A 72,089-nucleotide genomic window follows, 5' to 3' on the forward strand; every position below is an offset into this window, starting at 1 on the left:
AAAATAATAAATGATTTTGAATTTAAAGTAGACCAAAACATTTGGTTGGAAAGTGAATGTTTGAATTCTCATTGAGTTCGAATAGTTCAATATATATATATATATATATATATAAATTAATACGTTTTATAATTGTTTAAGTGTTCAGATTATAGAAATACCACTGAGTATACCATACTCAACAGCACGGTTTGTTTCGTCATGCAGTTGAGTAAAGATAGTACGTTGAATCAGCATCCCAAGACGATCTCGAATTCATTAAGGTAAAGTATGTTGAGTATTGATAATGGCATGTACCTAGGACGTTTTATGAGAGTCATTTAGGTTATAGAAGTATTGATGAAATGAGTAAATTATGGTTGGCAACGGTATATAGTATGAATTTTGAAATTTACTAAGAATTCGTAGTGATTCTAAATTAGTCCCGAATTGAATTTACTGTTCATATTGAATCGCGAGGGCCCATTAAAGGGACGACATCTTAAAACTAGGATGTGTGTGAATATTTATTTTAATTAATGACTGAAATTGGACTGTACTGACTGGTAATGTCTCGTAACCCTGTTCTGGTGACGGTATAGGGTTAGAGGACGTTACAAATTTAGTGGTATCAGAGCTATTCAGGTTTAGTTGATTCTCGGACTAAATCGAGCTCGGAATTGAGTCTAGAGGTACATGCCATAATTGAGTCGAAATTGAGTCGGGATCAGATGCTGATATATTTGTTTGGTACTGTTTTATAGTGAAAATGTTAGAGGAAAATATCGATGGTATTGATTATGAAATGTGTACTGGAGACGAATAGTCTCGTGAATTAGATGAAAACTGAATCAACAACACTGGGTATAAACTCAATGGGTAATTAATTACTGAAAGATGACTGATGAAATAATAGAAAAAAAAATGTAAATGATTATTTAGAATTATAGCTGATGTTCTTCAGTGAGTAGAAGAAATTGTATCTGCTACAGTATCTATCCTTCCTGTTTCTTAATTGGTTCCCGAAGTGCTTCAAGGTATAGAGCTTGTCTGAACGGGTAAGTTATCTGCTGTTAATGATCTGTACATGTATATATATAGTGTGGATGAATTGAGAATTACAGTTGAGAATGATCTTGAAAGAACTGAAATCTGGTTAGAGAATATTATCGGGATTGTAAATGAATTGTTCTGTTCACCGATTAAATGTTAGAAGGGTATGATATTCCTGTTAAAAGATTTAGGTTATCAGTGGTAGAAAAATTGATTATGTTGTGATTAAGAAAGGGTTATTTGGAAATTTTCTAAGATGAGTTCTGAAAGAAATATATATATCAGTCAGAGATTTCTTGATCAGAAACATACTGAATTCTTGAAGTTTAAACAGGATCATATAACTGCAACTGTGTATGAAAGGAATTTGTTTGATTAAATAAATATATCAGAGGGTATATTCCGATAGAAACTGTATGATACAAATGGTTTGAAGATGGTTTAAATGAAGACAGAAGCTGAAGAATATAGAATAAGGAATGGAATATGTGTTAGACATGATTTTCCTGATTATTATCTTAGTGATTGCTTGAAGAAAATTGAAAAAGACATTATTCAGAGTTCAAGATCGAGTAATGTAGTTAACAGAGTAGGTTACCCTGTAATCTCAGAAATACGAGTGAAAGCCGAAGTGTGACAAATGACTTCACTATAAAATCTGGAGAATGAATATCAGTCAGGGTATATGTTAATTGTATATGAGAAGATTTATCTCTACCGGATGTCATTACAGGTACTATTTTCTGATCGATTTGATGTTATTATTGTTCGATGTGATTCTGAGAATGGAATGGTTAATTTTGCACGATGTTTGTGATAAATTCTAAGCAGAAGTATAATATATTGCAAGATCAAGATGATGAAATGTTTGTTTTGAACAAGAGAAGATTGAATGATTTGTTTATTGTGATATTAATTATGTTAACTCAGAAGTATGCCAGAAAAGAGGTTATGGCACTTACCTTACTTATGTATTGGATATTGAAGTATCTAAGTTAAAGTTTAAATCAGTGGCAATTCTGATGTGTTTTCAGAAGAGTTATCTGAATTACTATTGGTTAAAGAAACTGAATTTGCTATAGATTTTGTGCTTGAAATGATACCGAAAGGTATATCTGAAATCAGGGGTTTTCTGAGACTAATTGGTTATTACCGGAATTTGAAAAATAATCTATAGATGATATGGTTATTACAGAAAAATGTGGAATTGAATGGTCTGATAAATGTCAGCAATATTTTGATTAGTTGAAAGCTCAGTTAACTAAAGCACTAGTTCTGGTTTAGTCTGAAATCAAATAAAGAAACTTGTGATTTACAGGATAGCAGTGTTTTGATGCAAAAAAAAAAAAGTGAAGTAATGGTTTATGTTACGAAATTTTAGAATCACATGAGAAGAATTATTTGATACCTGATTCGGAAGTGGTAGTTATTGTTCTTGCATTAAAAGATCAAGATATGATAATTAATTATCATCCGAAAAGACAAATGAATGTATGTATATTCAAATTGAAAGCTTTGTTTTGTGTTATGAGCTATGAACATCTGACTGTTATCATTTGAAGATGGATCAATTTTGGTAGAGATAAAAAAAAAATTAAACCGACTTCATTACAGCAGATCTGCGAAGCTCAGAAATGTGGTAATGAGTTATCGGTTAAATGGATATAGTATACAGATTTCTGATTAAACATTTCGGATTGGATATGGTGGTTGTTTGCTATTTAGAAATAAAAGCTGAACAGAGGGATTCAGAACTTATACAGGAGAATTTGCATGAAATTATAGTAGTACTATGTCTATGCATTCTGGAAGAATAAGATGTACAGTGATTTGAGACAGATGTATTGAAGACTGGGAAAAGAAAAGCAATACTTTGAATTTGCATATAAATGTTTATATTAGGTACAGATATCTTCAGAACTGTTACAACCAGTGGTGATATCAAAATGGAAATGGGATATAATTTCTATGAGTTTGAATTAGAATTATCTCTATTTTTGAAAAAGAATATGCGGAACTGTTTAATTCGTGAAATTGAAGAAAAGTAGAAGTGATTCGAGATAGATTGAAAGCAGTTTTGACAGACAGGAATTATATGTGGACTTGAAACGTTAGGATATCGAGTATTTTGTTAGTGATATGATATTTCTTAAAGATTCAGTCTGAAAAAAAAATTTGAAGATCAGGTTGAAAAAGAAATTGAGTTCTTGTTCTGTTGGCTATGTGAAGTTGTAGAAAAGTCAAATCGGTAAAATATTGCTTGGTTTTGCTTCTGAAGTTACAGAAAGTTTATGATAATTTTCCCTGATTTGAAGCTCAGAAAATGATATAGATTAGATCTTTTACATGTTATATCGACAAAGGATATTGAGATTTGACACAATCTATTGTATGAGAAAGAGCCGATTGAGATACTAGCCTGAGCGGTAATGTCATAATATTGAGGAAACAATACGGAAACCGAAAGAAACAGTGAGATCACTGAACCCCTACCTCTTTTCAGGAAAATTTCGAGGATGAAATTTCTTAAGGGGGATAGAATTATAACGACCTGAATTTTACCGTTACCGAAAAACTGTATTTTCGGGTCTCCATTTCTGAAAAACGGATTCGTAAATATTTATTAAAAATATTTACGAAGTAAAATGAGTGGTTAATTAGAGTTTAATTAAGTGAATTTAATTTAATTAAGAGTAATTAAGAAAAATGACTAAATTGAATAAAGGATGAAAGTTAAATTGTAGATTAAAAGAAAATGAAGAGGACCAAAATGGCAATTATGCCATTTGTCCTAAGTGAGGCGGCATAAACATAAAAATCTGAGATTTTTATGTGTTAAAATATATATTATATTATATTATATAAACTAAGAAACAAAAGAAAGGAAATAGAAACACAGAGAAGAAACAGGGGAGAAAGAAAGAAAGAAAAGAAAAAGGGAAAATTGAAGGTTTGAAGCTTTAAGCTTTAATAGGTAAGTCAATCAAGCCCTTTTTACTTAATTTTGATGTTTTAGAAGTTTTAGAACAAAGTTTTGATGAAATTAAGTTGATATTTTGATAGTTATTAGATTTCTAGATATTTTCCATGTTAAATAAAATGATGGAATTGGGGGTTTATTTGATAGAAATTTTGATTGGAATTGAATAAAGGATTGAATCGTAAACTAAGCTATAAGTTTTGAGTTTTAGGGATTAAATGGAAATAAATTCGAAATTTTGAAAATATGCTGGAATTTTAATAGTTAAGTATGAGTTTGGACAAAATTTGAATAGAAATAAAATATGAATTAAGATAGAAAAGTAAGAGAATTAGTTAGGATTAAATTGAAATTAAAGTAAATAAACATTTTGCACTAAAACTGTTTTAGACAGTAGCAGTAGTCTAACTTTGAAAAATCATAAAAAATTATAAAAATCGAATTAGAAGATGAATAAAATATAAAATTAAAGCTTATTGAGTCTAGTTTCTTATAGAAGAAACGATATAAGCAATTGAATTGTAAATTATGAGATATAATGAATTTTGTGAGACAAGGTCAGAATGAATTCAGGTTCCCTGTTCTGACTTTGGAAAATCACCAAAATTGAAGAAAAATAATTGGAGGCTTAAAGTTATATGTTTAGAATCCCTAATGAGTCTATTTTAGGAGAAATAAACGAGAATATTATCCGAGTTCTGTACTGTGAGATAATTAATTTTTAGTGAAGGAGGGACGAAACTGTCAGACAGCAGAATAGGAGTAAATTTAAAGAATAAACTGTACTTAATGGCTAAACCAAAAATTCTGAAAATTTTATTGTAAGAAGATTTGTGAGTCTAGTTTCAGGAAAAATTAGCGGATCTTAATTTAAAATTCTGTAACTCAAGATATGAATTAGTAATGTATTAATGATTATGAATTGTATTAATTTCGTAGTCAATGTGGTACCGAAATCTCGACTAAGAAAGGACAAGACAAAGTCAACGGGAGTTAGCTCGAAAATTACGGTTTGTATTTCTATAATCCGAACTTAGTTATTATTTGTTATATTTATATACATATGGCAATTGTTAGTGTTAGAATTATGATGTTTTACAATTGGAATGGATTGATTTTGATATGCGATGAATTTATATTGATTGAAATTATTTTGATTGAATTTATTTTGATTGAATTATATAATATATATGATTTATGTAGAAATTTTAATATTGAATGAAAGTTATATTGAAAAATATATTGATTGGAAATATGAGAAAATTGATATGAATATATAAGATTGTGATATTTGAATATTTGGTATTGAAAAGTGAATTGAATTGTATTGAATTATGAATTAATGTGCATAATTGAAATATATTTGTTGAATTGAATGAAATTGTATGAATTGTGAAAATGGGTAAATATGTGTAATTATCGGAATGAGATATTGATGAAAGAATTATTAAATTGAGAAAGTGAAAGAAATACCCTATTAACTAGTCGGGCTAAGTCGGGTATAATTGGCATGCCATAGGATCTGGAAGTGTACGGGATTTGCCGGCTTTATTGGTCAGGCACTTTATGTGTCGTATTTCAGGCACCTCGTGTGTCGTATCAGGCACCTCGTGTGTCGTATCAGGCACCTCGTGTGTCGTTTTAGACACTTTATGTGTCGTATATTGATCAGGTACTATGTACCGTTTTAGGCACAATGTGCCGTACTGGTGTGTTTGGGTTGGAATCCGTGTATCCGTCTGAGTCCGAGTCATGTTAATAGGGGTAAATAAAGATAATAAATAACTGATTATTACTGAATAAATGACTGTTACTGGATATTATACTGTTACTGAATAACTGAATATTACTGAATAATTGATCATTACTGAATAACTGATTGTCACTGAATGAATGACTGTTACTAAATAACTTAATTGTTACTGAATATCTGATTTTACTGAATAATTGACTGTTACTGGATAACCGATCAATTGATCGATACTGAATAACTGGTTATTACTGAATATTTGATTGTTACCGCATAATTGACTGTTACTGAATAAATAATTGTTCTGAGAATTAATGAACATTACTGATTGATTAATTGCTATTGAAAAATAATAAATGATTTTGAATTTAAAGTAGACCAAAACATTTGGTTGGAAAGTGAATGTTTGAATTCTCATTGAGTTCGAATAGTTCAATATATATATATATATATAAATTAATACGTTTTATAATTGTTTAAGTGTTCAGATTATAGAAATACCGCTGAGTATACCATACTCAGCGTACGGTTTGTTTCCGTGCGCAGGTTGAGTAAAGATAGTACGTTAAATCAGTATCCCAAGACGATCCCGAATTCATTAAGGTAAAGTATGTTGAGTATTGATAATGGCATGTACCTAGGACGTTTGATGAGAGTCATTTAGGTTATAGAAGTATTGATGAAATGAGTAAATTATGGTTGGCAACAATATGTAGTATGAATTTTGAAATTTACTAAGAATTCGTAGTGGTTCTAAATTAGTCCCGAATTGAATTTACTGTTCGTATTGAACCGCGAGGGCCCATTAAAGGGACGACATCTTAAAACTAGGATGTGTGTGAATATTTATTTTAATTAATGACCGAAATTGGACTGTACTGACTGGTAATGTCTCGTAACCCTGTTCAGGTGACAGTATAGGGTTAGGGGACGTTACAGTTTTAGACTGTTTACCCAAATTTCATTCATTCACTAAAATTTCTTATTATAAAAAATTTCTTATTATCAACTTTCAAGATAATATTTATCCATATTCATCTTATCAAAAATTCAATCACATATCTAACTCATAATTCAAAACTCATATATTCATATTTCGGTATTATCCTATTTTTTTTAACGTTAAATTTCATTTAGCAAACTTGTTTCTCCCGGTGAACACTTCGAAAAGTAACAATATCCGGTGGTTTTAGCACATTGCTCTACACTATTGGGCTAATATGTAATTGTGGCATACGCACTTAGCACCACTTTTCTAATTAACATGTATAACTGTGGCATATCCACTTAGCACCACGTTACATGTTTAACTGTGGTATATCCACTTAGCACCACGTTACATGTATCAATATGTGTAATCGTGGTATATCCACTTAGCACAACATTTTTTCATTCCAAATGTTCAACCGAGATTTCCTCATTTAATCTCAATTCATCAATCACAAATCACCGTTTGTGTCCATTAATTGAACAATACTAAAACTTATTTCATTTGCACTCTCTTTACAAGTCCATTTCATTTCACATGTCAAACATGTACTCGTGAGTTTCGAGTACGTACCTGTGTTATCTCTTAGCACAACCACTCATGCAAACAGGACAATCATATGCAAGATCTCATATTCTCGGTAATCACCCATTTCTTTTAAATATCATATTCCATCAAATTTCTATTAACATCAAATTCAATACAATTATAACAAATTATATTTCATGCATATCAATAGTAACATGAATAATAGGCTTATTAAATCACACGAACTTACCTCGGATCCATAAATGGCAATTTACCATTCTAGTCCATAACCTTGTATTTTCCTGATTTAAGCCCAAATCTCGATTTCCTTGATCTATAATATCACATTTAGCCTAATAATTAGCCACACTATTCATATGGGTCTAAAAATCATATTTTTACAAATTTTCATTTTGACCCCTAAACTTTTGCATATTTTTACTTTTGCCCCAAAGTTCGGAAATTAAAATTCTTCCTATTTTATTATGTTTTATGACATGCTAATAATTTTTCCCTTCTATAGCAACATCAAATTCTCACTCTAACATGTACTTATGAACATTAGGTATTTTTACTGATTATGTCGTTTTACTCGTTTTCACGAAAAATCACTTAGAAAAATTTGTTTAACCAATTTTAAGCTTCATATTCTACCATTAAACATCAAAATACATGCATATCATTCATGGGTAAATTTTTAAACATAAATCCTAGCTCAAAATAATGGTAGAAATGAGCAGATCATGTTACCGGGATTTCAAAAATACATAGAACATTAAAAAAAGAGCTCAGAATCACTTACTATTAAGCTTGGAAGCTTGGCCAAACCCTAACCATGGCTTCTCTTGGTACATTCTTCTGTAGCAAGAAGAAAGGGACACATTTGGGGTTTGAAATTTGTCTTTTAATTTATTTTACCCCTAAATGACCAAAATGACCTTTTTACTATTCTTTCAAAATTTACCCAACCAAGGCCATTTTTGTCCAAATAGTTATACATTGGTTTAATTATCATTTAAGGACCTCCCATTTAAAATTTCATGACAATTAGACACCTCTAACATGTAAAACTCAACTTTTTCACTTTTTACAATTTAGTCATTTTTACTAAATTGAGTGCCCAAACGTCGAAATTTTTGAATGAAATTTTCACGAAATCATTCCGTGAAATCTTAGACTATAAAAATATAATAAAAGTGAAATTTTCCTCATCGGATTTGTGGTCCTGAAACCACTGTTTCAAATAAGCCCAAAATCGGGATGTTACATTTCTCCCCCCTTTAGGGATTTTCGTCCCCGAAAATCCCACCAGAAAAGTGGTTTTGGTTTTTCACTTGGATTTCTTAATCTTATAATCGATGTCAAAGAACTTTCACTCAGGCTAAACTTTTACTACCTATCTCTTTAAATTTTACATACAAAAATCATATGTGGTATTCACTTTACAATACTTTTACTGAAACTTAATCTCTACCAAAAAGCTCATGTACTCAAAAGTCTGATCCATACCATCATACATAGACATTCGCACCCGAATCTTTTCGAATTCGAATAGTAAAACTAGTCAGTTCATCTCAACCTCATACTATTTATAATTTCACACAGTCCAATTATTTGTCAATTCAACCCTCAGCTACTTTTTATTTCAAGCCTCTTCTGGCTTTCCAAAGAAATCATGATATGAAACTCAGATCTTAATCCAAATAGTGGAGATTAAAATTCCATGATATCCAAAATTCATAAAGACACGAAATTCTATGAATCTGGTGAACAGACATTCAGGTATACCTGCATAATTTACACATCTCATAATGTTTAACAACGCTACATATCACTTTCCTCTTTCAAGGACAGGAATGATCCAGACAAGAAAATCCATATTAACCTTTTCTATTTCCGGTGTCAGATAGTCTTATACCATATCTCAATAGAGACAATCACAAACTGTTCACTGTAATTACCATGCTTGGACATTTCATATTTCGAACATTATTCCTTTAACTATTTCTGCTGTCCCAAATTCCATAATATTCCCTTTACTAAGAAAACCAATTCATGAGGGAATTTCAATCAATACATTTCTTGACAGCATACCAAGATATATCGTTTTACCAAAATTAACCTTTTTCGCTAACTGCAATGTTGCGAAAATTAAACAATCTTTCAGTCAATCAGATATCTTTCTAGCTCATGTCTGTGCTTGTCAACCCATTCTCAATCTCTAATCATGCTTATAACCATTCCATCATTGAACTCTTTGGTTTCTCACCTGGAAACTCATTCAACATAAATCTCAGGAATTTCCATTATAAAACACCACTTTGGTAAGGGGGAGGGGGTCGTAGGGCCTCTGACTCAACTCTCATATACATGTAACACAGTTTTTACAGTAAATAAAATTAGCAACACAATTTTAGAACAATATAATCAATCAATAATAAAAGTTTAGGATTACAATTTTATCCAGTGTATTAGCTAATTTTTCTATCGCCACCCAATTTATCCTAATATAGATGATTACTAATGTGAATACTAAAATTCTCTCAATTCTCTTTTAAGCAATTAAATAACTAACTCGATCTAATTAGTAAGCTATATTCTTATGCCAATAATCTAAACCAAATTAATTAGAACTGTAACAATTCGCATTTTAGTGGTGTAAGAAAATGCAGTTTTCGAACTCCTTTTCCGTAAACTGAGTCTATAAATATAAAACAAAAATATGAAGGAGTTAATATGAAACTATAATAAATATCGGTTAAATAATTTCGCTGGAAAAGTAGCTAATTAATGCCTAGAGACTAAATTGTAAAAGTTTAATCGCTATTGAGTTTTAATTAAGAAAAGGCTTGGGGACTTATATAGAAATTCTCAAAAGAAATAAAATGATTAACAAACCAATTTTAAATAGTGGATGGTGATGATGTTAATGATAAGGTAATATAATTATAATTATATTAAATAAACAAAGTTAATTAAATCATGGAAAGATGAAAGAATCATCATCTTCCCAAAGTCACCACCGTCTATCATTGCTAAAAAAAAGAAAAAACCTTTGAATTCTCTTAAGCATTCGACCGAAGATTCAAGTAAGTCTTTAAGCAATTTTTTTTTAATTTTTATAGATTTATGATCATAGGAACTTGATTTAGCTAGCCCATGTATTAATTTGTTCAATTGTTGAATTTTTAACAAGTTGCCATTCTTGAGAAATTGATGAATTAGGCTTGAAATTGATAGAAATTAAACTTAGATCATGATAAAGACTAAATTATAAAACTAAAAAAGCTTGATAGTTAACTTTGTAACATTAGGACTAAGTTGAATAAATTAAAAATCTATCAGGACATTGTGCCATGAATAAAAAGTATAGGGTCCTTAATGAAAGAATGTAAAATCGAATTTTGATTTGATGCTAAATATAGAAAGATATGCATATCCCGAGTATATGAACTAAATTGAATAAAATGCAAAATATTCTTGGCTTTGTATTTAAATGTAAAGTAGATGAACGTTGATATTGTTTAATTGCTGTATTATTGTACGTAGTTAAAGACGATGTCAGGCCGTCGAAAAGAAAAGAAAAAATGAAAGTCGTCAATGAGTGATGCGAAGATTCAGTTTGTACTTTTATGATTCGAAATCAATTTAATTATTTGCATATTCATGTTAATTGCATGATTGAGTATCAATGTGACTATATAATGATTGTTTTAATTGGTTTGCTGTAATTAATATTGAATATCGAGATAGCGAACTGAATTGAATAAAATAGAAAGTAGCCTGATTCAATTGAAACATGATATATGAAATGAAAATGATTTGAGCTATACTATGTGGTATTGGTTTTATATGTGAATTGATAATGATGATATGCAAATTGGGCATATAATGTAATTGAAACAATGATTACCTTATTAGGTGTTCGGACTGAATCGGATATAAATGGCATGCTATAGGATCAGGTACAATGATTTGAAACCATCGTTTCCGGGAAACCCGATGTGGTAGAATGTACATATATAACCATCATTATTGGGAAACCTGGGATGACAATAATCAGATTATGAAAACCACCATTGCGTAACACACCCGGGGTGGTAGTATGTACATGTTTCTGTCACACCCCAAAATAGGCCTAAGAATTTAAGGGGTATTTTTGGAAATTTGGCCTATATCAACTCGATATTTCATAAGTTTGGTAATCGATAATGCTTTCAACTATGGTTTTCATAAAATTAAGTCAATTTCTGAAAATGAGTCTTAAATATCCTTGATTTTGAAAACAAGACTGAATTGTAAAATAGCCAAACTGGGAGTTTTTATAAAGCAATTAAACCATAATTTCAAAATAAATCTAAAAACCCTGCTCAACGGCTTTGTTTCAGGTTAAGTTTTGCTTCTCACTTGCTTGTGTTGTTTTTGCTCTCTTATTGCTCTTCTAATTTCTTTTGATCTTCAATTCCTAATTGCTTTTGAATTCTAACACCATTGAACTTTAAATCTCCATAAAAACCAAGAGAATCACCCAAACCTCACTATCTTCATCATATTCTTCAAAACGTGAGTTTTTCGGTTTTGCATCAATGCTTATTTTTCTTCCATCGAAGGTAACCATTCGACTTTCTATGAGTTTTAAATGATATCTAGTCCCTTAAAGTGAATTTTTAGCTAGTGAAACACATGTTTTAAATAAAAGTCGAAAATTGGGTCTTTAATGGTGAATTTCGGTTTGTGGATAAAAATTTGGTTTTAAAGTGTTTTTCAATTAGCTTTAAGCTAATTAGAAGCTTTCTAAAGTTAATTTGAATTTTCGTTAATAAATTCTTGAGTTTTAATGAATTTTTTTCATAAAGTTCAAAACTTGTCGAAATATTTTGATACATTTAGAAATGTAGTTTTGTGTAGTTTAAAAAGTTGATAATTAGCTGTAGATGAATATGTAGAAGAATGGAATTCATTTCATGCGAAAAGAGTAAGCGTAGACTGAGTTATTCAAATTTAAAGTTTTCTATATTGAAAGTTTCGGTTAAAAGATAAGGTAGCTTAGGCTTATGTTTGTAATTGTTTTAATGAAGTTAATGATTGATTGTTGAATGCATGTTTGTGTGGTTTGTCTTGTTGAAGCTTCGGAGTCAATAAGACCTTCAACGAGTAGAGATAAAGGCAAAGAAAAGCTTGCCTAAGTTTTCAGTTTTTCGGCAAAAGTGAATATTTCGGTAAGTGTTTTGGAATAGCTTCTCGTAAGTAATTCGTTTTGTATTTGGGAAATTAGAGGTAGCCTAAACCCCTTCTCTAAATTTCAAGTGTAAGTGTTTTTTTACCTATGCTAAATGTGTGATAAATATGTTTGTGAATTTTATAATGAGGATTATGATGTGATGAAATATGAATATGTTGGGATGGCTGTTGTGACAGTAAATATGAGGGTATGTTATTCATGCCATGTGACAATGTGTATAATGTACTAATGATATGATTATACGGTGAATACATGCGAATAATTAGTAAGTAATATTTGATGACATTAAAGATATTTTGGCCTTGTGACTTAATGAAACCAATGGGTATAGTTGGCATGCCATAGGATTGTGAGTACTTACTTATTTGAAATTGTGTTATATTGGGCACTGAGGCCTAGGGACAGTTTTGGAGAGATAAGGGAATGTGAGCCAAGCTTCATTCACTGAGATATGTACGCGTGGTGTGTTGGAAAACGTCAGCTATATACTTTGCTTATGGGATATGTTTAACTCTACAAGTTTATGTGTGGTGTGTTGGAGATCCGTGTATCCGATGTGTGGTGATAGAGTTCACATTATGTTTCATAAATTTAAGAGCCAAATTACCATACACTGTGACTAATGTGACTAAATGTAATTATATGTGTTTTTATGTGATTGATGTACGTCGAGAAATTGATATATGTATGCTTAAACGTTCGTATAAATAAGGTCTAAAAGAATGCATGGAATATGACTAAATATGTGAATCATGACACTTAGTTAAAGACGTTTTAAAAAATGTTATAAGTTGATTGGTTGATGCATGACGACTTGTTTGTGTAATGGTTACTCTGAGCATTCACTGAGCTTGTTAAGCTCACCCATTCCTTTTTAACCATTGTAGATAATTAATGTCGGTATGGGTGAAGTGGCCTTTAAGGGAGTGATCCGAGCCGATTAATTAACTTCTATTAGTAGGTATTCTATGCTTGTTTATGTTTGGAGGGAATAAAGGCAATGTGATAGGCCAATGTGGTAGATTTTATAATGATTTATTAAGACGTATTGGGAATTATTTGCGTATATTTAGGAAGCTTATGAACTTGGACATGGTGTTTGGTTTATTATTTAGACATTTTGATACATATGTGACTAGGTGAATGAAGCATGATTTTTAAGGACTAAGTTTCAATGATTTAAATGCTCACATATGCTGAATTTTTGTAACCTGAAGCAGAAGTATCAATATTAAGGCTTTTAGAATGATACCTCTGTATTTTCGAAAATGCAGGGAGTCAGAATATCAATTTGGTATCAACACCTTGGCTTGAGTATCGATACTCGTGGTGTAATTATCGATACATTGTGAAAGGTACCGATATTTTTTGATGTTTTGAAATTTGGTGACAAACAGTTTGCTAGTTTGGTATCGATTTTCCAAGTGGTATCAATACCACTTAAAGAAAATATCGATTCCATAAAGGCAGTATCGATACTTATATAACATTTTTGGAAAATTTTGCTAAGTGGTGCAATGCTTAAGATGTGTACATTTTATGTTTTTTTTTCATATGTTAGTATAATTAAACGCTAAACTACGCTTGCATGACTTGATATTCTCATAAATGCTAGAATTATTAAAGTAAAACGAAACTACATGTATTTCAACTCTGATAATTACAATGGAATCAACGTGAGACGGTGGTGTGGCATCTCAATTTTCAGCCTGGGGTCCAGGCTATAAGGTGTTATAGTTTTAGTAGTCATTGTTGTTGGGCAACACGGGGTGACATAATATTAGATCTGTGTATCTGTTTTAAGTCTGTGTCTAGTTAATAAGGTTATAAAAATATGAATTGGTAACACGATAAACGAGATAAATGTGATTGAATTAGTATGCTTGTATATACGTGATATGTGAAAAATGACAACATGTGAAAGACCATACGAATAAGTTTAAACGAGCCCTAAGGGTCGAATCAAAATTGAACAAGTCAATAGACTTGAGAAAGAGAATTGAATTTTAAAATAAATGATAGAAAAGCCTTGAATGAAAATGAGATTAATTATCATATTGATACATGAATGTATATGTATGCAATTGAATTAGATATGTTAGCATCTTTGTGAATAGAAAGGATAGCATAAAATGTTAGTTTGATTTTCAAATGAAATGGTGTATGAGAATTGTCGAAATCATCTTTTTGAAAACGGGGTCGACTTTGATTTTGAAAATAAAAACGAAAAAAAGGGAGTCGCCACCGATTTTTTTTTGAGGTGTGATCGGATCACCTAGAAATTTGGTCATTTTAATAAAATATTTTGATTATTTAAAACAATGATTTTGGTCTACGAATTTTAAGAAAACGGGTTCGAGAGTCGGTTAGGTGCGAGGAAGGATTAGCACCCTCGTCACGCCAAAAATTGGTACCTAATTGATTAATTAATGTCTTAATGTCGAGAGTTGAAGTTTTGAAAAGGTTTTAAAATACGATCCTTTTTTATTATCATTCATTTAAAAGAATGCTTGAATTAAGTTGAAACGAGTATCAAAACCCTCTCGTCCCGATATAACAAAATGCCACACCCCGTAAGTTAGGATGCGATGTTTGAATCCTCAGGAATAAGTTTGCCTTTAATTTCTATCGAAACTTTGTGTATTTTGAAATCTAAAAGGATATTTGGCTATTTAGGTTTAACAAGAAAATCAGAACCCCGTAAGTTATGGTACGATTTCTTGAATTCCCAAAATACAAAATATTGCCTTATTTTGAAGATTTTTCTTTTTGAATAATAACGAGTGCAACACTTAACAAGGTTCGTTTATTTGTAGGGGATAAAATGAAACGATTTAGTATCAAAAAAATACATCTGAACTTAATCCATGATATGATTTGAACTAAATAAAACCAAAAGGTAACATAGAGTATGGATAATAATGCAATAATATAAAACAACTATACGGGTCAAGTATATGATAAACAAATGGATGTTATGATAATACTAATGTGCTATAATAGTCATAGTAACTTTAACAAACAAATTACAATAATAATAATAATAATAATGAATATAGGTATGAATAAGTAAAGATGAAATAAATAAATAATGGTGAGAACGATAATGACAAAGTGATAAATAAATAAATATAAGGAAAAAGTTTAAAAATATTGGAAGTAAAGAACCAAATTGAAATAAATAAGATTTAAGGCACTATTTGTAATAAAACATATGTAAAGAATAATAATGTGACGATGATAATAATAATAATAATGATAACCATATAATAATAGGAATGACAATAATAATACTATAAGTGAAAACCTAAATAATTTGATTTTTAAAAGTATACAAAGAACGAGTGATAATAATAATAATAATAATAATAATAATAATAATAATAATAATAATAATAATAAAGGCACAAGTAAAATGAATAATTGATAAATAAAAATTTAATTATTAAAGATTGGAAGAACAATAAATAAAGAGGATACAAGAATTTAAATAAAAATGCAAATGAATAATATATATGTATGTCCAAGAATAAATAGACAAGCAAATGGATAAAATAAAACAATGATAAATGTATAAGTAAGCAAATAAGTGAATGAATTAAAATAAAGGAGGTAATTAAAACTTAAAATAAAATTAAAAGGTATAAATTACAAATAATAAAAAAGGTGACAAGGATCAGAATGTAATGCGTTGAAACTAATAAGGACCTAAAGGGAAAATATCCCTGATCCTTATGCACTGCGTTTCAATAAGCAGGGTCACGGATTAAATTAAAAATGAAATAAGATTAAAAGGGCAAATTTAAAAAAGAACTGGGATCAAAATAAAAGGCGCGTAAAGGTGTGAGGATTAAATGAGAAATTATCCCTGTCCTCCAAAACATACGGCTTTAGTAAGGACTAAAATGAAATAAAAGTAAGGTTATCGGGCCAAAATTAAAAAGGAAATAGGCTTAAATCAAAGACAGGCAAAAAATAGAAGGACCAAACATGTAAATATCCCTTTTAGGGAAGAAAACGCGTGGATCCTGGCAACACAGGTTGGGTCTCGGGTCAGGCTCCCTTAAACGACGACGTTTTGGCACTAAATTAGCCAAGGTGAAACCGCGCCGTTTCAGACTGCTATTTCAATCAAATTTTTTTTTAAAAAAAACTCATTTCAACATTGTTTTCTAAAAAAAAGGGTTAAATGCTTCCCTTTTTCTCCGCAACAGGGCTAACGCCGACAAATGGTCCGGTCACCGGACCACCGTGACGGCCACAGGCGAAGGTGACGGCTCTTCCGTGCACGGTGGTCAGAGAGATAAAAAAAGGCTGCCTTTTTTTATTTTTTATGTTTTGTTTTTCGAATAAAATCCTAGGCTTAGGCTCTCAAGCCTTACGAAATCTACCAGTGTTCATTTTGTAACACCCTTAACCCGTAACCGTCATCAAAATAGGCTTACGAGGTATTACCGGACTTATACACTATCGTTTATACAAAACTGAGTCATAAAATTTGCATTCCAAATCAATTCTTTTCAAATTTCACCCTAAAGTCCCTAATATTGGCCTACGGAGCCCAATACATGCTTTAGAAGTGGTTCAGGACTAAACTGGAAACTTTAGAAAATTTTCCTTGGAGATAGGGGCACACGCCCGTGTGGCCTGGGACATGGCCGTGTGGCCAGCCCGTGGGATCATATGGCCGTGTAGCCAGCTCGTATGGAATTCTGACTTGCAATTTCTTAAGTATCAGAGGGGCACACGGCCTGGGCACACGCCCATGTGGCTAGGCCGTGTGGTACATTGATTTTTCACCATTTTTAAGCCATTTTCACATTATTTTGACACACGACCGTGCTTGAAACCCGTGTCTTTCACACGACCAATACACATGATCATGTCTTTGTCTCATGTACTATCCTGACTTCACATTTAAGGATGCAAGGGATACACAGTCATATCACCTATCCGTGGGCTTACCATGTGTCATACACAACCTAGACACACACCCGTGTGTCTACCCGTGTGGAGGAAAATAGGCCGTTTTAGGACACTTTTCTCACCCTTTCATCCATTTCCTGCACTTAAACAGAATTACACACTAATAGAATCCAACCAATCAATTATTTCAAGCCAAAACATGTATATTTTAGCCTCAAACACAAAACATCACATTCAACTTACTTTGCATATGTAATCGTTCCTACAATTACATTATCAAATCGACCCCTATACATGCCATATAAATCAAAAAGTTTTTTAACAAAATCTACCGGATTAAATCTGGATAGTTTGATCCTTGATGTAGATCCGATCCTCCGTTTGTATATAAATCAATCAACAAAACAAATAACATACACAAGTAAGCTTATAAAAACTTAGTAAGCTCATAGGCATAAAATATAAATCTTACCGAACATGGTACACAAACATATATCTTTTAAGTTAACTAATTCATCCTGTAAATCACAAATTCATTAATAAGCTCATTTGAATAATTTCCATGTTGCTATTCATAATTTAACTCCTTTGGGCCCATTTCTCATTCACTTCCATTGACAAATTAGGGAACAATAATGGAATTGAGTGCCCCACAATCACATTGCCATGGTAAAACCATGGACTTGCACATAGTCACGTATCACACACCGAAGTCATAGCCTTGCTATGGTCTTACATGGATCACATGTAATACCAATGCCATATCCCAGATATGGTCTTATACGGAATCACATTATCACATCACACCGACGTCATAGCTCAGCTATGGTTTTATACGGGAACACGTATCACATTGCATCAATGCCATAGCCCAGCTATGGTCTTATACGGGTGCACATATCACATCTTTTCCGTCAATTCATCATGGTCATAAAATGAAAGCACTCAAAACCATTGTTCCAACTAATTTGTACTTTTAGTTAAACATTATTTAGTAATAAATACAATTTGATAGTATTCGTCTACAATAAGATACCTTAGCAATCATATGATTTTCATAATAAAATATTGAACTTTGCCATATGAACTTACCTTGGCTAATTTGCAAAAGTCATAGAAATTCAGAGACTATTCTTGTAATTTCTACTTTCCGCGATTCGCTTCGTTTTCTTGTTCTATAATTATAAAATCATTCCTTCATTAGCATCTATTTCAATTCTATTCTTGTTCACAATTTATGCCCTTTAATTTTTGAAATTACACTATTACCCCAAACTTTTCAATTTTTACAATTTAGTTCCTGCTCAAATTATTCATCAATTGAGCTAATTCTTCTCAAATAATACTTTATCAAGACATTATAAACTACTTCAAATCCTTCAAAACTCAAAATTTTATCACAAAACCCTAATTTCAACAACTTTCACAATTAGATCTTAAAAATTGATTTCTATAAAAATCTCTTCATAAAATCATCATATAATAAAATTAAAATCTAAATTCCATGATAAATCATTATAAAAGTTCAGCACTTATTCATGGAAACTTTCAAAATTACCCATGAAATCAAAAAGTAATGAATTAAACAAATGGACCTAGTTGTAAAAGTTTCAAAAACACAAAAATTACAAGAAATAATCAAGAATTAAGCTTACATTTAATAAAAATATGAGAGACCAGCTTAAAAGAACCCTTCAATGGTGTTTTTGCTGGAGAGGATGAAGAAAACTCTAGATGTACCTAATATATCATATTTTACAATTAAATTTTTACCCAATTTCCAGTTTTGCCCCTTGTTCACTCTTGATTTTTATTTTTCCTGCACACTCATGCTGCCAACCCATCTAATTTGGGTTTATTTAATCATATTTTATAGTTTTGTACTTTATTCAATTCAGTCATTTTTCTTCAATTAACTATCAAAATGGTAAAATTTCTTAACGAAACTTTAATACTACTTATTAACACTCCATAAATATTTTTAGAAATATTTATGGCTCGATTTATAAATTTGAGGTCTCGATACCTTGTTTTTATCTCATTTAATCTATAAATTTCCTTTAATTCATAATTTCACTAATTTAAAAAATATTTTTAAAATCACATTTAACTTTTACTTACTAATATCTAAACTTACATATCGGATTTAGTGATCTCAAATCACTATTCCGACACCACTGAAATTTGGGCCGTTACAACTCTCCCCCCTTAGGAAATTTTGACCCCGAAATTTCGTACCTGAAAAGAAATGTGGATATTGTGATCTCAGTGATTCCTCCGTTTCCCAGGTTGCCTCCTGTAGTCCATGTCGATGCCATAATACTTTCACTAACGGTACTCGTTTATTCCATAGCTCTTTAACTTTTCGAGCTAGAATTTTTACTAGTTCCTCCGAATAAGTCATATCTGATTGTAGCTCTATCTCAGTATAAGGAATCACATGTGAAGGGTCTGATCTATACCATCTCAACATAGATACATGAAATACATTATGAATTTTCTCAAGTTCTGAAGGCAAGGCTTATCTATAATCTACTGGACCAATCCTCTCAATGACCTCATACGGCCCGATGAATCCTGGACTAAGCTTTCCCTTTCTACCAAACCGTGGAACTTTCTTCTACGGGGAAACTTTCATGAACACACGATCGCCCACATTGAACTCTATATCTCTTCTTTTTAAATCTGTATATGACTTTTGACGATTGGAAGCATTTTTCAAACTTTCTCTAATAATCCGAACTTTCTCTTCAGTTTCTTGAATTAAATCCACTCCCACTAATTTCGATTCACTTAATTCTGACCAATACAATGGGGTTTTTCACTTCCTTCCATACAGAGCTTCAAACGGTGCCATTTTGATAATAGCTTGATAACTATTATTATAAGCAAATTCAGCTAAAGGTAAATACCTTTCCCAGCTACCACTGAACCCGAGTATACAGCATCTCAACATATCTCCTAAAATTTGAATCACTCGCTCTGATTGCCCGTTGGTCTGAGGATGAAAAGCTGTACTAAATTTTAACTTAGTACCTAAGCTTCCTGTAGTTTACTCCAAAATCTCGAAGTAAACATTGGATCTCGATCAGAAATAATTGACGTTGGCACTCCATGTAATCTCACAATTTCTGACACATATAATTCCACTAATTTTTCAAGCGAAAAATCTATTCTAATCGGAATAAAATGCGCTGACTTAGTCAATCTATCCACTATCACCCAAATCGAATCTTTCTTTTTCGGAGTCACAGGCAACCCAGATACAAAATCCATCGTCACATGTTCCCACTTCCATTCTGAAATCATTACAGGCTATAACAAACCCATAGGCACTTGATGTTCTGCTTTTGCCTACTGACAAATCAAGCATTCGCTACAAATTCACAAATTTCTCGCTTCATACCAGGCAACCAATACATTTTCTTCAAATCAAAATACATCTTCGTACTGCCTAGATGAATCGAGTACATGCTACTTTGAGTTTCTGATAAAATGTCATTTTTCAAATTTGGATTATTCAGAACACAAATTCTATTGTGATAGTATAACATACCATTATCATCAATAGAGTATTCTAAGTTCAAGTTGTCTTGAACCATCTGTCGTTTCAACACTAACTTTAGGTCTTCATCTTGTAACCCCTGAATTCTAGGAAAGAATACTAGTTTTGCCTTTAATTCTACTACCACAGAACCATCTACATTAACAGACAAATGGGTATTTAACTCTCGAAGAGCAAATAATAACGATTTTTGACTAAGTGCATCTGCCACTACATTTGCCTTTCCCAGATGGTAGTCAATAACAATATCGTAATCTTTCAATAGCTCTAGGCATCATCTTTGTCTCAAGTTCAGCTCTTTCTATGACATTAAATACTTTAGACTTTTATGGTCTGTATACACATAACATTTCTCCCCATATAGGTAGTGTCTCTAGATTTTTAAAGCAAAAAAATAGCAGCTAGCTTAAGATTATGTGTAGGGTAGTTCTTCTCATGTAATTTCAATTGCCGAGAAGCATATGCTATAACCTTTCCTGACTGCATCAATACACAGCCTAAACCATTCAAAGATGCATCACTATATACCACATACGGCACACCTGATTCAGGCTGAGTTAACACTAGAGCCTCAGTCAACATTTTCTTCAACTGATCAAAATTTCGTTGACACTCATCAGACCATACAAATTCAACATTCTTCTATAGTAACCGGGCATCAGTGAAGCAATCATTGAAAAATCTTTCACAAATCGGTGATAGTAACCTGCTAATCCAAGAAAACTTTGTACTTCTGTAACATTCTTCAGAGTTTTCCAATTAATCACTGTTGACACCTTGCTCGGATCTACTCATATACCATCAGCCGACACAATGTAACCCAAAATTCCCACTTTATGAAGCCATAATTCACATTTGCTGAATTTTGCATATAACTGTTGTTCCCTCAAAATCTGTAGTACAATTCTCAAGTACTGACCATGCTTAGATTCTATCTTTGAATAGATCAATATATCGTCAATAAACACAACCACAAATCTATCCAGGTAAGACTGAAAAATTCGATTCATTAAATCCATAAAAGCAGCAGGAGCATTTGTCAAACTGAATGGCATAACTAAGAACTCATAATGACCATATCGAGTTTTAAAAGATATTTTCGGCACATCACATTCTTTTACCTTTAACTGATAATACCCAGATCTGAGATATATTTTTGAAAACACCGTAACATCCTTAAACCGATCAAATAAATCATAAATACGAGGTAAATGATATTTATTTTTAATCGTTACCTTATTCAACTGCCTGTAATCTATACACAGCCTTAATGAATCGTCCTTCTTTTTCACAAATAAGACAGGTGTACCCCATGGCGACATACTCAGTCTGATAAACCCTTTGTCCAACAACTCTTGTAACTGTGTCTTCAACTCTTTTAATTCTGCTGGAGCCATTCTATATGGCGTCACTGATATGGGAGCTGTTCCCGAAAGTACATTTATCACAAACTTAACCTCTTTATCGGGTGGTAAACCTGATAGTTCTTCAGAAAATACATCCATGAATTCATTCACAACTGGTAATTGCTCTAACTTTGATTCAGAATTCTGAGCATCAAGAATATAGGCTAAATATGCCTCATTTCCTTTGCGCAATAATTTCTGAGCAGAAATAAATGAAATTATTCTAACAGTATCACCCAAATTTCCAGACTCAACCAAAATAATATCACCTGTCTGACATTTTAAACTGATTCGTTTTTCTCGACAATTCACTAACGCATCATGTTTCATTAACCAGTCTGTGCCTAAGATAATATCAAATTCCCAGAAGGGTAACAACATCAAATCAGCGGGGAATTCACGGCCCTTAACTTTCAGTAGACAGTTATGACATATTAGATTAACTACCACATTTTGGCCTAACGGATTTGTAACTTGTACATCATAATCAGTAGGCTCAACAAATAAATTCTTTTCAGATGCTAACATAGTACAAATATATGAATGCATAGACCCAGGGTCTATTAAAGCATACACAAGAACATTATAAAGATAGAAAGTATCAGTAATTACGTCTGGAGCTATCGCTTCTTCTCTTGCTCGAATGGCATAAGTATGAGCAGGGGCCCTAACTTCTAATCGACTAGTAGTATCTTTCATACCTAAACGAGTAGCCCCTGTAGCACTGCTCTGACCAGAGCGTCTTCCTTTTTGAGGAGGACTTTTCTGTTTCTCCTTTTGTTCAACTTCTTCTACTTGTTGTTGGGGACAGTCACGAATAAAGTGGTCAGTGGCCCCAAATTTATAACAAGCCCTTAACTTACATTTACATTCACCGGGGTGACTTCTTCCATAATGTTGGCATTTAGGCCTTTGGGTATTTTGAACACTACTCACGCTAATAGCAGGTCTGTCAGATACTTTGTAATCAGATTGTCTTGGTCTACTCTTTCCCAATCTTTCTGGTGCTGAAGTGGCTCGACGAAATTTCTCTTTAGATTTCTTTGCTGGTAAAGCAGAAAATGACTTAGATGTGCTTCTTTTGAAAGATTTGTTGTTCTTTCTATCTCGTTGCATCTTTCTATTATATAATTCTTCAAGTTTCTGAGCACGATCTGATAGAACAACGAATTCTCGTATTTCAGTGCCTCCTATCATTATTCTAATCTCTTCATTTAGCCCTTCTTCAAATCTGATACATATTTCTTTCTTAGTGGGTACAATATCTCGTGCATATTTGCTCAGATAAACAAATTCTCTTTCATATTCAGCCATTGATTTATTTCCCTGTCACAAGTCGAGAAATTCTCTTTTCTTCTTATCCAAATATCTTCTACCAACATATTTCTTCTTAAATTCATTCTGGAAAAATTCCTAAATGATTTTCTCAGCTGGTACTACCGCTTCTATTGTTTCCCACCAGTTATAAGCTTCTTCTATCAATAATGACACATCACATAAAGTAATCATCTGGTGAGTATGCCATTTGTTTAAAAACCCTCATTATACTTTGTAACCAATACTCAGCTTTGACAGGATCATCATCTATTCTTCCCCGAAATTCTTCAGCCCCATGTTTTTTGAGCTTTTCAAACGGAGAACATTTACTGGATTCCGTTGTTAGGGGAGGTGGAGGAGCAATCGGGGGTACTACTGCCGTTGAAATAAGGGGAGAAGGTTGCTGAGCCTGATTTCTTTCTCGCACATTCTCATTATACCACTGATTCATAAATCCATAAATCATATTTTTGAGTTCTTGTTCCTGCATCAATAAAATTGGAACTTCACTACTTATTCCTTGTTCAGAGATTTATACTCTACTGTTAACTTCTTCTTGCTTAATTTGTTCTGGTCTATCTGACATATTTTCAAATCGAAGATAATCTATAATAAAAACAAGGATTAGATCGGATCATACACATCACACTATCACAGATTTATATGGTATGTATTTCTAAGTACTTGATAAACCGTAATTTATACATATTTCTATCCCATGCTTAGCATATTTTATGAATGATTTCTCCTTAGATTTAGTGAATTTGATGCTCTTAATGCTTTAATTTCATGTTTTATACTTAGGTGAGCATAGGATAGTGAAAGGGATGAGAAACGGGCCAAAAATAGAGAAAATAGGCCAACATACGAAATCAACACGGCCTGGACTTCCTCACACGAGCGTGTCACATGACCGTGTCCCTTTGGCAAGGTCAAAGCATGATTTACACGGGTAGATCACACGCTCGTTCCCATTTAACAGCCTTAACCACAGCCTTAAGCAATTGCACACGGGCGTGTCCCTACTGAGCCCAAGTTTAGTCCAATTCGGCTAAGGCCAATTTTGAGGGCTCTTAGGCATTCCAAAGCCTATTTAAACAGTTGAGGAGGCACTTAGATGGGGATGCATAGGAGGAAGCAAGAAATTGCTCAAGGAAAGCCGATCAATCCATCTCAGAAGCTGGATTCACCATCAAGACTGAAGATCTCGCTTCAAATTCCCTCAGGAGTTTTGGGTTTTCTGATGTTTTGTTTTTTTATTCTTTTGAGATGTTTTATTTCATTAGTATGAACTAAAACCCCTAAATACCTAAGGGGAATGAAATCTAAGACGGATCTTGTTATTATTATCTGAATTGTACGATAAATATTTGACTTGTTCTTAATTATGTGTTCTTAATTCTTGTTTTGATATTATAGGGTATTAATTCAAGTTAAGCTCTTATTCAGAGGAGGAATAAACCCTGTCTAAAAGTAAATTTGTCATAATTAAGCAAATTTGGTTGCGCGCCTTGAGATAGGTGACAAGATTTTGCCGAATTAGGGTGAAACCTAATAAGGGAATCTATAGATCGAGTTAACACAACCCTAGGGCGTTAATTAGAAAAAGATTTCAATTATTCAATATAGGGTTAAACGTTGTTAGTATCGAAAGAGATAATAATATAACTTAGGGATCTCTACGGAACAAGTTGAATGAATAAATCGTCCAATTCAGAGTCAAATAACAAGTGAATTCTAGGTAGATTTTTTCCTTAGGTATTGTTTTAATCAATCGAGTTTTCCAAAAAATATTTTCCCCAAATTTCTATTCTGTGATTTCTTAGTTTTATAAATTAGTTGGCTAAACAAAACCCTTTTATTTTTTAGGCTAGATAATAAAAAGAAAGTTGATACTAGTACTTTTAGTTCATTTGGGTTCAATAATCCCGTCTTGCTAAAGCTATACTATTGTTTGATAGGTACACTTGCCTTCATCGTGATATTAGTTAGTTTCAAGAATGATTCATTATAAATATTTAAAACCTGTCACGAATATCACGTATCAACTTTTTAGCGCCGTTGCCGGGGAACTAAGATATTAAGGGCACTCGATATTTATTACTTTAGCCATTTTCTTTTACTACAATTTAAATTTTATTCTAATTTTTATTACTAATTCTTCTTTTTCCCTTTTTCTAGCAGGTTCTTATAGTTTATGACTAGAAAAAATCCGTCAGGACCATTACTTTTTGACAGTGAGATCGATTTCATAGTTCGCAGAAACCAAAGAGAAATAAGGCGAAACTTAAGATACACAGAGAACGAACAAGAGGACGATATGCAAATGACAACTAAGGAGATGGCTGAACCTCAGGAAAACTTAATACCTCCTGCGATTGCTGTTAATCCAGTAAATCAGAATCTTACTCCACGTACTATGTATGATTATGCTAAATCTTCTTTAACAGGAACTGAATCGAGCATAGTTAGACCTGCTGTAGCTGCAAATACTTTTGAACTAAAACCTAACACAATCCAAATGATATAGCAATTTATTCAGTTTGATAGTTTGCAGGACGAAGATCCCAACGCGCACTTAGCAAACTTTTTAGAACTATGTGATACATTTAAAATTAATGGCGTTTCTGATGACCCCATTCGCCTTTGGTTATTCCCTTTTTCTTTGAGAAACAAAGATAAATAGTGGCTGAATTCGTTACCACGGGGGTCAATCACTACTTGGGAACAAATGATCGAAAATTTTTTACTAAAATATTTTTCATCGGCTAAAATGGCTAAATTACGTACTGATATCTCTTTTTTGTGCAGATGGATTTAGAAACACTCTACGATGCATGGGAGAGATATAAGGACCTTTTGCGAAGATGACCTCACCATGGGCTACCATGTTGGCTATAGGTTCAAACTTTTCATAATGGCCTGAGTCCTTCGACTAGATAAATGGTTGACGCCGCTGCTGGCGGAACCATCAATAATAAAACACCTGAAGATGCCTATAAATTTATAGAGGAGATGTCACTGAATAACTATTAGTGGCAAGTCATGAGGACAAAGCCAATGAAAATAGCCGGTGTTTATAACGTCAATTCGGTCACTTTGCTCTCTAATCAGGTAGAACTCTTGAATAAGAAAATTGAGGGTTTTCTTAGTTCTTCACAGGTTCATCCAGTAATGCAGTGCAAAGCAAATGGAGGTGGATCGAGCAATTCAGAATACCCACCTTATGGCCACAACATGGAGAACAAGCAGTTAAATTACATGGGTAATAATCCTCGATCTCAAAACAATCCTTATAGCAATACTAATAATGCAGGTTGGAAGAATCACTCAAATTTTTCATGGGGAGGCCAAGGAATCAGAAATCATCACCCCCTCTAGGCTTTCAGCAACCACCATACCAGCAGGAGAAAGCCAAACCTTGAGGAGATGCTAACCAAATTCATCTCAGTGTTAGAGACTCATTTTTAGAATACTGAGACGACACTCAAAAATCAACAAGCATCAATCTAGGGGCTCGAAACTCAGATTAGACAGCTCGCCAAGTTGATTTCCGAACGACCACAAGGTAGCCTGCCAAGCAACACTGAATCTAACCCAAATGAGCAACTCAACGTAATTTCCATTCAAGATGAGGAAGGGTTAGTGGCAAAACTAAGGCCAGAACCAGTGGTAAGCGAAGGAAAGAATGAGGCAGGCCAAAACGAACAAAAATCGGTAAGTACAGAATATAAACCTCGTGTGCCATACCCCAATGCGACAAGCAAAGACCGCTTAGACGAACAATTTGGTAAATTCCTTAAACTTTTAAAGAAACTACATATTAACCTACCGTTTATTGAAGCACTTTCGCAGATATCGAATGCAGTCAAAATTTTAAAGGAGCTTCTAGCAAATAAACGAAAGTTAGATGAAAGGTCGCATGTGGAGTTGAACACGGTTTGCTCAGTCATTCTTCAGAATAAGCTACCCAACAAACTAAAAGATCTAGGGAGTTTTACGATTCCTTGTTTAATTGGTAGTTTAGATGTTAATAATGCATTGGCTAATCTAGGGGCTACTATCATTGTTCTGCCTTACAAATTATTTAAGCAACTAGGTCTAAGGAAACCCAAACAAACTAGGATGAACATTCAATTAACAGATAAAACTGTCAGATTTCCTAAGGGTATCATTGAAGACGTACTTGTTAAAATTGACAAATTTATATTCCCAGTTGATTTTGTTGTTTTAGACATAGAAGAGGATAGTATTGTTCCTTTAATTTTGGGAAGGCCCTTTTTAGCAACTGCTAGAACAATTATTGACGTTGGCATAGGTGAACTCACACTTCGTGTAAGAGGCGAAACAATCAACCTTCAAGCTCACAACCCGAACAACATATTGAAAATTGAAGGTGATTGTACAAATTGTTCTACTAAGACTAATCATACAGTGCAACCTATTTTGTAGGAAATAAGTTCGAAGGACACACATCAGCCATGTTCAATCCATAACAAATAATCTACCCATGAAGAACAAAGGTTACTAATCGAGGAGTTAGATGAATGGCTGAAAATTAAACTGGGAAAACACGAAAAACTAATACTACGCTAGAACGAGCTCAATGCCTCACCAAATCAACTTCAAGTTGGAGTCAAAGTACTACTAGATGCAGCAGATCCTCGAATCGCCACTTCTAAACCAAATGAAGAAACCCCACTTACGGTAACTAGCATTTTTCCATACGGTACGATCGAGGTAAATCACCCAAAATTTGGCACGTTCAAGGTAAATAGTACTCGTCTTAAACCTTATGTTGATAAAATTTATAGAAGGGATGAGGAGTGTAAACTCCTCAATCCACCATGATCATACACCAGAGAGGTAAGTCGAGCTTAGACTATAAATAAGCGTTTCTCGAGAGGCAACCCGAGCACTAACAATAGTAATTTCTTTAAATTTTAGTTTTAACATATAACAAACTCACCAAATCATGGAACGCAGGCTTTCTAAAGCACACACGTCCAGGCATACGGGCGTGCCTTAGGCCGTGTGAAAACAGGGTAAAATTTTCCCCAACACGGGATGCAATACGTCGTCACGGCTGTGTGTTAGGACCATGGGAGAATCTGCCAAAACAACACGGGCGTGCGACATGCCCGTGTCGTAGAATCGCGGTTGAACCCAAGAAAATAGCACGAGCATTTGCCACGCCCCTGTCTAGAACTCGTGGTCAAACCTGTAAGATTAACACAGGCGTGCGCCTATATACACGTGTATAGGAGAAGCGAACGGAGATTGACACGACCGTGCAACATGGCCGTGTACACCAATTCGCCTAACCTCGAAAAATACAAAATGCACAAGTTGAGATTAGAGCACACGGACGTGCCCCACGGCCGTGTGCCCCAATTTCTCTATAAATACCTATTGTTTATTTTATTTTATTTTTATCTCTATATTTTGAAATTTTTATTTTTATTTCCTTTTAATACTATTTTATCTTGAGTTTTTACAATTTTTATTCTTCGGCATTTCATTACGAGCAATTAGGCTTCAGTATACCTCTTAAAGAGTTCCCGATTTTATCACAGTCAGAAAGAGCTCCAAAGCTCATCCTCGCATAGGAACTAAAAACTCTACCAGGAAAGGTTCTCTACGACTGTCATGTCCTGCTCGACCACGAACATAGCTACCACCAGATATAATATTCTTTTGGCGCAGGACTTATGGACTAATGAACCTCTACCACCACCAGAGTATCCTCCACTCTCACGCCGATTATCCTCCAAAACTCCAGTTCAAGGAATTTATTCATCATTCAGGAAGTTTCACTTCTTTCCCTATCTTATGATTATAAATCTATCTTTTTCATTATATCTATCTTTGTACATTGAGGGCAATGTACATCTTAAGTGTGGGGGGTCTTTTATATCATCATTAGAAATCCTTGAATTGTGTCTTATTCTCATGTAAATCATTTATATCACTATTAGAATGAATTTTAATTAATTTATGATTTTTATTGATATGTCTTGAATTAAAACATAGGCATTTATGCATTAAGTGTTTAAACTTTAAGACATTAGGGAATCAAGCATGATAAGTTGATTTTTGAAGAATTAAAAACTTTTAGGTTGTTTTCCCCAAGTTTAGGTATTATCTTGAGTAGAAATTCACAAGTTTAAACATCAAAAAGTCATAATTTTTGTGAGATTTCGAACCTTTAGAGCATCTATCATTTCTTTCATGCTCACTTTTATCGTTGCTTTGAGTGCGTTAGTATTGAATTGTTATTCTAGAACTTGCTTGATTATGCATGTCAAGACCACACCATTTGAGTTGATATGTCAAAATGATAAAGGCACTTAGGTTTAACCCACTCACTCCACAAAAGCCTACCTTCATAATTTAACCCTTAGTGAACCTTTTTGAGCCTAACAAGCCATTAATTGATTTACCCTCAATATTAACTCATAAACCATTATTGTTGAAATCCCCTAATTTGATCCCTATTTTTTTCGAGATTTGATTTGAACTAATTGCTTAGCTATGTTTTGCTCTTCTATGTCGCTGACTTGTTCTTAAAAATAAAAAATAAAAAAATTAATACTTACATATTAGTAGTAATTCGGTATTGTTGAGCCGCAGTATCTAAATTCCATGTTCTGAGAAGAATCTCACTTGTACTCAATTGATGTTTAATTACTTTTTCTAGTTAGGAGATTTTTCAATTGAATCTCGATTCTAACATTTTCTTTCAGCTTATGACTACACTTTCTAACCAAAGCCACGTTACAACCCTTTAAAGACCTTTTGATTGATGTTCACCTCAATATATAGTGGTGGAGATTTGATTTTCATGCAAGCCTATGCTAATGACTTTTCATTATTGACTATTGAGTGCTTCATGTATTGTCCTTAAACACCTTGAGTTATTTGAGTGAATCTTTAGTGAGGATGTGAAACTCTGTGATATTTTGAGTCGAAGGTAATTACTTAGATGAGGGGAGACACCTATGCTTTAATGGTAAAATACTCAACTTGGAATGTTTTGGAACTTTGATGTTCTTTCAGTCAAATTCTCAATGTATGATTACTTATGGATTATTTTGAGATATTATTAATAGAAATTATAAGTTAAGAAGAATTTATTTTGATTATGAGTTGAGGATTTTGCTTGAGGACAAGCAAATGCTTAAGTGTGGGGGTATTTGATAAACAGTAATTTATACATATTTCTATGCTATGCTTTGGACATTTTATGAATGATTTCTCTTAGATTTGGTGAATTCGATGCTCCTAATGCCTTAATTTCATGTTTTATTGTTAGCTGAGCATAGGAGAGTGAAAGGGACGAGAAACAGGCCAAAAACGGAGAAAATGGGCCAACATACGAAATCAACACGGCCTGGACTTTCTCACACGGAAATGTCACACGGCCGTGTCCCTTTGGTAAGGTCAAAGCACGATTTACACAGATAGATCACATGCCCTTGCCCATTTAATAGCCTTGACCATGACCTTAAGCAATGGCAAACGGGCGTGGCCCTGCCGAGCCCAAGTTTAGTCCAATTCAGAAAAGACCAATTTTGAGAGCTCTTAGGTATTCTAAAGCCTATTTAAACACCTGAGGAGGCACTTAGATGGGGGACGTACAGGAGAAGTAAGGAATTGCTCAAGGAAAGCTTATCGATCCATCTTAGAAGCCGGATTCACCATCAAGACTGAAGATCTTCCTTCAAATTCCCTTAGGAGTTTTGGGTTTTTTGATGTTTTGTTATTTTTATTCTTTTGAGATGTTTTATTTCATTAGTATGAACTAAAACCCCTAAATACCTAAGGGGAATGAAACCTAAGATGGATCTTGTTATTATTATCTGAATTGTATGATAAATATTTGACTTGTTCTTAATTATGTGTTCTTAATTCTTGTTTTGATATTCCATGATATTAATTCAAGTTAAGCGCTTATTCAGAGGAGGAATAGACCCTGTCTAAGAGTAAATTTGTCATAATTAAGCGGAGTTGGTTGCGCACCTAGAGATAGGGTGACAAGATTTTGCCAGATTAGGGTGAAACCTAATAAGGGGATCCATAGATCGAGTTAATGCAACCCCAAGGGCGTTAATTAGAAAGAGATTTCAATTATTCAATCTAGGGTTAAACGTTGTTAGTCTCAAGAGAGATAATAATATAACTTAGGGATCTCTACGGAACAAGCTGAATGAATAAATCGTCCGATTCAGAGTCAAATAATAAGTGAAGTCTAGGTGGATTTTTCCTTAGGTATTGTCTTAATCAATCGAGTTTTCCAAAAAGTATTTTCCCCAAATTTCTTTTCTGTGATTTCTTAGTTTTATTAATTACTTAGCTAAACAAAACCCTTTTTATTTTTTAGGCTAGATAATAAAAAAAAAGTTGATACTAGTACTTTTAGTTCCTTTGGGTTCGATAATCTGGTCTTGCTAAAGCTATACTACTGTTCAATAGGTACACTTGCCTTCATCATGATAATAGTTAGTTTCAAGAACGATTCATTATAAATATTTAAAACCTGTCACGAATATCACGTATCAGTATTGTATACATCACACACACTCCGAGAATCGGCTAAACTGAAACTCTGATACCACTAAATGTAACACCCCTAACTTGCAATCGTCACTAGAATAGGATTACGAGGCATTACCGGACTTATACACTATCATTTATACAAAACCAAGTCATAAAATTTGCATTCCAAATCAATTCTTTTCAAGTTTCACCCTAAAGTCCCTAATATGGGCCTACGGGGCCTAATACATCTTTAGAAGTGGTTCGAGACTAAACTGGAAACTTTAGAAAGTATTCCTTGGAGATAGGGGCACACGCCCATGTGGCTTGGGACATGGCCGTTTGGCCAGCTCGTGGGGATTACATGGCCGTGTGGCCAACTCCTATGGAATTTTGACTTGCAATTTCTTAAGTATCAGATGGGCACACGGCTTGGGCACACGCCCATGCGGCTAGGCCATGTGATACACTGATTTTTCACCATTTTTAAGCCATTTTCACACAATTTTGACACACGACCGTGCTTGAAACCCGTTTCCTTCACACGACCAATACACACGGCTGTGTCTTTGTTCCGTGTACTATCCTGGCTTCATATTTAACGATGTAGGGGATACATGATCGTATCACATGCTCGTGTGTCTACCCGTGTGGACGAAAATAGGTCGTTTTTAGGACACTTTTCTCACCCTCTCATCCATTTCCTGCACTTAAACACAATTACACACTAATAAAATCCAACCAATCAATCATTTCAAGCCAAAACATGTATATTTCATTCTCAAACACAAAACATCACAACCAACAGCTCCGTGCCTCAAATGCGCTCCAACGTCCGGCAGACCATGCCACACCCTCAGACGCCACGCTCAAGACTCAGTACATTTTCAGCGAAATACCGTGCACTGAAGAATACAAAACCGCACAGCAGCAAATAGGAAAAGAGTAACTTATATTTGTATTTTATTTCGGCTATAAAGCTAAAGCCTTGACTCATTGTAATTTTTTTAGGCGCAAATACGCAACAAAAAACATACAAACAGATATTGTAAAGAGAGGGATAATATCAATCAATCGAGAAAAACGGAGAAGGTGATTCCCCTTCTCTTTTCAACTATTTTTCTTTACTGATTTCGTGCAGCTTTTCATTGTTGTATACAAAAAAGGGGGGGGAAAAATAAAGAAAAAGACTTACCAACAGTTCGAGTGGCTTCGGATTGGTGCAACGGCGGAGGCGTTGAGCGCCGATGAACGCCGGAATCGGCTATGACCGAAGTGCCATGGCCATCGTCTCTTCTCTCCCTCTTCCCCCTTTCATTTCTGTTTCGGCCTGCTGAAATGTTTAGGTTTTAGGTTTTTTTTTGTGTATTTTTCTTTTATTAATTGGCAACATGAAACGGTGTAGTTTAAGGCATGCATTGGTAGCCTGGAAACAACACCGTTTCAGCATATTCGGCCCGACCCGATTTGGTCCTAAACCCGATGACCCGCGTGTTTTTCTGCGGTGAGGGATTATTTGCAAGCTAGGTCCTCCCTATTTGCATGGCGGTTCAATCATCTATTGTTTGCCTTATTTTTTTTAATTTAGCCCTGGAATATGTGCATATTTTCAATTTAGCCCATAACTGAACACTTCGCTTTCGCATTTCGGAACAATTGCTCCCTTAGTCCTCAAACATTCGTGTGTGTTGGGTCTTAATCCTTAACTATGATTTATTGCTTTATTTATTTGTAAATTGGTCTTTTAGTTTTATTTTCGATTCAATTGAGTTTTTTTTTGTTTTTATTCGTTACTTTCAACATTTTTATTCTTTGAAACCCTTTTATCTTGAAAATTTATTTGTTGTTTACATTATCACTAACATACATGTATATATATGTATATATCTATATGTTAACATCTATATTTACTTCCTTTTCTAATTTGTTTGTTTAAAATGCTCTTATATATATATGTATATGCGTACATACTTTAAAATAAAATTAATATCATTTTGTAAACCTAATGTTTTGGTGATACCCATGCACTTTAACCCTTTTTGTTATTCTAATATGTTATATATATATATTTTATAGTAAAGTTTAAATTATTTTTATACTTGTTTATATTAGTACACATATTCTATATATATTTCTAAATCTATACATTTGCATATGCATTTTCTTTACACAAAAGCATGTTCTTTTTATCTATTGTTAATTTATTATAAAATCAATTTAGTCCTATGAATATTATCTTTTTTGTAATTTTACATGTAATTATTTTCAAAAGTTGTATATACACATACGTATATATCGATATTATTACTTTAATAGGTTTTCCTACCTACAACTCTTTTGCTATACAAATATTTTCTTTATGTATGTATATACTTTTTAGACTAAGTTAAAGTTTTTATTAATCTAATGATTATTTTGATAAAGCTATTTACATGTACATATGTTTTATAAATCAATTTTATGTGTTATGTCTTGTCATATATCTTCATTATTATTCTTTTATATTATATATTATTTAAATCATCATGTAATTTGTCAACTTTTAAATGTATTTGTGTTTAAAATATTTTACATACAATTCGATTCAAACTTTTATTCTATGATATCTATTCCAAAAATCATATAGCTATCCCTAATTTTCATACAAATTTGTCAACCTATATACATGGGTCTATTTATTCGTTATTATTTTAAAACCGTTTTATAGCACATTGGCTTCTAATTGCTATGTTGTTTTTATATCTTGCATTGGTTATCCTATATCATGCTATGTACATTATCTGGCATATTATTGTATGCATTGTTTTGCTTGTGTGATTGTTATCATTTTCGCCATTGTATTATTATATCAATCATTCTCCATGCATTATTTGTAATCGGGTTGCATTTTTTAGGTTAGCTATATTTAATTGTTAGTTTGTTAATTGATCGTATCCCGTATGTGTCTATTACCCCATATCATCATTTTCTACTTGTTTTATGAAATGTGGTTTTACAAAATCTAAATTTTACGATTAATTTCATCTCATTTCAAATCGAATTAATATGTTTTAAGTTATTGTTATCAGTATTCATTTAAAATTCTTCAAAACGAAGATGAAATTTGATGTTCGGCAATTCGCAGAATCATGCCCTAACGTGTTGGGTTGCAATTTCGCATTTGCTAAAAATAATTGAATTTCCCTTTTAAATTCCATTCACATCTTTTAAAATCCCTTAAACGAAGGTGAGATTTGATGTTTTGCAATTCGTGAAATCGTGCCCTAACGTGTTGGGTTGCAATTTCGCATTTGCTCAAAATAATCGAATATCACTTTAAAATTTCGCTCGTGTCTTTTAAAATCCACAAAAACAAAGGCGATATCCGGTATTTGGCAATTCAAAATCGTGCCTTAACGTGTTGGGTAGCAATTTCTCGATTGTTTAAAACAATCAAATATCCCTTCAAAATTTCACTCATGTTTCTAAAAAATTTTAAAACGAGGGCAATACTTGGTGTTTGACAATTTGAGAATCATGCCTCATCGTCTTTGGTTGTGATTTCTCGTTTGTTCAAAACAATCGAGTATTCCTTTAGGTCTTTATTCATAATTATTAAAAACCTTTCAAAACGAAGGTGATGTTCGATGTTTGGCAATTTGAGAATCGAGCCCTATCCTGCTGGGTTACGCTTTTTCATTTGCTCAAAACCATCAAAGATCCCTTCGGGATTTAACCCTTATTTTCTAAGGTAAGGCAATGGAATGTTTGGAAATTCGAATAATCGTGCTCTACTGTGCTGGGTTTCGATTTTTCGTTGGACCAAATAGTTTGGCATCCTTTTGTTAATTTCAAATTGTAGACTTTCGGACGTCAAAACAAGAAGATTTTGGTAACCCACTCGGGTTATTTAAACGTTATTGATAAGAACCACATTTCAAAAACTTTTTTTTAAGCTTTGACATAAGGACAGTATTTAATCGATTTCGTACCAATTTTGGGCATAGTGAGGGTGCTAATCCTTCCTCATGCGTAACCGACTCCCGAACCCATTTTCTCACATTTTTGTAAGACCAAAATCGCATTTTAATAAACCAAAAAGGTTTTATTAAATTAACCTTATCTTTTAAGTGATCCGATCACACTAAAATAGAAGATCGGTGGTGACTCCATATTTCTATTTTCCAAAAAGTCGATCCCCCTCGTATTTTCATCAAATTTAAAATATTAATTTTTTTTTGAATCGAGGGATGGTTTCGACAGCTTGGCGACTCCCCTGGGGACTGAACTTGAGAGTCGAGCCATAAAAATCGATTATTTACTGTCTTTTTGTTAAAAGACCGAAAATTTACTTTAAAAAATCATGAATCTTTTGACTGCATTTGATTGTATGCTTGTTTTGGTACGGGTCTTGTAGAATAGCACTGCATTTCATTGCATGGCCGCTGTGGTCACACCTTCTAAGTGAGAGTAAGAAACTACGCTTTCGTGAGGTTTTCACCTCCGCATGGGCTAGTGGATTGCTTCCGGGGTACATCTGTACTATGATTTTGTGAGATTTTCATCTCCGCATGGTCATAGGGAAATGTATCCCCCAGAACCGAACTCGATCTATATGAGCCTATAATGGGTGAGGATTGAGGAATCTGCTGGTTCGGGTACTCCTTTTCCTAGAACTAAACCACATATAGTGAACCTTAGGAGCTATCCTTAGGTGGAGCCGCGTCGAGCCTTAGTACTTACCCATATATGCGCTATAATTATTATTTATATGCTTTCATTTTATCGCTATTATTTGATACTAACCGGTGTTTTGTTTTGATTATCTTTTTTGCATGACATTGCATACTAAATGAGGCGTTAATCCGCATTCAATTACTAAGTTAGAAAATTTGACATGGAGAATGAATTTCTTAGTAAAGTCGAGGATAATGCGGTCGTTATTGCTTGGTCGGAGAGGCTACAATCTGAGAGGGGGGATAGCTTGGTAGAAGGGTATGTATCGGAGCTGCAGGATTTCACTCGCGTCAATGTAGTACAGAATGAGCTGCAAGAGTTGAGAGACATTTGGGCTAGTTGGGATGAAGGGATCAAACAGTTGCTTTACCAAAGCTATGGTGACATATCCTACCTACTAGATATTAGAGTGGATAAGCATTTGTTCCGAGCCTTGGTGCAGTTTTGGAATTCTGCGTACAAATGTTTCACTTTTGGAGAAGTGGATTTGGTACCTACCATAGAGGAATACACTACGCTGCTTAGATGTCCAAAGATCCAGGTCCGGAAGACTTATGCCCGGGTTTTTAGTAATCAGGCTTTCGTGAAGAAATTAATGAGCATTTTTAGGATGAGCGAGCCTTGGGTCACTGCTCGGATTCAGCAAAAAGGAGATAGCAAATGTGTCCTTTGGGAGAATTTGTGAGATTTGATCTTAACTCATCTAGACGAAAGAAAGAGGGTCGATATATTTGCCTTAAGCATCTACGGATTAGTGATCTTTCCTAAGGCTTTGAGGCACGTGGACGAGGCGGTCATTGACTTGTTTCATCGTCTTGAAAAGGGAATCACATCGGTACCGGCAATATTGGCAGAAACGTTCAAATCTTTGAGCTCATGTCGGAAGACAGGCGAGGGGCGATTTATTGGATGTGCTCAACTATTGATGGTATGGTTTCATGGGCACTTTTGGAAGGTGGACAAGGTTTTCTATCGAGTCTTTTCCGAAGGTTATTCCCCTTTGAAAGAAGAGGCAGCTATACAGAGGAGAGAGGATATCTCGGAGGAGAAGTGGATGGATATTTTTCAGAACCTCAAGGAGGAGGATATCGAGTGGAGAGCTTATTGGATGGTTCCTCATGAGATCATGTACCGATGTGGTAACTTTGATTGGGTGCCGTTGTTAAGAATTTGGGGACCTACCGGGTATACTCCATTACTACCCTTGAGGTAATATAAGTCGAGGTAGTTTGTACCCACGACCCACAGACTTGCTCAGAGTGAATTCTCGTTTAAAGGTGGTCACTATAAGAAGAGAGTTTGGGAGTTATCGGATGCTTAGAAGCAAACTTGTTAGATGAAGAGGTTAGCCGTCAGTTCTATGGTAACGCCCGAGTATAGCGAGTGGTTTAAGAAGAGGATTAATGATAATATTCCTAGGCCAAGCTTGGAGAATGCTCGACCTATCGGGGAACAATTACAAGTCGCCCCATCAGAATTGGAAATTATAAGGCAAGATTTTGAGAAGAAGAGTTCGGAGCTTGAGAAGAAGATCGAACAATTAGAGGAAGAAAAGATGCACTTAAGGTTAGAAGCTGATATCCAGAGGTCAGAGGCTGAAAAGTGGAGAAAAGGGAAAACTAAGGCCGAAGAAGACCTAGACAGCTTGAAGACTGACTATAAGAAGCTGTGCCTGTCTATGAGAACTACGAGGTTAGGTAAGACTTCTGAACAATGACGCCATGAAATTTGGGAAGAAAAGGCCAATACCGACTGGTGGAAAAGGAAATTTCGAGAAGCTCAGGCACGAAACGAAGATTTGGAGAAAAGTTTGTCAGAAAGCAGAAATGAGCAAGGGGAATTAAGGGCTAGAGTGGCAGAACTTGAGAAGTCCCTACATCAGTACCGAAACCGCAACACTGCGACAAAATTGAGGGTAAGCTTGAGCAAAATACAAGAAATGAAAGGAAGAATAGAAGAGTTAGAGGCGTCACTGCAAAATTGTGAGATACGGATTCAGTTTTTTGAGGCAAACGAGGATCGTTGGAAGGAGCAGGTTCACCATGCGTAAGACCAAGTCAGAAACAGAGATTACCTTATGGGGGAAGCCATAACCCAGATCCGAGAGGTAACAGACTACTTACAAACTCTAGCGGTTCAGGCAGACACATTAAGCATGAAATATAAGTTGGAGTCGGAGCGCGGACAGGAGCTGGCCTCATTGCTTAGGAAAATTAGGACTTTGGGTATTAGAGCGAAATTTTATTTGTAACTCGACTTTATGTAAAAGATTTTATTTTCAAGTGAAATTTTCTAAGGGCAGTTGAATCAAAATTGATGTCTCCTTTACATTCATGCATTTGTATTACATCACGTCATCATACATTAAAGGCCATAAAAGTTTTCTAATTAATTAATTAAAAATTATTTCAGTAACCTGGAAACCAACGAAAACCAACCAACCACGCACCCCTACGATACAAGGAAAAAATCAATGGATAAGAGACTCGAGAAATTGGAGCAGATACAAAAAGACATGCAAGAACAAATGCAGTCTCAAATGCAAGAGCAACTAGCCAAGATTCAGCGAGAGATGAAAGAGCAAATGATGGAGTCCCAGAGGGAAATGATGAGTCAGTTATCCCAACTGCTGTTGGGAGGAACGGATAAGGGAAAGGGCCCTATGGACAAAGTTGAAGAAACTAACGAGGATCCTCAATACCCCCCAGGCTTCACTCCGACACATGTACCGATGAAGCCCGAGATTAATCTACCGAAATCATCTGTCAAGATCATGCCCCAGCAGGTTCAGGTTGGAGCTTCAATACCGATGAATTTCCAAACTGGCTCAGGCTCTAACTTTGTCAACAACCTGAACTATCCGCCCGTTCCCGACTTGGATGAAATTGCTGAAGAAGAAAAGGCGAGGATGGATTCGCAAAAACAATTGGAAGAATGGTGTAGATGGCTCGAGGAGAAATTCAAAGGCATGGAAATCGCGGATCATCATCAAGGGATTGATGCCAAAGACCTGAGTCTAGTCCCAGATTTAGTCCTTCCCCCTAAATTCAAAATGCCCGAATTCGAGAAATACAATGGAATGAGCTGCCCTGAAGCCCACATCACTATGTTCTGCAAGCGAATGACGGGATATGTTAACAACGATCAGTTATAAATCTATTGCTTTCAAGATAGTCTGGTCGGGGCAGCGTCTAAGTGGTACAACCAATTAAGCCACTCTAAGATTAACTTGTAGAAGGACCTGGCCCAAGCCTTTATGAAGCAATACAATCACGTGACAGACATGACCCCTGACAGAATCACTCTCCAGAATATGGAGAAAAAATCGAATGAAAGCTTCAGGCAGTACGCACAAAGATGGAGGGAGGTGGCCATACAAGTTCAGCCGCCACTTCTAGAAAAGGAGACAACGATGCTCTTTCTAAATACCTTGAAGGCCCCTTTTATCACTCATATGTTGGGAAGCGCCACCAAGAGCTTCTTCGACATAGTGATGACGGGAGAAATGATCGAAAATGCTGTAAGGAGCGGTAAGATAGAATCGGGAGAGAGTGCTAAGAAGTCAGCCCCTAGGAGAAAAGACAATAAAGTGAACAACAAGAGCACATTGAACAAGGGGCAGCCCAAGTCAATTACCGTAAATCAACCCAAAACGGTGACTACCAATCAACAAAGCTCTGTAAGGCAAGAATCCAATGCGAGGAAGAACACAGAAAGGGCACAATACACCCCTATACCCATGCCGTATAAGGAGTTGTACCAGAACCTGTTCAACGCTTATGTGGTATCCCTTTTCTACCTGGAGCCACTGTAGCCCCCGTATCCCAAATGGTATGACGCGAACGCCCAATGTGAGTACCATGCGAGAATCACCGGGCACTCAATTGAAAATTGCACTGCGTTTAAGAAAGTGGTCGAAAGACTTATTAAGATGGGAATCGTGAGATTTGATGACCCAGCCACGCCCAATGTAGCAGGAAACCCACTCCCCAATCATACTGACCAAGGAGTGAATGGGATAAGTGAAGGCTTGAACAAGAAGACCAAGTATGAAGTGGCAAAAATCAGGACCCCGTTGGGGCGGGTACGGAAAGAGATGACCAAGAGAGGATTGATAGCATTGAATCCAAGGGAAGAACCCGAAGAAGAGAGAAACTACTGTGAGTTTCATGACGAGGTGGGGCATGAAATCCAAGAATGTGTGGAATTCAGGGCCCTCGTGCAGAACATGATAGATAACAAAGAAATGGAATTTTATGAAGAAGCTAAAAGCCTCATAGAGGGAAATGTATGCACATCCGAGGGAGAATCAAAGGCGCAGAATCAAACACCTAATTATCCCGTGGTGATTATTTCGAGACCTAAAAATAATGAAGCTGGAGTAAAAATTCCACCGAGGGTCATAATCTAAAGACCTGCAGTCTTCCCTTACAAAGACAGCAAAAAGGTCCCATGGAATTATGATTGCAGTGTGATGATATCGGGAAAAGAGAGCCCGGTTGGTGCTTCAAGAGGGGATGAAGATGGAGGTTCCTATACACGTAGCGGGAGGCGTTACGATACGGTGAACAAGGAGGAACAATCCACAAAAGGAAAAGCCCAGGTGGTCAAGGAAATGAAGGGAAAAGCAACCAAACTTGTTAATGAGCCAATTAACGAAGACGAGGCCAAAGAGTTTTTAAAATTCCTAAAGCATAGCGAATACAGTGTGGTTGAATAGTTACGTAAACAACCAGCCCGTATTTCGGTGTTGGCCTTGCTTCTAAGCTCGGAAGTCCATCGCAGCGCGCTAATGAAGGCATTGAATGAAATGTATATTCCCAATGATATCTCCGTTAACAAGTTGGACCGCTTGGTTAACAACATCAGTGCCGATAACTATATCTTCTTTAATGACGATGAGATACTACCCGGGGGCATGGGGTCGACTAAAGCTCTGCATATCACCACACGCTGTAAAGGGTATACGCTGTCAGGTGTACTAATTGGCAATGGATCCGCCCTGAACGTCCTGCCATTGACCACACTAAACAGATTACCTATAGACAACTCTCACATGAAGGAGTGCCAGAACATCGTGAAGGCATTCGATGGCACGGAGAGAAAGGTGATGGGCAGAATCGAGGTATCCTTCTGATTGGGCCAAACACATATGAGGTGGATTTCCTTGTAATAGACATCAGCCCTCATATAATTGCTTATTGGGGAGGCCCTGGATACATTCAGCTGGGGCAGTGCCTTCCTCGTTGCATCAAAAATTAAAGCTGGTGTCGGAGGGGAAGTTGATAACGATTAAGGCTGAAGAAGATATTATTGCAACTGTGAGCAATAATGGACCCTATTTGGAGATAGATAACGAAGCAATCAAATGCTCATTTCGATCTTTAGAATTTGTTAACGCGACGTTCATCACCGAGGGAAGCAAAATTCTGGTGCTGAAATTGTCCAAAACCACGAGGATGAGCCTCCAGTTGACGATTGGAAAAGGGGCCCTACCTGGAAAGGGACTTGGGAGACATCTACAAGGAAGGATCGAAACGCCAATGCTGAAAGAAAAGAGAAACCGCTTCGGCTTAGGATTTAAGCCGGATGTGAAATAGAGGAGAAGGGAGCTGGAAAAGAAGCAAGAAAGAAGGAGAGCTAGATTAACGGGGGAGAAAATCAAGTGGGAACCAATGACATTCCCCCACATATCGAAAACATTTGTGTCCTGGGGAATCATTCATCCCGAGAGAGACACACCAATGATGGGAGCTATAGAAGAAAGCCTGGAAAGTTTGGACATCAACGTCATGTACGAAGAGGAGACTAGAAGAGAAAATTTATTGGGCATTTGCCCCTACACGCCTGGAAGTGTTCTGGATAACTGAACTGCGGAAGAGATCCCTGTAGTTTTTAGAACGGATTCAGAGTAATGTCCAAAACACACTTATTACTTTAGGCACGGTTATTATCATTTTTTAGCAAATGTTATCTCGTCCTTTCAATTCCATTCATAACCATACAAATGATTACTTTCGAATTCTTTTATTCTTGAAACATTCTTCTAAATATTCTTTCATTCGTCATTCATAATCATATCATGCAAATAAATGTTTCAAATTCTTTTGATTCTTTGTATCTGCCTTCGTCCTCATAACAGGTCCCTAGATATTAATGATATGAGTGACACTGCTAGCGACTCAGAATTTCCTTTCGATCAAGATGTGTGTATGGATGATTCTCAGGATTTTGAAGATGACCAAGGCTGTAACTTATCTCCTGATTTGTTGAGGATGGTAGAACAAGACGGGAAACAAATCCTACTTCACAAAGAATCAATCGAAATTTTGAGCTTAGGAGAAGGACAAGAGGTGAAGATCGAAACATGTATCACTGCGAAAATAAAGTGAGACCTCATTGAATTACTTCAAGAATTCAAAGATGTCCTCGTATAGTCATACCAAGATATGCCCGGGTTAGACACTGACATCATGGTGTATCGACTTCCCATAAAAGAAGAGTGTAAGCCAGTTCAGTAAAAACTCCGAAGAATGAGGCCCGATGTCTTGCTAAAAATAAAGGAAGAGGTTCGAAAGCAGTTTGATGCTGGATTTCTGAAGGTGGTAAAATACTCAGATTGGGTAGCCAACATCGTCCCTGTCCCTAAAAAAGATGGAAAAGTGCGAATGTGTATGGACTACAGAGATTTCAATAAAGCCAGCCTAAAAGATAATTTCCCACTACCTCATATCGACACCCTAGTGGACAACACGGCGGGACATTCACTGTTTTCATTCATAGACGGTTTTTTGGGATACAACCAGATCAAGATGCATCCTGAAGATATGGAGAAAACCACGTTTGTAACCATGTGGGGCACGTTCTGTTACAAGGTGATGCCGTTTAGACTGAAGAATGCGGGGGCAACTTATCAAAGAGCCATGGTAACCCTTTTTCACGACATGATGCATAAAGAGATCGAGTTTTATGTTGATGACATGATAGTAAGTCCCGAACAGAGAAGGAGCACATACAAGTCCTGAGAAAACTATTCTCGAGGTTGAGGAAGTTCCAGCCAAAACTCAACCCCGACAAATGTACATTCGGAGCCAAGTCTGGAAAATTGCTCAGATTTATGGTTAGCGAGAAAGAAATCGGGATCGATCCGAACAAAGTTAAAGCCATACAAGAGCTATCCCAGCCGAGCACTCAAAAAGAAGTTCGAGGCTTTCTAGGAAGATTAAATTACATTGCTCGGTTTATTTCACAACTAACCGAGAAATGTGACCCTGTCTTTCGCCTCTTCAAGAAACATAACCCAGGAGAATGGGATGAAGAATGCCAAATGGCTTTCGACAAGGTCAAACAGTACTTATCCAATGCCCCGGTGCTGATACCACCTAACCTCGATAAGCCATTGATACTGTATTTGACAGTATTCGGAAACTCCATGGGATGCGTATTGGGTCAGCATGATGAGTCAGGAAGGAAAGAGAAAGCTATTTACTATCTTAGTAAAAAGTTCACGGAATGTGAGACAAGGTACCCGCTGGTAGAGAAGTTGTGTTGTGCCCTAATCTGGACAACCCGCAGGCTGAGGCAGTATATGTTGTATCACACCACTTGGCTCATATCAAAGTTGGACCCTTTAAAGTACATGATGGAGTCAACAGCCTTGAATGGAAGAATAGCCTGATGGCAGATTCTGCTTTCTGAATTTGACATAGTCTATGTGGACCAGAAAGCAGTAAAAGGAAGTGCAATAGTAGATTTTCTAGCCAGTAGAGCTTTGGAAGACTACGAGCCTCTGAACTTCGACTTTCCGAATGAAGACCTAATGTGTATTGCTACCACTGAATAAGGTACTCTGGAAGAACTTCATTGGAAACTGAACTTCGATGGGGCGTCAAATGCTGTGGGTAATGGAATGGGGGCCATCTTGATATCCCCAAACAGAGATCATTATCCATTCACTAGTAAATTAGATTTTGATTGTACGAATAACATGGCAGAATACGAAGCGTGCATCATGGGTATCCGCGCAGTCATAGAACGCAATATTAAAGTGCTAGAGGTGTATGGGGATTCTGCGCTAGTGATTTATCAACTTAAGGGAGAATGGGAGACCAGAGACCCCAAGTTAATCGATTATCGAAAGCTGGTCCTTGAATTGATTAAAGAGTTTGATGACATTGCCTTCCACTACCTTCCACGAGACAAAAATCAGATGGCTGATGCTTTGGCTACCTTAGCCTCCATGATCAAGGTGAACAAACAAGAAAATGTCAGACCCATCCGGATGAGCATTTATGAAGTTCCGGCCCACTGTTACAATATTGAAGAAGACGAAGAGAAAGATGATCACCCTTGGTATCACGATATATTGCAATACGTGAAGAATCGTGGATACCCGGACCAGGCAAGCGAGAATGACAAAAGAACGCTAAGAAGATTGGCCATCGACTATGTCCTAGATGGGGATATCCTGTACAAAAGAAGAAAGGATCAAGTGCTACTAAGATGTGTAGACGCTGTAGAGCCTAAAAAAATCTTGGAAGAAGTCCACGAAGGTGTCTGTGGGACACACGCTAATGGCTTTACAATGGCCAGTCAAATTATGAGATTCGGGTACTATTGGTCCACCATGGAAGGAGACTGAGTCAACTACGCTAAGAGATGCCATAAGTGCCAAATCTACGGAGATAAAATTTATGTGCCTCCTTCACCGCTGTAAGTCATGGTTTCTCCATGGCCATTCTCTATGTGGGGCATGGATGTGATTGTACCAATATCGCCGAAAGCTTCCAATAGGCATCGTTTCATCTTCATAGTTATCGACTATTTCACCAAATGGGTAGAAGTCGCTTCGTATACTAGTGTGACAAAATCGGCAGTGAGCAAGTTTCTGAAAAAGGAGATTATATGTCGATATAGAATGCTGGAGAGGATCATATCTGACAATTCATTAAACTTGAACAACAGTACGATAGCGGAAGTCTGCAGTCAATTCAAGATCAGACATCACAACTCGTCACCATATCGCCCGAAGATGAATGGGGCAGTGGAAGCGGCCAATAAAAACATTAAGAAGATTGTGGGAAAGATGACCGAAACCTACAGAGACTGGCATGAGAAGCTACCATTTGCCCTCTTCGCTTATCGAACGTCAGTCAGAACCTCAACTAGGTCAACCCCTTTCTCTTTAGTCTACGGAATGGAAGCGGTGTTGCCAATCGAAGTCGAGATCCCGTCTCTTCGAGTGTTGTCAGAGTTAAAGTTAGAAGAAGCTGAGTGGATCCAGTCTCGATATGATCAATTGAACCTAATTAAGGAAAAGAGGTTAAGAGCTATTCGTCATGATCAGATGTACCAAAAGCGAATGATGCGGGCTTATGACAAAAAGGTTCGCCCTAGAGAATTCCACGAAGGAGACTTGGTTTTGAAAAAGATCCTTCCCATACAGAAGGACTTTCAAGGGAAATGGATGCCTAATTGGGAAGGGCCTTACGCGGTGAAGAAAACTTTCTCTGGAGGAGCATTGATTCTAGCCGAGATAGACGGTAGAAACTTGCCCAGTCCTGTAAACTCGGATTCGATCAAGAAGTATTTTACCTGAAGAAAGGGTGGCCAGAGTGAAAACCCGCAAAGGGCGCTCTAAAAAAAAAAAGAACAACCGAAGAGGCCAAGGTGAAAACCCGCAAAGGGCACTTTGGAACCAAAAGGGCTTTTGAGTTGAAAACCCAAAAATGGGCAGCTCAAATTTTGAATATGGGGCATATGGTAGTATTGTCCTTCCAAAATCAACAAGACAGAAGAACAGTACACCTTGGAGCATCAACAAAATACGCAGAATCTCCTGAATACACATTTGGTTCGAAGGAGCCTTTGAGAAATTAGAATAGTAAAACTCGTGCTGCGATATCTGGGGCACATTTTTCTCATTTTTTGCACCTTATCAGATTCGTATTCCTATGTATTCAACTCAAAATTTTGCTTAATAAAATGCCATTTGTCCATTATGATAATCTCTTTCGAGCATTTTTGTTGAAATCACGATTTTTGAACATGTAATATCTACACACAAGATGTTATGCATATTACTCTGGAAAAGTCTCTAAATAGTACAAGGACTTGAAACAGGGCCACTAGTCAGGACTAACCAGGTTCAAAGTTGGAAAATATTGGAAAAAGAGAAATCCAAATTAGGACTATTTCCTCAAATTTTCTGTCAGAGATAACGGCTAAGCAAGAAGACGCGATAGCACATCAAAGATAGAACCCGAATGAATCATGAGCAATGATACCTTAAGCGTTTAAAGAGAAATTATTCTCATAGCACTTCTACATTCATAATCATTCATTTAGTTAGGAGCACTTGATTCATTTCGATCATAGCGTTCTAATTATCTGACATAAACACCACATTTAGTTAGGGATATTTGATTCATCTCGATCATAGCATCCTAATTACTTGATACAGAAAATCGATCCTACAAGTCATGTCTTTAGAGGACGATGTAGCAATATCGGTGAATCTTGGCTTCCTGAGGTTGCAGTGAAGCAGATCGAAGACGACGAATCTTGACTTCCTGAAGTTGCAGTGAAGCAGATTTAAGTCACTAGCCTAGCTCCCTAAAGTTGTAGTGGAGTAGGTTGAAATTTTAGATCTCGTTTCCCTGAAGTTACAGTGGAGCAAATCAAAGACGATGAATCTTGACTTCCTGAGGTTTCAGTGAAGCAGATTGAAGACGACGAATCTTGACTTCCTGAAGTTGCAGTGAAGCAGATTTAAGTCACTAACCTAACTCCCTAAAATTGTAGTGGAGTAGGTTGAAATTTTAGATCTCGTTTCCCTGAAGTTACAGTGGAGTAGATCAAAGATGACGAATCTTGACCTCCTGAAGTTGCAGTGAAGCAGATTTAAGTCACTAACCTAGCTCCCTAAAGTTGTAGTGGAGTAGGTTGACATTTTAGATCTCGTTTCCCTGAAGTTGCAGTGGAGCAGATCAAAGACAAGGAATCTTGACTTCCTGAAGTTGCAGTAAAGCAGATTTAAGTTACTAACCTAGCTCCCTAAAGTTGTAGTGGAGTAGGTTGAAATTTTAGATCTCGTTTCCCTGAAGTTGTAGTAGAGCAGATTTAAGCCACCATCCTAGCTCCCTAAAGTTGTAGCGAAGTAGGCTGACAATTGCAGATCTCGTCTCCAGTGGAGCAGATCAGAGAAAACGAGCCTTAACCCCTTAAGTAGTATAGCAACAGGCTGAAGATTGCAAGATTTTGTCTCCCTGAAGTTGCAGTGGAACAAAATCAAAATCACAATCCTTATCTCTCTGAAGTTGCAGTAGAGTAAGATAAAAACACACGAACCATGTCTCTCTGAAGTTGCAGTGGAGCATATTGAAGCTACTTGAAGAAAAGAAGCACCAAGAAGTCGAATCTCAGCAGGCCCTGGCAAAATTGACCCATTTATAGTCTTTGTTCTATTCTTGTTCCATGACAATGAGCAAAGAGGGGCAGCTGTAGTGGGCCAAATATGCCCAGGCCCGTTACGAACAAACCATAAAATATAAAATAAAAAAAACCCCAGCCCAACAATTAAACCAAACCCAAATTTACAATGCCTTGGCCCAACATCACAATCACACTGGCCCAAGTGGCCCAAAGCTGAAACAACTTCAGTAGCCCCAGGTCACTCCTCTTTCCTGCGCCGCAACAGCAATCGGACAACAACTCCGTGCCTCCGTACGCCCCAACGTCCAGCAGCCACGCCACAGCCCTCGTATGCCACGCCCGCACCCCGTACATTTGCCAGCAGCGCCCGTACCTGCAGAAGAATACAAAACCGCACAGCAGCAAATAGGAAAAGAGCAACTTGTATTTGTATTTTATTTCGGCTATAAAGCTAAAGCCTTGACTCATTGTAATTTTTTTTAGGCGAAATACGCAACAAAAAACATACAAACAGATATTGTAAAGAGAGGGATAATATCAATCAATCGAGAAAAACGGAGAAGGTGATTCCCCTTCTCTTTTCAACTCCTTTTCTTTACTTATTTTGTTCGGTTTTTCATTGTTGTATACGAAAAAGGGGGGGCAAAATAAAGAAAAAGACTTACCAGCAATTCGAGTGGCTTCGGATTGGTACAACGGTGGAGGCGTTGAGCACCGATGAACTCCGGAATCAGCTATGACCGAAGTGCCATGGCCATCGTCCCTTCGCTCCCTCTTCCCCCTTTCATTTCTTTTTCGGCCTGCTGAAGTGTTTAGGTTTTAGGTTTTTTTTTGTGTTTTTCTTTTATTAATTGGCAACATGAAATGGTGTAGTTTAAGGCATGCATTGGTAGCCTGGAAACGACACCGTTTCAGCCTATCCGGCCCGACCTGACCCGATTTGGTCCTAAACCCAATGACCCGCGTGTTTTTCTGCGGTGAGGGATTATTTGCAAGCTAGGTCCTCCCTATTTGCATGGCGGTTCAATCATCTGTTGTTTGCCTTATTTTTTTTTAATTTAGCCCTGGATTATGTGCATATTTTCAATTTAGCCCATAACTGAACACTGCGCTTTCGCATTTCAGAACAATTTCTCCCTTAGTCCTCAAACATTCGTGTGTGTTGGGTCTTAATCCTTAACTATGATTTATTGCTTTATTTATTTGTAAATTGGTCTTTTAGTTTTATTTTCGATTCAATTGAGTTTTTTTTTGTATTTATTCGTTACTTTCAACATTTTTATTCTTTGAAACCCTTTTATCTTCGAAAATTTATTTGTTGTTTACATTATCACTAACATACATGCATATATATGTATATATCTATATGTTAACATCTATATTTACTTCCTTTTCTAATTTGTTTGTTTAAAATGCTCTTTTATATATATATATATATATGCGTACATACTTTAAAATAAAATTAATATCATTTTGTAAACCTAATGTTATGGTGATACCCATGCACTTTAACCCTTTTGTTATTCTAATATGTTATATATATATATCTTAAGTAAAGTTTAAATTATTTTTATACTTGTTTATATTAGTACACATATTCTATATATATTTCTAAATCTATACATTTGTATATGCATTTTCTTTACACAAAAGCATGTTCTTTTTATCTATTGTTAATTTATTATAAAATCAATTTAGTCCTATGAATATTATCTTTTTTGTAATTTTACATGTAATTATTTTCAAAGTTATATATATACATACGTATATATCGATATTATTACTTTAATAGGTTTTCCTACCTACAACTCTTTTGCTATACAAATATTTTCTTTATGCATGTATATTCTTTTTAGACTAAGTTAAAGTTTTTATTAATCTAATGATTATTTTTAAAGCTATTTACATGTACATATGTTTTATAAATCTATTTTATGTGTTATGTCTTGTCATATATCTTTATTATTATTCTTTTATATTATATATTATTTAAATCATCATGTAATTTGTCAACTTTTAAAGGTATTTGTGTTTAAAATATTTTACATGCAATTCGATTCAAACTTTTATTCTATGATATCTATTCCAAAATCATATAGCTATCCCTAGTTTTCATACAAATTTGTCAACCTATATACATGGGTCCATTTATTCGTTATTATTTTAAAACCGTTTTATAGCACATTGGCTTCTAATTGCTATGTTGTTTTTATATCTTGCATTGGTTATCCTATATCATGCTATGTATATTATCGTGGCATATTATTGTATGTATTGTTTTGCTTGTGTGATTGTTATCATTTTCGCCATTGTATTATTATATCAATCATTCTCCATGCATTATTTGTAATCGGGTTGCATTTTTTAGGTTAGCTATATTTAATTGTTAGTTTGTTAATTGATCGTATCCCATATGTGTCTATTTCCCCATATCATCATTTTCTACTTGGTTTATGAAATGTGGTTTTACAAAATCTAAATTTTACGATTAATTTTATCTCATTTCAAATTGAATTAATATGTTTTAAGTTAATGTTATATGTATTCATTTAAAATTCTTCAAAACGAAGACGAAATTTGATGTTCGGCAATTCGCGAAATCGTGCCCTAACGTGTTGGGTTGCAATTTTGCATTTGCTCAAAATAATTGAATTTCCCTTCGAAATTCCATTCACATCTTTTAAAATCCCTTAAACGAAGATGAGATTTGATGTTTTGCAATTCGCGAAATCGTGCCCTAACGTGTTGGGTTGCAATTTCGCATTTGCTCAAAATAATCGAATATCACTTTAAAATTTCGCTTGTGTCTTTTAAAATCCCTAAAACGAAGGCGATATCTGGTATTTGGCAATTCGTGGGATCGTGCCCTAACGTGTTGGGTAGCAATTTCTAATTGTTTAAAACAATCAAATATCCCTTCAAAATTTCACTCGGCTCTTCTAAAAATCCTTTAAAACGAAGGCAATACTCGGTGTTTGGCAATTCGGGAATCATGCCTTATTGTGCTGGGTTGTGATTTCTCGTTTGTTCAAAACAATCGAGTATTCCTTTAGGTCTTTATTCATAATTATTAAAAACCTTTCAAAACGAAGGTGATGTTCGATGTTTGGCAATTTGAGAATCGAGCCCTATCGTGCTGGGTTGCGCTTTTTCATTTGCTCAAAACCATCAAATATCCCTTCGGGATTTCACCCTTATTTTCTAAGGTAAGGCAATGGACAATGTTTGGAAATTTGAGGAATCGTGCCCTACTGTGCTGGGTTTCGATTTTTCGTTGGACCAAACAGTTGGGCATCCTTTTGTTAATTTCAAATTGTAGACTTTCGGATGTCAAAACAAGAAGATTTTGGTAACCCACTCGGGTTATTTAAACGTTATTGATAAGAACCACATTTCAAAAACTTTTTTTTAAGCTTTGACATAAGGACAATATTTAATCGATTTGGTACCAATTTTGGGCGTAGTAAGGGTGCTAATCCTTCCTCATGCGTAACCGACTCCCAAACCCATTTTCTCACATTTTTGTAAGACCAAAATCGCATTTTAATAAACCAAAAATGTTTTATTAAATTAACCTTATCTTTTAAGTGATCCGATCACACTAAAATAGAAGATCGGTGGCGACTCCATATTTCTATTTTCCAAAAAGTCGACCCCCTCGTATTTTCATCAAATTTAAAATATTAATTTTTTTTAAATCGAGGGATGGTTTCGACAACATGTACCTAGGTTTTGAGTTAGTTTCGCATTATAAATAGTAAAATTGAAAGTTTGAATAGTTATGTTAACTTGAATTATCTATATAAGGTTGGTCGTTGTATATGGACTTGGCATAGTAATTGAATGGTAGTAGTTTAGAATGGAAACATGTTGACTTGCCAATTGGATGTTTTGAATAGAAATGTTATTGTAATGGTTAGATGTTTGAAATGGTGAAAGTGTCATATATTGAATGTGCAATGTATATGTAATTATGATGCAAATGTATGAAATTTAGCATAGGAAATGGTTAGAATGTCGAATTGGTTGTTTTAGTATACATTAAAGGGGGTGAATGTTTTGATTAGGTACCATTTGGACCATTTGCAAACAACCGGTCACGTCCCAACATTCGACCCTTAACATTGCAACAAGATAAAGTTGGTAAGTTGTGTTGCGACAAAGAACCCTTGGAGTTGTGACGTCAACCCGATAATTTGCATACTTTATAATTTGGTCCTAATTCGACCTCGAGTAAGTAAAAGAGTTTTCGTAAGCTCGTATAAGACCCAAAAATGATTGTATAACATATTCAAAAGGAGTAATATAAATATTAGCATGTGTTCATAGTTGTACTGAATTGTATTTATCGTAGTTGCTCCAGAAACGAATATGGCATCTCATAGTTTGGACTTGGTGACCGGGTCGAGTATGGGGTGTTTCAAGAACAAACCCCAATTATGGCCGCTCAAGATAATCAAATATATTCCCGTCCTAATTTGTAATCAAGATTTGATTCATCTAATTTTGATCAAGAGCTATTCATTTTGGACCTAAAATTGTAACTAATTTTCGAAATTATTTAAGTTTTGTTAAATTAATAGTTGGCTAAACTATTATTAATAAAGAACAAAAATGAATAAATCATCAAATCTTTATTGAGAATAAAAGAGATTGAAATAGAAAAATATTCAATTAACCAAACATGAATTTCATTGTAATCCTACAAAATAAAGCTTAGTTGATGGAGAAATTGAAAATATCTTGAAATAAAAACAAAAATTAATCATGAAAAAAAAGAAGAAGAAAGAAAATAGATGTAGAAATTGAGCCTTTTGATGATTTCCGTCAATCTATGATGCTTGAAGGCTTTGGCGGCTATTCTTCTTTCCCCCAATACTTTTCTTGAGGTTAGGTCTCTTTTTTATACCCATATCACAATTTACACCCTTAAAAATTATTTGGTAATCGTGACGCTCCAAAGGGCAAAATTTTTTGTTAGTTTGCTACTATTCACATGATTCGCACACTCTAGCGGACAAATCTTTTAGCGAAGCAAAAAAATCTCTTCCATACATAAATACAACAATCCTTTCTCTATATTTTGTCAAACCTACAATGAGTAAAAAGCACTAGAAAATAAGTCCAAATTAACACTAGCAATATATTATTAACTTAAAACATAAATTAAATATAAATAAAAGAAAATTCGTAGAATCTACTAAAACTAACTTACAAAATAAACTAAAGTGCTACTAAAATAAAACACTAATAACTGTAATATCTAAGATTATAGTTATCAATAATTAATTAATTTTTACAAAATATAAATTATTTATTAAAAATATTATTCAACATAAAGACAATTTTAATATATATTTATAATTCACTATAAAATATAATCTTAATTATTTATTTTCAATATAAACATAAGTTTAATATTTTAATTATTATTTTAAATAATTTTAATTGTTGTTGAATATATTTAATATTGAAAAAATTCTTAATGATTTATTTTACATAAAATTTTAAGTGATTTTCCATTCTCACCTCATCTTCATAGTTACATTTGAATTTAAACATATTGATTATAATTTCACTACTATAGTATTCAAACTCACTATTCAAATTAAGGATTTTTTGGATGAGCGTTTCTTTTTCGTTTAGTTTTTTTTTTCTCACGTTATAGTATTTAATCTTATCATAACTGCTGTTTTTATAATAACCATAAATAACCCTAACTCGATTGTTAATTAATTAAATATAGTATAATTTAAAAAGGACTGAATTATAACCTTAAATAATTGAGTTAAAATTCAACTCTTTTCTAAATACTTTATATCGAAAACCTAAACGTATTAGACGGCCAGCACCAGCCCGGTCTTGTGTTTAGGAGGTGGGCATGAGATCCATCAAAGTCCAATATGAAACAGATGATGTTTCGGTGAAATCCATATCTGAGTTAGCCCATGGAATATCCAAAATCCCATTTTTGCTGTTGTCCCCAAACCCAAACCCCCCCCCCCCCCCTTTTTTCTTTTTTTTGTTCCTTTTGGACCCCTAGTAAATCACCCCAGTGAGTGAGGCAATCTGAGTGAGAAGAAAGACGATGTTAAGAGCGACGCATTTCCCTCCCATAGCATCTCCTACTCTCCTTGTCCTTAGGAAATGTTTCATTCCCATCCTCTCCATCTCTTCCTTCGCTTCTTATCCTCTTCATAAACTCTCCTCTTTTTCTGCTTTTCACTCTTTCTTCTCACCTTCCCGCCCTTCTCTTCCATCTCTATCTCTCACTCAATCATCTCCCATGCTGGGTCATCCCCATCTCAGACTATCAGGTTGGTCTTTTTTGTTTTTATCTAAACCCATGTTTCTCCTTTTTTCTGACTTGGTTTTTGCTTTTGCAGCTTCATTTAACTCCGAGAGTAGCTATGGAGATAACAGAGAAATATTGGTGCAGCACTTGCTTTTAAAAGAAGATGACCAGAAGCTCTTGTTGGAGCTACAACAGAGAATTGCTGGAGGTTTTCTTTTTCCCTTTTGTTTTTTAAAATTTTATTTGTTGAATACTTAGAGTTTAGAGTGTATGTTATTTATCACATTTTGGGATGTGTTGATCACTTATTTGGGTAACTTAAACATGTAACATATACAAAAGTAAATATGTACTGGAAAAATTAAATTCTTTACAATTGATATTCTTTTATATAAATTCAGAATAATATATGATTTATCTCTATATTAACTAAGTATATTAGAATTGGTACTTTTATCACTTGCTTTTGCTTTATAGCACCTTTTAAGAGAATATATAACTAAGGGTCAGTCTCCTATTGACATTGAGATTGAAAAGTGAAAAGTACCTCTTTTGAAAGTAAGACAGTAAGACCGATGTTTACCATTGTTGTCAAAAAGTTCTTTTGAAAAAATAAAATGTCCATGTTGTAAAGTATAAAATATGTTGGACTTTAACTAAGATAAGAAAGTAATTTCAGCTAAAAGCTAAAAAATTTTGGATTTTGGCTCGGGTTAAAATCACAGGTTAAAACCATGTTTTGGTTTGGAAAGCTCCTTGTTTACCATTGCTTTTGGTTTGAAATCATGGTTTCATTTGAAAAGCATTTTTGAACCTCAATGATAGACGGGCCCTATATGCTTAAGGCAACAAGAAAATGGAGCATAGATTAAAATCAATGTTGATGTTCCTTGTATGATATTTAACTGTCGCAAGTAGTTTCATTTTTTGTTATTTGTTCGGTGAAGGGGAGGATTTAAGTGACCTTGCCGTTGAATACTCAATTTGTCCATCCAAACAAGAGGGGGGAATGCTTGGATGGGTGAGAAAGGGACAAATGGTATGTGAATTCTCTATTATTTTAATTTTTTTTAGATATTTAATCTTTGAAGAGTTAAAAATATATTAAGAATCTTCTATGTTGTCTCAACTCTTCATATTAGTTGAAGTACTCATGTCCAACACATATCCCACGGACATGGATATGTAGGTACGAAGCTCCAAATACATGGAGAAATTTAGAAAATTTAAACATATTCATAACGAGTATATACCAGTATTGGTTTTATACCCATCCCTCATGTCCAAGTAACAAAGAGAAGCTTATTTAAGAAAATGTTGTACCCACGCTCCCTCTCTATAAGCAAGCTCTTGATGCACGTAGCTTCCCCTATTTTCAAATTTATTTAAGGGTTCAAGTCTGTGCAGGAGGGAAACTTAGCTAGTTGGTATTAAATTTTTGGTAGCAACAGTTTAGATTTATGACATTGTTCTTGATATCACTTAAAAGGTAAACGATCTTCAAAATTTGGATTTGAAGATTTTACCAATCTTTTATCATCATCTATTTCATAATGAGTTCCATAAATTTTTACTGATTCAAAAAGCCATCTAATATTGGCTTTAAAATTTGGAAAAACTTTGACTTGATTATTCTGATAATGACTATTTGTGCATTTGTGGGTGAAGTGATTTATTAATTTGAGTTCTAAATTCAATGTGTTGTAAATTTTTACGCTGTATCTTTCTATTATGGTTCTTCTTGGGCTTTGTCAATTGCTTGCATTTGGCATAAGCTTCAAAGTTTCTTTAGACTGTGAAATGTTGTTCATGTGAGGGCATAGTTAACAGTCCCTATGCTGATAACACAGATTTTGCAGCAAATTTTTCTTATGCATGTTAAAGAATAACCTACAAACTATGAAGTGTTCTGTAAATATATTTTGATTTTGCACTCATGATACTTTGTGGGCTTTCTATGCCTATCATTACCCCTCCTTTTTTAATGATTTTCTTTTAAGTTTAATCAGTCTCCTTGTTGAAAATTTAACATTTGCAGGATTTGATTTTTTTTTTTTTATGGAAATAATTGATCAGTTTTATAAAATATCTTTATTCAGATTCCTTTATGTTAAATAGAGAAGAAGAGAAGGGTTGAAATTTAATTGCAAAGATCTTTTTCCCATGGTAAAATTTACCAGGTACCAGAATTCGAGGAGGCTGCTTTCTGTGCACCTTTAAACAAAGTTGTGAAATGTAAAACTAATTTTGGATGGCACTTGTTACAAGTTCTATCTGAGAGGTAATTCTTGGAACCCTCTGCCCAATTGAAACGTGTGCTTGATGAAGCAAAGCAGTTTGTAACTATGTTTGGCTTGCTTCAGGGAAGAGTCATTGCTTAAAGACATTCAACCGGAGGAGTTTCATGCAAAAATGCAAGACCCCAGTTTCATTGAAGAGGCTCAGTTGATAGATGTCCGGGAACCTGAAGAAGTGTATGCTTGCTTAATTTGAAAAAAAGAAAAAAAAACAATCAAGCAGATTTTCCAAGTTAACATTTTTTAAAAGATGAATGTGGTACACAGCAAAGTTACTAGAATTACTTTCACCTCTAGGTATAAAAACTACAGCAAATACACATAGCAACTCTAAATGCTTAGTGTTGGTAATATGGTGGCAACGGATTTTAACTCTTAATTGATTAAGCATTGTTATGAAGCTTTTAAGCATTTGGTCATGAAAAAAGCTGCAAGAAAAGTGGGATAGCATGAGCAGTTTAAACATTATATTATTTGGAAGGGGTATGAAAAATATTCCTGGAAATTTCCTATTCATATTTGTACAAGAGACTCGAATAATTTTTGAAATTTCTCTAATGATCATGATTCTTTTATAGCATTAGAAACCTGAATTTTATTGTTTAGGCTAGCAACCTGAAATTTTACCTTTAGTAGCACTACAAGATCTTGTAATACAATATTTTACCTACAATTCAATTAGTGAATTATACACCAGAAGGCACTATAGAGCTGGAAAATTTTATACTAAGGTACACTTTGTTTTTTGTTTTTGAAGAGGATGATGGCTACTTTATTTCATGTCTGTCTTTTTGACATGACAGGTCTCAAGCATCTTTGCCAGGATTCCAGGTTCTTCCTCTCCGGCAGTTTGGAAGTTGGGGACCAGAAATAACTAGTAAATTTGATCCAACGAAAGATACATACGTCTTAGTGAGTATTTTTTTTTTTTTTTGTCAATTTCAAGATTTTATTTTTTTCTGCATTTAGCTAACAAAAACCAATGGCATCTGATTATTAATTGTGTGGAAGAATTAATAAAACAAAACAAATTTAAGTGTAACTCTGATCTTGTTGATCAAAGAAAAGTGACCTTGCTCCAATCACATAAAACGAATTTTCTCTTTCTTGATATGTGCCTTCTAGTTTATTTCTGTTTTCTTATAATTACTTTGAGATGGTTTCACAGGCAATTTATGGACTAGATTAGTGAACTGTATGATATACTTATTGGAGTTAGATCTTACCATAAAGGAATCCTTATTCTAATCAGTCTCTTAGATAGAGAATAATTATCTTTTAACTCTTACCATTGTAGTAGTTCATCTTGAATAGGTTTTACGCCTAAATAATTAAACTTTGGGCCACATCAATTTTCAACATGGTGAGCATATTTATGCTGATGAAAAGAATTTATAAAATTATTTCTTGAATTTACCTTTAAGCTGTTTTTAGTTGTTGGTAGGATGTCTATTATTGTTAGTGGAGTTATTTCTTGGCATTTCTATTATTGTCAATGGAGTTATTGCTTGGCAGTAAATGATGTTCTAAGATTTAATATTTGATGCATTGCCTGCGACCTTTTAGGTGTTATTATTCCTTTCCTGTTCGTGGAAGAATAGGCTTGAATCTCCCATAGTATTTTCTACTTTTCTTCGTTTCTTCGTTTCAATAGTCTTTTTTCCTTGCTAGGCTCTATCCTGCCTAGATTTTATAACTTCTACTTAGTTTCAATAGGCACTTATTTTTCTTTTTCTTTTTGTTGCGGGGAGAGAGTGGTGAAGCTAATTTGTCTAGGTTCTATGCTGCCACAACCATGTGGTCATTTCATTATGCTTCTCAAAGCCAATTCCTAACAAAAGTCTAACTGTTCTTCCTGTGAAATTTCTAGCATCTTTGTTGAGGAGCTCATTATATTTTTGTATTAATGTCTGCATCAAAGTTGGATTGATTGTCAGAGATACTAAGTGATAACCTTTTGGACTCTGAGAAGCCAAGCATGGGTGGTTTTTGTAATGATGCAATGGAAGTCCTTTTTTTTTTTTTTTTGGAGCATCCTTGGTTTTGACATCTCTTAATGGGATGGGACTCTTAGGGTGTGCTTGGTTAGGTGGAAAAGTGAAGGGATGAAAGGAGGGGATGGAAAAGTGGAAAGAAAATAAATTTTGAGTGTGCTTGGCAAGGAAGAAAAGTGAGAGGAAAGAAAATAAGAGGTGATCATTTTCCTTCCTTATGTATAAAAACCAATCCTTCCAAATTGGAATGATGAGAGGAGAAAAAATGAGAGAGATGTGTATGCTAGTTCGAAATTATGCATTTTCTAAATGTTTTATTTTTTATTTTTCCTTTTAATTTTCAACTCTACCAAGCTATGGATGAAAAGAAAATTACTTTTTCTTTCAATTTTTCCATTTTTCCTATCAAGCACACCTACAGAAAGAGGAATTATATTTTTTATCTTTCTACCCCTTCAAGTTTCTATATTTCCAATTTTCTTTCTATTCTACCAAGCAAAGCCTTAGAAGATCCGGTTAGTCATATTTTTTTTTTTGCATTATGCTAAGCTAGGAGACTTTTCATTTTTGTTTATCAGATTATCAAAATTTCCCTTGAGAGATTAAAATTGATATCTATTACAATTCTTTATCTTCCGCTTGAACAATTTGTGGCCACTGAAGAAGCAATCTTCTAGCCATGAGCTTCTGTAAGTTTTTCCTCATGATCTGCTTTCAGTGGAAAAATTCATGCAATTTCTTTAAATTATTTGAAGTTTTGCTTAATACATTAATAAAATGATTTTTTTCCTCTGATTTTTAAATTATTTTAAGTTTTTACTGCAGTTAATTATGAGTAGTTTCTGGCATTTAATATTCAATGATCTCTCCTGCATTTTATGCTTGTTTCTCTTCTGACCCTTTGATGTTCCGTATTAATTGTGTTAAAATGTAACAATTGCAGTGTCACCATGGCATGCGGTCGTTACAGGTTGCCAAGTGGTTACAGACTCAGGTTAAGATCGTCATCCTTACATTCTCTGTTTCTCTTGTTTAGCTTTCACAGTTGTTGCATGCGTTTCTTTGGAATTCATCAGGGGTCTCATTGTGAACATAGTTACTCATTTCTCTACCCTTTTATGTTTAGAAAAACCAATAATCTGCTTGTCACTTGTGCTGTAATTTATGATATATCGTTATGTGCTACATTGTGCTTCTCATCCGACGCAATGTAAGTTTGCAGCATAGCATTGAAGTTTAGATCTAATTAGATCTGTAAAACATTAGTTATTCTCTGCCACCTTGCGCATAGACTTCTCAAGTTGAGACCTTTGTTGTTTCTGTTTCCCTTTCCGTTTGACTGCAAGTGTCCTTCTTTCCATTTTCTGCCATTATTGTTTTGTTTCTGATACATGGACGATAAATTTCAATGGTTTCTTTCATTCTCCTTTGTTCCGTGTTGTTGACGAATTTATTTACTTTTTTGGCACAGGGATTTAGGAAAATATTTAATATATCAGGGGGAATACATGCGTATGCAACCAAGGTGGATCCATCAGTTCCTACTTACTGAGATCCTCACATATCCATTGCTCCTATTTTCATGTTTTCTTCACAACATGTGTGTGGTTTCAGGCTCCATATTTTTGGGTTTGCCCTCCATGGTATTATAGAGTTAACATTTCACAATAATTAGCAAGTCCAAAACTTGTTATTGCTTAATTATGGTGGTTGTACTGAGTATTTGGAATTAAGTGCATTTCGAAAAAGTTCATTTTAAATTCAATAAATATGTAAATTTTATTAAAACCGGTTTTTTGCTGACCATTGCAAGTTATTATTTATTCTTTTGCTAATGAAAATTTCTCGACTATTACCTTTTCATCAATTTTAGAGTTAATCCAGATTGTCATTTTTGATAAATTGTAGAGCTTTATTGTTTAATTTCGCTATAACTTTATCCTGAACACCTTTCTTCTTAGCTTTCACCATCATCAACCTCCCTCACCCTTCACCTCATCTCTATTAGAACCTATCGAGTTTGGGTTATTTTATCATCTCTATTAGAGGCTTGGGGTGTGAAGTTAAGAATGTTGCAAATTGAATTAGTGTTATAAAAAGGAAATATATCCATTTGTAGGGTACAAGTTTGTATGGAAAGAGGTTGATTTATAGTTTTAATAGCACATGGTTTATTTTCTTCAATAATATTAGTTTCAATGTATTACCATATAAATGGGTAAAAGAAATCATGTCTAAGCGTAGTAAAATAAAAAACTTTCTCCTTCTAACTGTTTGAATGTGGTGATCTCTATTCTTAGTTGGACTATTTTGCTAATATGAAAGAACTTCTATAGAAATTTCCTGCAGTTCGTTCCATGTTGTGATCAATCTTGCAACTTACAAGTCTAACCAAGTAAACATGTTATCGATTAAGGAGAAGGGGAACAGCCGAAAGCGAATAGCGTCATTAGTGACCCGGTTATATTTAAAAGTATCACAAAGTTGAAAGAATCGTTTTAGATGCTGGTTTGGGTTCTCCGTCATTGTGCCTTTGAACTGTAGATTATTTTGAATCATCTGGATCATGGCCAATTTCATTTCAAAACTATTCGTCATAATGATTGACCTTGTAATGTTGCCTTGGACCATACCAAGATTTGGTAGCGGATAATCCTTTAATGTTTGTTCTTCTCGTGCCATAGGTGGTTTATTCGTAATTGAGGTGGTGGTGGTAGTAGATCTTGTATGTTAGCATTATTAATCTTGTCGAACAACGGGTTCTCGCGTGGTGGATTGCCTACAGCAGGTGGTTGGTTCTGCATCTGCTGTTGATGTTATTGTTGTTGTTGACGATTTCTTTAGATTATTCTCTCTAGATCAATGGCTGGCTCTATAGGCGTTCCCCTACTTCGAGTTATACACTGGAAAAAAAAGTTAGAACAAAATAAAATAAAAAAATCATACCTATAATTTATGAAGTTCCTAATTATTTTATAAAAACGAAAAATTAAAATCAATTTAGTAGCACTGCCTTCCCGATAATGGTGTCAACAACTTGATTGCCTCTGGATGTACTAACGTCCAAAGTGTGAATACTGCAACTAAAGATGTGGAATTGAGGCAGTGTCCACAACCACAAGTATATGAGTCAGGTTGTAATATAATTTTTAAAACGATAAGTAACTACTCTGAGGATTGTACCCAAGGAAGGCAAAGACTAAATTAATTTTAACCTAAATGCAAACAAATCTAATTAGTACTTTAAATAAATTATATTACGACTTAACATAAATAGAAAAATTTGGGTTTTATAAAAAAAGAAATAAAAATTGCATAAAAGGGTGAACTTCAAAAAACTAATATCTAAACTCAGTCAAATCTAGACATGGGTGATTAGCTCGCTTCGATGGTCATAACTAACTCCTGTTTCGGGTTTCATTTAATCAACTAGCCGTTACCCTAGCAAGATCTCTCGATCTTCCACTAAACTAATGACTTAAGGCTAAGGTGTTCACGAATAGACCATACTAATTTTGGGTTAATTCCCACCTAAATAACTTTCTAGGGTCGTCAAGCCTATGGTTTAAGTTCTTCCTCTCTTAAGTAGTCGATCCTTTAAGAGAACCCTACATAGCAATTAGTTAATCACACCTTCACTTACTAATCCTCCATAAGAGGATTAGTTTCTCATGGAATCCATAAACATAATAAACTTGATAAATAAGTAAAGCATTAAGAGCAAATCAATAATAAAGTTTAAAAGGATCCTGGTTGTATTTGATTGATGAAAGCGCATAAATTCACAAGCGTTTGATTGCGTTTACAAATCAAGTTCTCCGAAAAACACAAATGAGAGACCTGAAAAGAAATCTAAAGCCTAAAAGAAAAGAAAATTGAATCTAAATTACAGGGAAAATTTGAAAATCTAAAAGCTATCCTTTAACAAGTGTCTAAAGACCCTATTTATAGAGTTAGGGTTGGCTATTGTCCTTAACCCTAGGTTGACTGACATTTTCATGTTAATTTTTATTGTGCGGACTAAAACGCCCTCAGCTCGTAAATCTTTCCCGTATAAGGCTGGTGTCGCAACACCCTATACCTGTATCGCGACACTGAAGATAGTATTCAAATTCTTGTATTTTGCTCCCTATGTCGCGACATTGAACTTCTCGTGTTGCAATATAACGACCATCCTTGAGTTTCTATGTCTTTGACTGGTGTTTTGCACACTTACTAAGTACGTTAGCTCACTTTTAGGCCTCATTCGGACCCTAAGGTCTTAAAAAGACTCAATTTACACTTTCTTTTTTTTAAATTCAAACTAAAATAAGGAAACTAACTAAAATATAATAAAATTGCTCGTATTTAAGCTCCTTAAGTATGAAAACTAGTTTAATCTGTTACATCAAATTACGACAAATCAAACCCCCATACACTTAAGTCATTGTTTGTTCTCAAGCAAGGCAAAATAAAAACAAAAAGTAAAAGACGATCCCTGAGCAAGTATGGTGCAAAGATCGGTTTCGGAGTACATAACTAGGCATTTTCATATTTACACGTAGTCCTGGAATGATATATAGACAACTTACCACTTAGAATATCAAACACCTAAGTTTAATATATTACAAAGTATATAAACATTAAGGTCCTTAAATATATGGATCCATTAATAAATCATACAGGTAATTTGATTATCCTACCAGAATACAAACAATTATTATTGAAATTACTTAATACAATGTCAATTCATGAATAAGTTTACCTAAGTCATATAGGGCTTTTCGGCTTGTAATGTTATGAGGCTTAGGATAGGTGTGGAATTCAAGAATAGGAGGCATCAAATCGTTACAAGCACGAAAGTAGTTTGACACATCGTATTGTTCCCTATTCTCTCCCTTTAATAACCGTTGCCTGCTAACCGCATTATTTCTCGTTCTCTCACCTTCCTTATTTCTCCACATAAGAAGCTAGAACATAATAAAGCAACTACGACTAGTTAACGAGTTTTTGTGCACTAATGACTAAGTTTTTCTACTTCTATGACTTTGTCACATTTGAACTTTTTCAATAGATCTCATTCACAATGTTTTTTTTTCACGTACTTTTTTTACTCGTATTGATTTTCTTTCTGAATTTTTCTTTTGTTTTGCACATGTTGGCTAACCTATAGTCACTATATCACACTTCTTCTTCCTATTTCACTTTGTTTTTACAAAATTCATCGTGATGTCTCTACTTAACCCTCAATACGTATGACCAGATGTCTAAATTCGTGCAATTTAAGACCAAAGAGAAAAGGGTAAGTACAAATTATTATTTTTGGTTTGGGTTTTGTATGAAGGTTCATCAAGAAGTATTTTTTGACTCAAAATTAGGTATTAAAGATTGATAAGTAGTGTTAGCTTTTTGGCTCTGGGTATATACCAAACAATGCCTTAGGTCATCCCTGGGTATCTCAATATTCACAAATTTAATCAATCAAGCAATCACAATTTCAACTATTTATCATACATACTAGTATGCTCGTTTCCCTGTATTTTCTATATCATTTGGTATATTCAATTATTCAATGCCTATTTACAATGTAATATATAGAATTTAGTAGTCTAATATTTGAAAATTTAAAATCATTCACTATCATGCCAAATTTATAATAAATGTAATCAATCTATATACATGCTTCTAACCAATCACTTGTATTTCTACAAGCTCAAGCACATATTTGACAATAAAAACTAAAAAACGAACATAAAAATCAAAAACAAATTTCCTATGTTACCCTTACACTTTAGATAGCACATTGTCCTCAATGTGTAGCCCTGAATAGATAAAGGAAGAAGTTACCCGATTGATCGTGACATTGCAATGGTCTAATGGTGGGTGTTTCCTTCCTTGTTTGCTATAAGCTCAAATTGTGCTTGTAACAGTCCGGTTTAACCATAGTTGAAGCAGGGGTTTCAGGACCACATATTCGAGTCAGAAAAATAGTTAAATATTATTTTCCGTGCTTATGATGTGTGAATTAGTATATGTGAAAGTTTTGTCTAAAAATTTGATTGTTTGTGTGCTCAATTTGAAAAAAAAAAGACCTAATCGCGTAAAATGTAAAAGTTGTCTGTTGCTTGTTAAAAGTGCTTACTTGACTTGGGTTTATAATTGTGAGGTCCTTATGTGGTTATTTGACCATGGTTTTGATTAAATGACATTTTGGTGGAATATTAATGTTATAATGCAAGGGTAAATTGGTAAAATGCTTATTAAGGTAATTATAATAAAACTAAAGTATGAAAATAGGCTATAATATGTTCATATAGCCGAAAATATCAAAGAAAAGAAAAGAGAAAAGATTTGCTAGGGTTTAGCATTTGCAAGCTTTGATTTAGGTATGTTTTTGCTTCAGTTTTTGATAATTTATATGTTTTTGTAATCGTTGCTTCATATATTATCAAGCCCATGCCTCAATTTCTGATTTTGATGATGATTTTGAAATGTGCCATGGATGAATTCATGAGGTTTATGTTGTTAAATGATGAAATATAAAAGTTTGATGTTGGGTTTACATGTTTTGTCTTTGGATTTTTGATGAAATTGAGTAATTTGGGCTAAATTGTAAAAATGTTATTTTAAGGGACTAAAATGTGAAATAAATGAAATGTACGGACTTGTATGAGAACTATGAAAATTCGGTTAAGCTTGTGTACAAGCAAATTATGTGTATTTTGTGATTTTGTGAATTAGGGACTAAAGTGCCAAAATGTGAAAATGTGAGGGCTAGTTTAAAAAATGCTCTAAATATATGTTTGTGGATTTAATTGAATGACTTGGTGAATAAAAGGGTTAATTTTGAATACATATAGATCAAGAAAAGAGGAATTCGAATTTAGACCGAGGAAAGTCGAAGATAATCGAGTAGACGATTCAAATCGACAGTTTCGAGTACGAGGTAAGTTCGTACGGGATAAATGATATTATAGTCATTTTTTAATGCTTTGATGATGCATGAATTGTGTAGATGTTTTATTATGGTTTGTGTAAGCGGATAAATCGAAGGTGTTCGGCACTAAGTGTGCGATTTGAAATAGTTACGGTTATAAATAGCACTAAGTGTGTGAAATAGAATAGCTTCAGCTATATGAGGCACTAAGTGTGCAATACTGAGATAGCTTTGGCTATTTGAGATGGCATTAAGTGTACGGGATCATTTTAGCTTCGGCTAATCATTAAAGCACTAAGTGTGCGAATTCTTTAAGCTTGGAAAGACCTCAGAAAGAATAATGTATTCGGATGAGAGGTAAGAATGAAAATGAATAAATACAGAAAGGTTCAGGTATGTACAATACCTAAGTGGTAGATGACATTATTTATATGAATTTAATTGAATTGGTATAAACATATAAATTGTGTTGGCATAAAATTGATAGATAAATTGAAAATTTATAAGTGCTTATGTGTTGAAGTTTTATATTTTATAAACTATTGATGATTTTTGGTATGAGCTTACTAAGCTTTTGAAAGCTTAATTTTGTGTGTGTTTTCATTGTTTTATAGATATCGAAGCTACTGTGAGCTTGGGGATCGTTTAGGATTGTCACCACACTATCGAACCTCATTTTGGTACCTATGAAAATGTATATATATTAAAGTATGGCATGTATAGGCTAGAAGAGTTTTGGTCAGGTTTTGTAATGTATTTATCATGCCATGTGATATGGCTAGTTTATGTTTGAACTTAAGGTTGGAAATGTTATATGATATGTGAGGCATTGTGAATTATATGGTCTGTTTTGAATGACCAAAAGAAATGGTCAGTGTTGATAAGTTTTAGTAAGTTTTGAGCTTGAGATTGAATGATGTATTGAAACATGTGTTTTGGTATGAATTTAGTTTAGGTTTTGGTATGTTTTGGTTGATGGATTGAGATTGGAATAGATAATGTAAATGTAACATTCCGAAATAGGGCCTAAACGGACGAAAGGTTCTGAAACCACAAATTCAGGGTAAAAAAATAAAATAAAAATATTTTATTATTATTTTGAGGTTCATGGTATGATTACATGATTGTGTGAAAATTTCGTGATAAAATTCTATGCATAAAGTGCTTAAATTGAGGTTAGGGACTAAATCGAATAATTTGCAAAACTTGCATTCTAGAAGTTTTAGTATGAAATTATTTTGGAATATTAATTAGGAGATCTTAAATGGTAATTTGACCAATTTTAAGTTCATGGACAAAATTAGGACATGGAAGGAATTTTTGAAAGTTTAGTAAGGAGGGCATTTTGGTCATTTGGTTATTAACATTAATAAAAGGTAAAAAGATGATAAAATTGTATCATCTTCTTCAAGTTACCAGCAGAACCTTACCTCTCTCCATAGCTGGGGTTTCTTCAACTTTCAAGCTTCATAGTAAGTGATTCCAAGCCCGCTTTTAATGATCTTTACGTTTTGAAGTCCCTAGCTCGATAAAGCTTATGCTAGCAATAATTTAAGTTAGGAATCAAATTTGGAAAAATACCCATAGGTGAAATTTGTGTATTTTGATGTTTTATGATGGAATATGAGGTTTTAAATTATGTTAGACAACTTGTGCTACTTGGTTTTAAGTGAAAACGAGTAAAAAGGCTTAATCGGTAAAAATACCTAATAGTCATAAGTACATGTTAGTGTGTGAATTTGATGTTGCCATAGAAGGAAAAATGATCAGCATGTCATAAACATAAGAAAATAGGATGAAGTTTAATTTACGAGCCTTGGGGCAAAAGTGCAAATATGTGAAAGTTTAGGGGCAAAAATGTAATTTTTCCAAAGTTTGAGTAAAGGGTTGTTTTGATAAATGTTGATATTAAATAAGCTAAATTTGCTATTATAGATCAAGAAGAGCGAAATTCGAGAGTAGATCGGGAAAAGAAAAGTAAAGGACTAAATTGTAAAGTTTAGTCACATTTTGTATCGAGGTAAGTTTACAGTAAATAAATGCAATATTCTTTTATTTTACATTATTATTGTCAATTTCAGCATTTATATATTATGTTATGAAAATATTTAAAGTCGAATTTAAGGTGAAGTGACAGAGGAAAAGTGTTAGAAAGCCGGTTGAACCCTAGGAATGTTAGGATATTAGGGTTGACAGACGTAATGAAATGAGCCATGTAAGTCCATATTAGAAATATGGCTTTGGAGACAGGATTGAGCCATGTAAGTCCATATTATATATGGCATTGGAGACAGAATAATTCATGTAAGTCCATGTCAAAGACATGGCATTGGCGAGATATTGATGAGCAGAACGACCCTAGTATCCTTAGTATTCCAAGTGGTTCAACGGGTCAGGATACGAGTTAAATTACAGTGAATTAACAGCAAAGGAAAAGTAGATTATACTTATGAAAAGGAAAGGTCGTAAGAAAGAAGGTAAGGGAATAAAGAAGAAGATAGAAATTGAGAAGTAAAGAAATTTATGATGTTAGATGATATTATGCATAATTATTCATTATGTTGAATGTTGTGATTTATTTGCTTGTAAGCTTACTAAGCCTAGTGCTTAATCTCTTTATTTTCTTCTTCTTATAGTACTTATCTAGTCACTCGGGGATCGAAGGAAATGTCGGAGGCCGATCACACTATCAAAGAAATAACTCGGTATAACTAGACGTTTTGTTTTGGGTATGGCATGTATAGAAACTTAGCTACTTTTGGTATAATATGAATAATGAATGATGTGTAAATACTTGCTAGTGATTAGCTAAGAAAATAGCTGATGATATACATGTTTATTAATATGTATGATTGAATGATGATTATCACATGAAAATTATGAAAAATGTGAAAGTAACCTAAAACAGATTCAAGTAATGAAATGATGTAACTTTGAAAAATCACTAAAATTGTAGAAACATAGTTTGAAGATGAATAATATATGAAATTAAAGCTTATTATGTATATTTTCTTATGGAATAAGCAAAACAGGTAAAAGTATTATATTTTATGATATATCTGAGTTTTAGTGAAACAGGGTCGAGTGATTTCTGGATCCCTGTTTCAACTTTGGAAATTCACCATAAATTGTACAAAACTAATTAGAAGGTATAATTTATATGGTTAGAATGCTTGTTGAATCTAGTTTTGAGAGAAACAAACGACTTAGTCATATGAATTTTTTACAGGAAGAAAAATTGTTCGTAGTAAGAAGAGGTCAGTGCAGTCGAGTTTTGAAATAGGGGAAACTTTAACTAATAAACTGTACTAATTGGCTAAGTCAAAAAAATTCTAGAAAAAAATTAGTAGATATATATATGAGTCTAGTTTCATGAAAAATTTACGGATATTAATTTCAAGTTTTGAAACTCGAGAAATGAATTTTTAAGTAACCATGACGCAGAAAAACAGTTTATTCTGAAAATTAAAATAAGTGATTTAGAGTTGTTTAAAAGGTAAGATAAGTTTAGTAACACCTCAAGCTTGACTCCGGTGATGGTTTCGGGCGTGGGGGCGTTACATTTATTGGTATCAGAGCAGGTTTAGTCGGTTCTCGGAACAGCTAGTGTGAGAAAAAGTCTAGCTATACATGCCATACTTGTATTTTAATAGTGTGACGACTCCTGACGATTTTTAAATATTTTGTTTTATTGTAATGGATCCCGAGTGAGCTGGTGATGATGATGTAGAAAGTAATGCGCTGCTCCGTAGAAGGGTAGCGCCATCGAGAATAGGCCATGAATAGTTAATCGGGAGGAGTGACTCGAAGCTCTCTTCCAAGCTTTGAATGATTTGTTTGCCGAGTTCGTTCGTACGAATCCGGTAGTTAGACCTCCACCCCCTCATGACTCTCAGGCTACCCATGTAGCTCAAGCTCCCCCAATCACAGGTACAGTGATAAGAGAAAAGCCACCATTGATAGAATAAGGAAACAAGGCGAAGAGTTCGAGCAACAAAAGATGATGATGCGAAAAGAGCGAATTTTGGTTAGAAAATACTATCGAGTCTTTGATGAGTTATCTTGTACACCGAGGAATGTATGGAATGTGTAGTATCACTTCTTAGAGACTCACCTACTACTTGGTGGAAGACACTTGTATCGGTTGTACCAAAGGAGAGGGTCACTTGGGATTTCTTTCGGGAGGAATTTCGTAAAAAGTACATCATCGAGAGGTTTATTGACCGAAGAGAAAGGAATTCTGGAATTGAAACAAGGTAATATGACGGATCGATGATATTCGCTTAAATTATCGGCAACTTAACAAGGTAACATGAAGAACAAGTATCCATTGCCTAGAATTGATGATCTGTTTGATCAATTGAAGGAGCTCTGTGTTTTCAAGATAGATTTGAGATCCGGATATTATCGGTTGTGAGTTAAAGAGTCGATGTCTTGAAGACGCTTTCGGACTAGGTATGGTCATTATGAGTTCCTTGTGATGCCATTTGACTTGACTAATGCTCCTGCCATTTTCATGGACTTAATGAACCGAATTTTCAAACCGTACTTGGATAAGTTTGTAGTTTTATTTATTGATGATATCTTGATTTATTCTCATGATGAGACCGAGCATGCGAGCATTTGAGAACGCTTTCTGATTCGAAAGATAATCGGTTGTATGTCAAGTTCAGCAAAAGTGAGTTCTGGTTACGAGAAGTTGGTTTTCTTGGACATATTGTTTCAGGTGAAGGTATTAAGGTTGATCCAAGCAAGATTTCAGCCATTGTTGATTGGAAGCCTCCTAGAAATGTATCAAAAGTTAGAAGTTTTCTTGGTCTTGCCGGATATTATAGGCGATTTGTAGAGGGATTTTCCATGATAGCTACCCCGCTACCAAGATTGTTGTGAAAGGATGTCAAGTTTGAATGGACTGAGAAGTGTCAACAGAGTTTTGACAAGTTAAAAGCATTGTTGACTAAAGCTCCTGTTTTAGTGCAACTAGAACCAGGTAAGGAGTTTGTGATTTACAGTGATGCGTCCATGAATGGACTTGGTTGTGTACTATGCAGGAAGGGAAGGTAATTGCTTATGCCTCTAGACAACTAAAGCCACATGAGAAGAACTATCCGACACATGATTTAGAGCTAGCCGCCATTGTTTTTATTTGAAGATTTGGAGACATCATTTGTACGGTGAGAAGTGTCACATATTCACTGATCACAAAAGTTTGAAATATTTGATAACTCAAAAAGATTTGAATTTGAGGCAAAGAAGATGGTTAGAGTTGATTAAAGATTATGAGCTAGTGATCGATTATCACCCAGGTAAGGCAAACGTTGTTGCTGATGCTTTGAGTAGGAAATCTTTATTTGCATTAAGAGCTTTGAACACTAGTCTAGCCTTATCAGATGATGGTTTTATCTTAGCTGAGTTGAGAGCTAAACCGATGTTTCTTGAAGAAATTTGTGAAGCTAAAAAAAAAAAATGACAGTGAGTTGTTAACCAAAAGAGATCAGTGCAAGTCGGATGTAGAGTCAGATTTTCAGATCGATTCGACGGTTGTTTGATGTTCCGAGACAGGTATGCATACCAAGAATGATGAGCTTATTCGAAAGATTTTACAGAAGCACATAGTAGTTCTTTGTCTATTCATCCGGTAGTATAAAGATGTATAATGATTTAAAAAAATGTCTTGGTGGGTAGGAATGAAAAGGACATTTGAGTTTGTTTTAGATGTTTGATCTGTCGGCAGTAAAGGCGAACATCGGTACCTTCAGTTTATTGCGACTGTGCTAGTCCCCGAGTGGAAATGGGATCGAGTTACTATGGATTTTGTGACAGGATTGCCGTTTACACCGAGAAAGAAAGATGATATAGGTTGTGATTGATAAGTTAACGAAGTCGGCTCATTTTATCCCGGTTAGTATGGATTATTCACTTGACAAGTTGGCCGAGTTGTATATGTCGAGATAGTCAAACTACACAGGTACCATTATCGATCATTTTAGACAGAGATCCAAGATTTACTTCACGATTTTGGAAGAAATTACGAAGGCTTTGGGCACAAAGTTGAGTTTTAGTACGACTTTCCACCCTCAAACCGACGGTCGATCGGAGAGAGAGTTATTCAGTACTTGAAGATATGCTTAGATGTTGTGTCTTGAAATTTCAAGGCGCTTGGGAA

The 72,089-nt window shown here is 34.6% G+C and overlaps 2 protein-coding genes and 2 long non-coding RNA genes across 4 annotated transcripts; 3 read left to right on the forward strand and 1 right to left on the reverse strand.

Moving 5' to 3' along the window:
* Nucleotides 1-4,925: 4,925 nt before the first annotated feature.
* On the forward strand, nt 4,926-6,520 carry LOC128295243 (uncharacterized). Its single transcript, XR_008285586.1, has 2 exons — nt 4,926-5,022; nt 6,309-6,520. It is a non-coding gene; the product is annotated as an uncharacterized LOC128295243 (long non-coding RNA).
* Nucleotides 6,521-21,392: 14,872 nt separating this feature from the next.
* Nucleotides 21,393-23,731, reverse strand: LOC128295432 (uncharacterized). Its single transcript, XM_053031006.1, has 3 exons — nt 23,030-23,731; nt 22,313-22,822; nt 21,393-21,653 (listed from the first exon to the last, which is right to left on the reverse strand). The coding sequence occupies exons 1-3, from the start codon at nt 23,729-23,731 to the stop codon at nt 21,393-21,395; spliced, it is 1,473 nt and encodes a 490-aa protein (XP_052886966.1).
* Nucleotides 23,732-54,440: 30,709 nt separating this feature from the next.
* Nucleotides 54,441-60,795, forward strand: LOC108459532 (rhodanese-like/PpiC domain-containing protein 12, chloroplastic). The gene is made up of 8 exons (XM_017758920.2): nt 54,441-54,738; nt 54,808-54,924; nt 55,664-55,755; nt 56,897-56,997; nt 57,080-57,190; nt 57,817-57,925; nt 59,951-60,001; nt 60,479-60,795. Exons 1-8 carry the CDS (start codon nt 54,510-54,512, stop codon nt 60,557-60,559), a joined length of 891 nt encoding a protein of 296 aa, XP_017614409.1. The 5' UTR covers nt 54,441-54,509; the 3' UTR covers nt 60,560-60,795.
* A 7,097-nt stretch (nt 60,796-67,892) lies between these two features.
* On the forward strand, nt 67,893-68,810 carry LOC128295072 (uncharacterized). The gene is made up of 2 exons (XR_008285375.1): nt 67,893-67,943; nt 68,560-68,810. It is a non-coding gene; the product is annotated as an uncharacterized LOC128295072 (long non-coding RNA).
* Nucleotides 68,811-72,089: the final 3,279 nt, after the last annotated feature.

This window comes from Gossypium arboreum, chromosome 7, assembly GCF_025698485.1.
Source record: "Gossypium arboreum isolate Shixiya-1 chromosome 7, ASM2569848v2, whole genome shotgun sequence".
Lineage (NCBI taxonomy): Eukaryota > Viridiplantae > Streptophyta > Magnoliopsida > Malvales > Malvaceae > Gossypium > Gossypium arboreum.

Coding starts and splice junctions, on each gene's coding strand:
- LOC128295432 (XM_053031006.1), bottom strand. CDS start 23,731: ATGGCTGAATATGAAAGAGAATTTGTTTATCTGAGCAAATATGCACGA. Junction 22,823..23,029: donor AAGAAGCGATAGCTCCAGAC/GTAATTACTGAT, acceptor CTGAAAGTTAAG/GGCCGTGAATTCCCCGCTGA. Junction 21,654..22,312: donor TGTCGCCATGGGGTACACCT/GTCTTATTTGTG, acceptor CGGTTACTATAG/AAGAATGTTGAATTTGTATG.
- LOC108459532 (XM_017758920.2), top strand. CDS start 54,510: ATGTTAAGAGCGACGCATTTCCCTCCCATAGCATCTCCTACTCTCCTT. Junction 57,191..57,816: donor GTCCGGGAACCTGAAGAAGT/GTATGCTTGCTT, acceptor TTGACATGACAG/GTCTCAAGCATCTTTGCCAG. Junction 57,926..59,950: donor CGAAAGATACATACGTCTTA/GTGAGTATTTTT, acceptor TAACAATTGCAG/TGTCACCATGGCATGCGGTC.